Source organism: Dendrobates tinctorius, unplaced genomic scaffold (genome assembly GCF_039654945.1).
Source record: "Dendrobates tinctorius isolate UK_male_01 unplaced genomic scaffold, ASM3965494v1 ptg000035l, whole genome shotgun sequence".
Classification (NCBI taxonomy): Eukaryota; Metazoa; Chordata; class Amphibia; order Anura; family Dendrobatidae; genus Dendrobates; species Dendrobates tinctorius.
The window spans coordinates 20,994,596-21,066,684 of record NW_027361703.1 but is presented as its reverse complement, the minus strand read 5'-3'; positions in this window follow the sequence as shown (position 1 = coordinate 21,066,684).

Below are 72,089 nucleotides of genomic sequence, written 5' to 3'. Positions count from 1 at the left end.
AGCACTCCAAAGACAGGTTCCAAACATCAAAAGAGTTGCTGGACAGCTTGTCCAGAGGGTCAAAAGATCACAGCGTGCTAGGCCGCAAAATGTCTACCAAAGTAGGAAGAGTGCAGTGTGGCAGTTTTTTGAACAAAATCCTCATGATCAGGCCAAGGTTATCTGTAAGAAGTGCGCAAAGACCTTTAGCCGAGGGAAAAATCTGAAAAATTTGAATACCAGTTGCATGCTTAGACATTTAACCAGCATGCACTTGCAAGCGTGGACACAACACCAAACCTCAAGTGCCACATGTGCAACTGATCACAACGAAGGTAGTCAGCAACGCTACATTGTTTCCCCCACTGTAAGCACACCGGTTAGCACAGCAGCAAATGTTGAGGTGTCGTTGCAAGGCCACAGCAGTCAGGGAATCCCACTGTTATATCAACGAGAGACTGATTCTAGGCCATCAGAAAGAACACCAACTCCATCACCATCATCAACCCTCTCTCAGTCCGCCCTGTCCACCGCTACTTCCACCATATGCAGCTCTCAAGTCCAGCTCACCCTCCCAGACACTATGAGTAGGTCAAGAAAGTACTCAGTCTCTCATCCGCGTACACTGGGTTTGAACGCCCACATTGCCAAACTAATCTCGTTTGAGATGATGCCCTTTCGGTTGGTGGAAAGCACAGCTTTCCGCGAACTCATGGCCTATGCAGTACCACGCTATGACCTACCCAGTCGCCACTTCTTCTCTCGCAAAGCCATCCCAGCCCTCCACCATCATGTGAAAGACCGCATTGTCCATGCACTCAAGCAGTCAGTGAGCGGAAAGGTGCACCTCACAACTGATGCATGGTCCAGTCGGCATGGCCAGGGCCGTTACGTGTCCATCACTGCGCACTGGGTTAATGTGGTGGATGCAGGGTCCACAGGGGACAGCGGTGGTGGGACAGTGCTGCCTAGCCCACGGTCTAGGAAACAGTTGGCTGTAGGCGTTCGACCCTCCTCCTCCTCCTCCTCCTCCAGAAGCGACAGCTCGTCCACAGAGCGCAGTCGTACGAGCACTTCATCTGCAGCTGCCACTGTTGCACATGATGTGTCCCCCTATCGAGCAGCTAGTGGAAAGCGTCAGCAGGCTGTGTTGCAGATGATGTGTTTGGGCGACAGACACACCGCCGAGGTGCTGGCCGAGTACTTGAAGCGACAAACTGAGTCATGGCTGGGCAGTGTACATCTTGAGGCAGGCAAGGTAGTTAGTGATAACGGCCGTAATTTTGTGGCAGCCATAGCCCTTTCAAAACTCAGCCACATACCTTGCTTGGCTCACACCTTGAACCTGGTGGTGCAGTGCTTCCTCAAAAATTATCCGGAGTTAACAGCCCTGCTCCAGAAGGTGCGAAGACTGTGCGCGCACATCCGCCGGTCGCCTGTACACTCCGTTCGTATGCAGAAGCTGCAGCGATTGCTCCACCTTCCCAACCACCGCCTCATTATCGACATTGCAACAAGGTGGAACTCCACCCTGCACATGGTGGAGCGGCTGTGCGAGCAGAGGCAGGCCATAATGCATTTGTGGGACGATACACGGCCAGGCACTTTGAGAGCAGACATGGAGTTGACAGGCGTGCAGTGGTCGAAGCTGAAAGACCTTTGTAAAGTCCTTCAGTGTTTTGAGGAATGCACACGGCTGGTAAGCGCAGACGACGCCATCCTAAGCATGAGCATCCCACTTATGCGTCTGCTCATGCAAACTTTGACGCACCTTAAGGAGCAGGCGTCTGCAGCCAATGTTGATGAGGAGGAAGAGGAGGAGGGAATCCTTGATGACATTCAGCCATTGTCTGCTCAGGGACCTCTCCTGGACGAGGTGGAGGAAGAAGAGGAGGAGGAGGAGGATGATGGGGATGATTACTTAGGGGAGGAGGATGCATCTCGTGGGGCAAGTGAAAATGTTGGCGTGGCAAGGTCTGGTACAGGGTTTGTGCGTGACTGGAGGGATGTGGATTTGCCAGAAAGTGCTCCTCCACCCAGCACTCGCAGTGCATCATTGACACCGGGAACATTGGCCCACATGTCAGATTATGCCTTGCGGATCCTAAAAAGGGACCCCCGCATTGCCAAAATGATGAACGATGACGACTACTGGTTGGCCAGCATCCTGGATCCACGCTATAAAGGCAAATTACAAAACATCATGCCACAGGAGAACCTTGACCTAATATTGGCTAATAAACAAGGAACTCTGGTAAATCGGTTGCTTGAGGCATTCCCAGCACACAGCAGCGGTGATGGTTCTCACACGAGCCGTACGGGCCGGGGGCAGCTTGGCAGAGGTGTTCGTGGTGCACACAGCAGAAGTGGCGTTGGAGACAGGGGTTTCATGACAATGTTGTGGACTGATTTTTCAAATACCGCTCACACAACTGGTAATACTGCATCGATGGAAAGTGACAGGAGACAGCAGTTGTCAACTATGGTTACAAACTACATTTCCTCCCATATCGATGTTCTCCCACACAGGTCATTCCCCTTTGACTATTGGGCCGCTAAACTGGACACCTGGCCTGAATTGGCCCAATATGCCTTACAGGAGCTCGCTTGCCCAGCTGCAAGTGTGCTATCGGAAAGAGTCTTCAGTGCAGCTGGATCAATCCTGACAGAAAAAAGGACCCGTCTGTCAACCCAAAATGTGGATGATCTAACCTTCATTAAAATGAACCACACATGGGTTTCCAAGGATTTTGTCCCACCTTCCCCTGATGACACATAGGGTGAGAGAAAAATGGCTTGCTTTGGTCCACCTCTTCCTGGTACTTCACCTATTTCGCCTTTTGCATCAGTTGAATGTCCAACATCAACATATGCCACTTTCTAAAACTCCCTAACTGTGCTGCCTCCCCCCCCATGGCCGGGGTCACCACCTAGCGCACGACACCGTGCGAGTGCCGTTGCCCTGGACAGGTGGGTAGGCCGACTCTTGGGTGCGGGCACTGGCACTGGCACAGGGTCCCTCATAGTGCAATCAAGTGTCTCTGACGGCGGTGGTGCACACCCGCCGTCAGACACACCGCTGTACTATGAGGGGCCCAGTGCCAGTACCGACGCCCACGAGTGGGCCCCCCTTGCTTGGCCAGGGCCCCAGCATTTGCAATCTTTACCTCTCCCTGCTCCTCCGCTGTGTAATCTGGGCCGTCAAATCCATACTGTGCCTGACACCGTCTGAGCCTGCCTCCTGATGTATAGACATATATTTTGAATGTGTACGCTATCCATACATGTTATCCGGGGATACGGTACCCCTTCTAACCTTTGTGCAATGACGTGCAATCCATACTGGGCCTAACACCGTCTGAGCCTGCCTCATGCTGTATAGACATATATTTTGAATGTGTACGCTATCCATACATGTTATCCGGGGATACGGTACCCTTTCTAACCTTTGTGCAATGACGTGCAATCCATACTGGGCCTAACACCGTCTGAGCCTGCCTCATGCTGTATAGACATATATTTTGAATGTGTACGCTATCCATACATGTTATCCGGGGATACGTTACCCCTTCTAAACTTTGTGCAATGACGTGCAATCCATACTGGGCCTAACACCGTCTGAGCCTGCCTCATGCTGTATAGACATATATTTTGAATGTGTACGCTATCCATACATGTTATCCAGGGATACGGTACCCTTTCTAACCTTTGTGCAATGACGTGCAATCCATACTGGGCCTAACACCGTCTGAGCCTGCCTCATGCTGTATAGACATATATTTTGAATGTGTACGCTATCCATACATGTTATCCGGGGATACGGTACCCCTTCTAACCTTTGTGCAATGACGTGCAATCCATACTGGGCCTAACACCGTCTGAGCCTGCCTCATGCTGTATAGACATATATTTTGAATGTGTACGCTATCCATACATGTTATCCGGGGATACGGTACCCCTTCTAACCTTTGTGCAATGACGTGCAATCCATACTGGGCCTAACACCGTCTGAGCCTGCCTCATGCTGTATAGACATATATTTTGAATGTGTACGCTATCCATACATGTTATCCAGGGATACGGTACCCTTTCTAACCTTTGTGCAATCACGTGCAATCCATACTGGGCGTGAGAACGGCTGGCGAGCTGTTAAGCAAGGATTCCCTAGCGAGGAGACTTATTTGATTGTTTTCTATGTTGTGACAGCAATTTTTGGGGAGCACTATACTCTGGAGAATGATAGATGGGGCCCACCATACACTGGAACATTCCAAAGGTGGACATCAGACACTGGAGCAGCATTTACAGGGCCCATTATACACTAGAGCATTAGAAATGGGGCCCATTATGTTTGGAGCATTATTTGGGCCCATAAGACAGTGGAGCTTCATCCATGGGGACCAACATATACTGTAGCATTATGTGGAGCTCATCATATACTGTTTCAAACATTATATGGGACCAATGATTTTGTATGGAGAAATAGATGGGCCTCGTCATGAGATGTAAAAAGTGAGGTATTTTTCATTGTACTATACCGCTATTTCTCTGCCGTATCGGAGCATGATGAGTTGTGGTATGTGTTAAAGGGGCGCTCTTTCGCCCAGGGCACATGAAAACCTGCAGCCAGCCCTCCCCCCCCCACAAATTTAGCCAAATAACCCCCATTTTTCAGTGCGTAACTTGTATTATGAAGTTAATTAAGGTTGACAAGCTTAAGTAAGAAGAATTGATGCTTTTGGCATTCAAATGGGCACTGTAGGTGTGTTTCCTGTCCTCCTCTCAATGCCGACTTTTATTCCCCATTGACTTACATTGGGTTTCGTGTTTCGGGACGACCCCGACTTTTCCCTATAATCGGACGATCTTGCTCGACCCGACTTTTGGAAAAGTCGGGTTTCACGAAACGAAACGCGACCCTAAAAAAGCAAAAGTCGCTCAACTCTAGTGTTTTTCTGTTCCTAGCCCTTTTATTTCTGTACGGTATGGCTAGCTCACTTAGTTCTAATTAGTTCTCCATATGGAATGTTATTTATTATGTGATCTGGATGACAAGATGTGGCTGCAAGTATAGAATTGCTTGCTGTCAGTTTTATAAATGGAGAGATAATTACTGTATGATTGTTTGCATCACCTGTTAGTTGTAAATCAAGAAAGCTAATGCTGTTAATATGATAGGAAGAGGTGAAGTTTAAATTAAATTCATTATTGTTGATATGGTCAGTAAATGCGACGGTGTCCTCCTGTGTGCCCCCCCATACTAGGAGGAGGTCGTTGATGAAGCAACCATTCCATACAATATGATGGCTATATATGTTATTATCATTATACAAATATAGTTCTTCCCATCTAGATATCACAATGTTTGCTAGAGAAGGTGAGAATTTTGCTCCCATACTTACGCCGTTTCTTGGAGAAAGTATCTATTATCAAAACTAAAATAGTTATGATGTAAGGGAAAATTGACCTCAGAAATTATAGTCTTTAATTCTTACATCATAGCTACTGAATGTATCACGGTAGTAGGATAAAATGGATAGAGCCACTGAATGTGGTATGGAGTGGTATAATCCCACTATATCACATGAAAGCCATGAAAAATATTTTTTCCAAACAAATTTGTTGAAAATTGTACAGAAAAGATGTATATCTTTGTACCTTGCTAGCCAGTAGATAGAAAAATATTCAAAATTGAGAGTCCTCAGTGGTTGATACCTTTTAATGGCTAACTGAAAAGATGGTAACAAATTGCAAGCTTTCTAGACTACTCAGGTCTCTTCATCAGGCATTGACTAATACAACATCTGAAGAATCACATATTTATGCACAACACAGCACAGAAAAAATGCAATAGATAAGACAAGTGATGTGAAGCAGAACTATCATGGGGGAGTGATAGACAGTTATGGCCATAAATATTGGACCAATTCATAGATAAGGAGTGAAAGTTTTATTGTCCTCTGATTGGGTTCTGGTAATGTGTTGAGATGCCCCGCAAGGTCTTAGGAGAAAATTCCTTAATTAATGTAAAAAGACATAAATCCATGTGACACATTTATTCCTGCACTGAGAGTGTCAAAGGTCATCATAAGTTTGTACTCCCAGACTTTTCTGTCTCTCTGGGATGTGAAGTTACCTTTCAATACCAGTAATTTCATGCCCATGGTGCTGTGATCAGGCATTCAAAAAATGTTTTGCCACAGGTAGATCCATTCTTTTTTCTCTTATTGTGTGGCAATGAGAATTCATCCTTGTTCTCAGGGCCATGCATCTGACCATATGTGTCTGACCATGCATATTTCAAAATCCATATTTCAAATTACAGATTTCTAATTACATTATGTGAATTAGACTAGAATTCCATGATGCACTTACCCATTGATCACTGCTGTATTATCTTCATCGTCACCACCACCTGCGTCATCTAATTGAGTTGTTTTGTCTACCCACAGGTATGCTGCTCACTCATCCATTCAACTTTCCTGCATTGTGTGTGTATAAGAATTGCATATAATCCTGCTCTGGTATGCGGCTCACTCATCCATTCAACTTTCCTGCATTGTGTGTATATGAATTGCATATAATCCTGCTCTGGTATGCTGCTCACTCATCCATTCAACTTTCCTGCATTGTGTGTGTATATGAATTGCATATAATCCTGCTCTGATATGTTGCTCACTCATCCATTCAACTTTCCTGCATTGTGTGTATATAAATTGCATATAATCCTGCTCTGGTATGCTGCTCACTAGAGTTGAGCAAAACAGGTCGGTCAGATTCAAAAGTCGCCGACTTTCGCCAAAGTCAGGTTTCATGAAACGAAACCCGACCACAGTGTGAAGTTGGCCATGCGGTCGGCGACCCAAGCGCCAAAGTCGGGTTTCGCCGAATGCTTGCACGTGACTTTTTTCAGCCAAGGAGAGAAGCGTAACGTAGCGTAACTGGAGTGGGAGAGGGAGAGAAAGAGAGAGATTTTGCCGCCTCTAGGGTTAAAATTCATGCCAGGTGTGTTTACAGTCCTCCACTCACTGCCGACTTTTCTCCCCATTGACTTGCATTGGGTTTCATGTTTCACGACTTTTCCCGACTTTTCCCTATAGTCGGCTGATTTCGTTCGACTCGACTTTTGAGAAAGTCGGGTTTCATGAAACCCGACTCGACCCTAAAAAAGGCAAAGTCGCTCATCTCTACTGCTCACTCATCCATTCAACTTTCCTGCATTGTGTGTAAATGATTTGCATATGATCCTGCTCTGGTATGCTGCTCACTCATCCATTCAACTTTCCTGCATTGTGTGTCTATATGAATTGCATATAATCCTGCTCTGGTATGCTGCTCACTCATCCATTCAACATTCCTGCATTGTGTGTGTATATGAATTGCATATAATCCTGCTCTGGTATGCTGCTCACTCATCCATTCAACATTCCTGCATTGTGTGTGTATATGAATTGCATATAATCCTACCTGGTACTGCACTGCTTTTGTATCCATAATGTATCCTTTCTTCTTGTGTCTTCCATGCATACCCTCCCCCCTTTTTTATCACCTCTCTTTGAGTCAGAACATGTGGTCTGGGCAATCACGCCCACAACCCCCTCACAGCTGACTCCTCTCAATTGCACAAATATTCAGGGCCATGCGCCTGACCAGACGTGTCTGACCATGCATATTTCAAAATCCATATTTCAAATTACAGATTTCTAATTACACTACTGTGAATTAGACTAGAATTGGACTGGAATTTGACTGTAAGGTAACGACATATATAACCTCTACAATGTTTCGGTTTCTTCTCACTTTCGCCCCCATACTTCTCTGTTTTGTCCAATCTCCTGTAATCCCCCCACTTAGTAAGGAACTTGTCATTTCCCCCTCCATCCACCCCAGCCACCTAACCTTCTCCTCAGAACTGTTCCTCCACATACAATCCTTTTTCTCCAGACACGCACGGCCACATCATGTCCTATCATGCTCCCACCATCTAACGCTCTGTCTGCTACTTATCATTGCCTGCGGCGTATCCCCAAATCCTGGCCCTCCTCAACACATCCCACACTCATTTCCAACATCCTGCCATGATCCTCTACACGTATTTGCAACCATGATAACCTCATACCTATTCATCCAGCCCCCACTCCCCCGGTCCTCTTACCTGGCGCCTTATGGAACGCATGCTCTGTCTGCCACAAGCTGTCATTTATCCATGACCTTTTTATCACCAACAAACTCTCCTTCCTTGCCATCACTGAAGCCTGGCTCATTCCCTCTGACACAGCCTCTCCAACTGCGCTTTCCTATGGCAGATTCCATCTCTCTCACACCCCTCGCCCCAGCAACAAATGTGGTGGAGGAGTTGGCTTGCTCCTGTCTGATACCTGCTCCTTTACCCCAATTCAACTTCCACCCTCCGTTACGCTTCCCTCGTTCAAGGTGCACTCCATCCGCATCTGTTCCCCCTCCAACCTCCAACTGGCTGTCATCTACTGCCCCCAGAACTAGCCATCTCCACCTTTCTCGACCACTTCACCACCTGGCTACTCCATTTTCTCTCTGCTGACATCCCCACCATCATCATGGGTGATTTCAACATCCCCATTGACACTTCCACCTCAACTGCCTCTATACTTTTATCACTGACTGACTCCTTTGGTCTCACTCAATGGTCCTCTGTGGCCACTCACAAAGATGGTCACATGCTGGACCTTATCTTCACCCATCTCTGTTCTCTCACTAATCTCACTAACTCACCCCTCCCCCTGTCCGACCACAACCTACTGACATTCTCTTCCCTCTCCTCTCCGACGGCGCAACTCCCACTCCACAAACTTGCTCACCCTCGCAGAAATCTCAAACACCTCAATTTACAATCAATCTCTGAGTCCCTTCTACCTCTCAGAGACATAGCTTCCCTTCATGACACAGATGCTGCTGCCACCTTTTATAACACCACAATAGCAGCAACACTTGATTCAGCCACCCCCCTCACACAGAGCAAAACTCGTACAATCAACAGGCAGCCCTGGCTGACCAGCCTGACCAAAGAACTGAGATGGGTTTCCAGGGCCGCTGAGCGGAGATGGAAGAGAACCCGTTCTACCGAGCACTTCAACGCATGCAAGCAGTCCCTTGCCAGCTTCAAGTTCATGCTCTCTGCCGCAAAACAAATTTACTTTGCATCCCTCATATCCTCACTGTCTCACAACCCTAAACAGCTTTTCAACACTTTCAATTCTCTACTCCGTCCCACAGCACCTCCTCCATCTCCTCTCATTTCTGCTGAAGACTTTGCCTCCTTTTTTAAGCAGAAGACTGATACGATCAGAGAAAGCTTTGGCCCGCAGCCCCCAATGCCCCTTTTAGCCGCTCAGCCCTGTTCTTCCAAAGCCAGCTTCTCCACCATGTCAGAAGATCAGCTCTCCACCCTCCTGTCAAGATCACACCACCACTTGTGCGCTTGACCCGCTCCCGTCCCACCTCATCCCTAACTTTGCCACAGTCTTCATCCCAACTGTAACACACCTCTTCAACCTTTCTCTTACAAATGGTGTCTTTTCCTCATCCTTCAAACATGCCTCAATCACACCCATCCTCAAAAAGCCCTCCCTCGACCCATCCTCTATGTCTAACTATCGCCCGATATCTCTTCTCCCTTACACCTCAAAACTACTGGAACAGCATGTATATCATGAACTGTCCTCCCATCTATCCTCCTGTTCCCTCTTTGACCAGTTACAATCTGGCTTCTGACCACATCACTCAACTGAAACTGCCCTAACTGAAGTCACTAACGACCTACTAACCGCCAAGAGCAAGCGACACTACTCTGTCCTTCTTTTCCTGGACTTGTCTTCTGCCTTCGACACCGTGGACCATTCCCTCCTGCTACAGATTCTCTCATCTCTTGGCAACACAGAATTGGCCCTATCCTCGATCTCATCATTCCTAACAGACCAAACATTTAGTGTCTCCCTCTCACACACCACCTCCTCATCTTGCCCCCGTCTGTCGGTGTTCCTCAAGGCTCAGTCCACGGACCCCTACTCTTCTCCATCTACACCTTCGGCCTGGGACATCTCATAGAATCCCACGGCTTGCAGTACCACGCCTATGCCGATGACACGCAGATCTACCTATCTGGACCTGACCTCACCTCCTTACTGACCAGAATCCCACAATGTCTGTCTGCTTATTCAGCCTTCTTTTCTGCTCGCTTTCTCAAACTGAACATGGACAAAACAGAATTCATCATCTTTTCCCCATCTCACTCTACCCCTCCACCAGAACTATCCATCAATGTCAATGGCTGCTCACTTTCCCCAGTCCCGCACGCTCGGTGCCTTGGGGTGATCCTAGACTCTGCCCTCTCTTTCAAACCACATATCCAAGGCCTTGCCTCCTCCTGCGGCCTCAAACTTAAAAATATTTCCCGGATCCATGCATTCCTCAACCATGAAACCACAAAAACACTAGTGCACGCCCTTATCATTTCCCGCCTTGACTACTGCAACCTCCTACTCTCTGGTCTCCCCTCCAGCACTCTGGCACCACTCCAGTCTATCCTACAATCTGCTGCCTGACTAATCCACCTGTCTCCTCGCTATTCCCCAGCCTCCCCCCTATACGAGGCCCTTCACTGGCTTCCTATTGTCCAGAGGCTCCAGTTCAAAACCTTAACCATGACATACAAAGCCATCCACATCCTGTCTCCTCCATACATCTGTGACATGGTCTCCCAGTACCTACCCACACGCAACCTTCGATCCTCTCAAGATCTCCTTCTCTACTCCCCCCTCATCTCTTCTTCCCACAACCACATACAAGACTTCTCCCGTGCTTCCCCCATACTCTGGAACTCTCTGCAGAAACACATCAGACTCTCACCAACAACGGAAACCTTCAAGAAGAACCTGAAGACCCACCTGTTCCGAAAAGCCTACAGCCTGCAATGATCCTCGCTCTACTGAACCACCGCACAACCAGCTCTACCCTCTCCTAGTGTATCCTCATCCATCCCTGAAGACTGTGAGCCCTCGTGGGCAGGGTCCTCTCTCCTTCTGTACTTGTGTGTCCCTTGTCTTGCACATGTTTATTGTACTTGTTTATATTTCCCCTTTTCCCATGTAAAGCGCCATGGAATAAATGTGGTCATTATAAATGGCAGGTTTTACATTTTTTTTCTGGTTGCAAGGAATGGTTCCTGAAGCTGTTGGAGAGGACAGGGAGCTTCTGACAATGATGCTTCTTAGATTTGGGGGCTGCCTAAAACACAGTAGTGGGGGGTCTGGAAAAATGGATTATAATCGGGCATCTTTTTGTAGCAAAGGTTGTTTATGTGCAGCTCCCCTTAGCACTTCCAGATTTGGATTGTAGGTGACTACTAGAGGCACCTGGTTATTTTCTTCTTTAGCTTTGTAATGTAGCAGGTGATTCCTTGACATTCTGGTGGCTCTTGTAATTTGGTTTTGAATTGTTCTTGGATGGTAGCCCTGATTCAAAAGTCTTTTTGAGGCGACCAAGGTTTTCATCTCTGTCCATGGGGTTGGAATACATATGATTGTATCTGACGGTTTAGCTGTAGATACTAGAGTTCTTTATGTGTTTTGGATGGAAACTGTCTCTTTTAAGGCATGTTGGACGGTCGATTGGCTTCTGATACAGGGATGTCTCTATTTCATTGTTCTTTAGCTTAATGATGGTGTCCAAAAGTTAATCTCAGTGCTAGAGTAGTTGAGTGTTAAGTTGATGGTGGGATATTTATGGCCATAACTGTCTATCACTCCCCCATAATGATAGTTCTGCTTCACGCCACTTGTCTTATCTATTGCATTTTTTCTGTGCTGTGTTGTTCATAAATATGTGATTCTTCAGATTTTGTATTAGTCAATGCCTGATGAAGAGACCTGATTAATCTCGAAAGCTTGCAATTTGTTATCTTTTCAGCTAGCCATTAAATGGTATCAACCACTGAGAACTCTCAATTCTAAATATTTTTGAAAGTTGTAGTTATGCATTTAGAATCTCTAACATAACTAGGAGTCTCTTGTACCAATGGTTGAAGGTACAAGATACCTCTTATCCGCAGATGTATCCTGTAACTACTTCTCACTGACCCCGGTCAGTATCACACGGTTTTCACGACCGTCCACTCCTTTTGGCTCAGACTCGCTGGCATGGCTTCCCCAGGCTATGCGACGTCTTAGCCTGGAACATGGGAGCTCTGTCTGGGACAGACTCCTAACACACTCTCTCACATGTTCAATACACCTTCCTTAGATTGCCTGTAACCACTCCCAGTTACCTATCACATGGCTAGTCACATGTTCATGATCTCATCACAGGTCCTCAAAATTCACAACCATACACATATCTTCGGACAAAATGGGGTCCAGTAAGCCCCCCTCACCATGGAGCGAGGCACATGGGTAGCCAGACCCTCCCAACTCTCATAGCTACCCGTAGCCCGGACCCAAATGTGAACAACTACTTAAAAATCTTAAGAAAACACAAACACTCTGGGCTACATCACAGGGAGCTGCCATCCCTGTGATACATACCTCCTATTAACCACATGATCACCAGTCACACCACAAGGGTAAAAGTACAGATTGCCCATAGTAAAATCTTCATTTAGAGAAACTGTAGCCTGAATTACTTCACTTTCCATGAGTTTCATATTCAGCAGTTACTTTTGTTCCTCAAAAGATTAAAATATATTTTGGACGTTGCCTTTGGTATTATCTAAAGTTGTTGAATCCTCAGAATCTGAGGTGGAAAAATGGCAATTGGTGGTATGATTACATGCTAATTTGTTAACATCCATTAAAATTTGGAAAATGTCAAATTGATTAGTTGGTGAAAAACCCAGCCCTTTACTGAGGACCGAAATTTGTGCTTCTGAAAATGCATAGCTAGATAAATTCCAAATTGGAGTATTCTTGTGGCGAGTCAGATATCTTCCCCCTATGTTTTTGGACCGCCCTTCTCCTTTTTTTTATGTAATTTCAGATTGATTAAAAATTGTGTTAGATTTTTTATTTTTATAGTGCTGGAAGCTTGCACAGTTGGATGAACTAGCAGGTGAACACACGTGGCTAGACACAAAGGTGTTTTTTAAATGCGGAGCTAACCGTTATAAAGCATGTGAGCATGCATACAAAACTAAATAATTCAATTCTACTCATAATACATTAACTTACCCAATACAAGATTTTATTAATTGCAACACCTCTTATGTTGTATATTTAATTGAATGTAAAAAATGTAAAGTACAATATACGGGATGTACAACCTGTCCTTTAAAGACTCGTATAAGATGGCATCTTTCTGATGCAACAAATACTTCAGCTGTAGGAATACCTTCAGCATCCAAGCATTTTGCCAGGGAACACAAGGGTAATACGAATTATTTCAGATTCTATGTCGTAGAAAAAGTATACAAACTGTATAGAGGTGGAAATTATAAAAGAAAATTACAAAATAGAGACTCCTATTGAATGTTTATTCTAGACACTTGTATTCCGCTTGGTCTAAATGCTTGCCACAATTTAATTACACAATATAGAACATTACTGATTTTGATATTTGCACAAGTCTATCTATATTTCTTTATTCTATAGGTATGAAAGAAATCTTTGTTTTTAAATTGTCTATATATCTGTTTTTTTTATTCAGTGACCACATATATATAAGTTTGTATTATCCTAATTAGCACAATTAAATATATGTTGTGGGTCAACCAATGAGATATCATGGAGACACTATAAAATTGTGGGCAGTGTGTCTTATAGTTAGATCATGAATAAGAAGAAAAGTCAAAACGCGTTGATCGTTCACGTTCCTTAGCCAGCATGTTTTCATGTGCTGGACACTATATGTTGGATCATTTTTATCTATGTGCATTAAAAGTTAAATTTTAACACCTTCACTTCTCGCTGGACACATGTTACTTCAATTGGATTCTGCTGTGGTTGCTTCACCCTGGTCCATGCGAGGTGTCGGTATGCAAGCAGGAGATCAAGGCAAGACCAAGATGATATGATGAGCTGTCTCTTGTGCTATAAACCATTGACGGCTCTAAAAGGATAAACACAGCCCTTTTGGCATAACGGGAAGTAAAAGATACAGTAATTACATGAGTTACATTTGCTGTAAATGGTATAAATTACTGGCTGGTTTTTCCAAATAAATTAGGAAAGTGATCTGTTCACAACCTGTGTGCGTGCTTTTCTCTGAGCTCGTTATCTGGGGAGTAACCTCTTAATTTGGCCTCACTGGTGATCTTGCATATCTGACTTTGGGTCAGAAGGCAAACAGCTACAACAAAGTATAGCACAGTCCATATGCCTGCAGGGATTTGGACTTCTCTGAAGCTGCCAGCTCCAGGCACACCAAATACCAAATGATTCAAAAGTCTAACTATGTACCTTTCAAACCCCACCCTGTGAAAGAGATATGGTGATCAGCCACGCACCCGCTCTTCAGTTGTTCACTTAAAAGCATAGACCTTAAAAGGGCTGACTAGCCCCTCTCAGCACTTAGTGTGCTGAAGCAAACTTCCAGGTTTCAAATCTCTGAAGCTAATAGCCTCAGTGAAGCATATCTCTCCTTCAGTATATTGCAAATGAATTTGTCACAATATCTCTATTTATATTTATTGAAAATTATAAATTGGATTGGGATGCTCCCTGTTGCACCTAAACCTTCTCCTATCAACCAATGTACTGTGGTTTTTGCTTCTATACATACAGCAGCTGGCAGCCTCAATTAAAATCAATGATGTATGTTGTAATGTGTGGCTATTAGAGCTGCAGAAGTGTACACTTTCTCACTGACAGAGCTAATCATTGCAGCCCTAATGCTGTATATTTTTAGAATGCAAAAATGTTATGGTTACAATAAAAAGTGTTCTGCCTTTCTGGATTACAGTTTATATGCCATGAAACGTTAAGTGGGATCGAATATAAAAAAACCCTGCAGTTTACACTGGATACTTGATTATAATTGCAAGTCAAACTAAATTACTATTACTATTTTCAATTTTTGGGGGGCATAGAGCAACCATATGCTTTAAAGCTGCAGAAATATAAAATATTTTATCTCTTATAATATTATTTAAAGAGAAAACGGCACAGCAACAATCAGGACTAGATTGTATAAAGTATAGATGAAAAAAACAGCAAAAAAGGGAATCGAGAACCCACAAATCTCACGAACGAGGTAATATATCAGCAATTGAGAAAATCATAAAACATAACTTTTAATAAGTAATATAAGAGCTACCACTAGATAAAGTGAGGATAAAAGCACACTAAATCAAATTGTCACAGACTATAGCACAGAGTGTCTGTATACGTCTCAAAAACAGACCACCCAGCGTATATACATGTAACTATTTGACAGTCTCCTCCCACCAGCCCAGGAACAAGTTAGCATGTGCCGGGGCACAAGGGCTCCCTATGGTGGTGCCCCTGAGCTGGTGGTATATCTTGTGGTCAAACAGAAAAATTTTTTTGGTGAGACAGAACCGAAGTAATCTGATAACGAATTCACTATGGGTCCGGTATTGACGTCCTCTGGTGCTGAGAAAATACAGTACTGCTTCCAACCCCTTGTGCCCCGGCATATGCTAGCTTGTTCCTGGGCTGGTGGGTGGAGACTCAGGTCTTCAGGAGTGGTCTGGATACAGTTGGACAGATTGAGCTATGGGTCCGGTATATAGACGACATTTTAGTGCTGTGGAAGGGCTCCGTCAACAGTTTTTCTGATTTTGTTCTAAACTTAGAATTAGAACAAGGGAGAAATGAGACTAGTCACTACTTTTGATAATGGAGCGAACGATGTACGCAGTATTCTTGCTAAACACTGGCCTATCCTGCTAATGGATAAGGACATTGGAAGGGAACTTCCTACACGACCCCTGATTACGTATAAAAAAGGCCATTCATTGAAAGATCGTCTGGTTAACAGTCATTTTACGAGACCCTCGAATACCACATGGTTACCCACTGAAATCAAAGGTTGATTTAGATGTGGCTATTGCGTTGTTTGTTCCAACATTGTTCCAGGGAGTAGCTTTGTTAGTAATGTTACAGGACAACAATTCCAGATCAGTGAATTCATCAATTGTAGCAGTAAAGGAGTTATCTACAAAGCTACTTGCCTGTGTGGTAAAGAATATGTGGGTAAAACCATCAGGGAATTTAAATGCAGGATGGGGGAGCATATTGGGAACATTACGCATAAGAGAGATACCCCTATTTCACGCCGCATCAACCTTTGCCAAGGAGGGAACATTAATTCTATTAAGTTTGTGGGGATTGAGAGAGTTAAAAGACCACCAAGAGGTGGCAATTGGGACCGGATCATCTTGCAAAAAGAGACTAAATGGATATTTTGTTTGAGTATTATGACCCCAGGAGGGCTTAATGACCAAATAAATTATAGCTGCTATATTTAGGGTTTTCATATGTGTGTTAACCTTGATTTATAGTGAATTTATCTTCCTTGCTTATACTGTCAAATACCTTTATTTTTTGTCTTCTTTTCGGCTACCATATTATATTCCTAGTTTAGGGTTTGATTTTTATCCTCCACCTTTTGTTTGAATTTTTCTTTTTAGTTAGATTTTCTTTAATTATATCAATATACATGGGGAACTATTTGGCTATGCTGATGTTACAGAGGGAAGCATTTTAGTGTCGCTCCCCTTTGGCTTGTGGCGCTATTTTCCTTGTGTTGTTTTGCCTCCCGGAACTATTTTGCCGCATCTGGCGTTGTGTGGGGAGGTGTGCTTTGGCTGCTTGGCTTTGTGGTCGGTCATAAATTATGGCGCACTATTCACTAATGTGTGCATGACTGGAAGTGTGGTGACCATATTATTGTTTTGTCTCCCGGAACTATTCTGCCGTATTTGGCATTGTTGGGGGAGGTGTATTTTGGCCGCACCACTTCGTGGCCAGTCAGGAATTACGGTGCACCATTTATCAATGTGCGCATGACCGGAAGTGTGGCGGCCATATTGCTTCCGCGTCTCTTTAGTTCACCGGAAGTATCGCGGCTTTTGTCGCGTCGTGCGCGCTGACCTTTATGTCAGCCGTGGATTTGAATGAAGGGGCCATCATGATCTGCCACTTCCTGTGTTATGTATTAGGTGTTGCGTTCCACGGAAGCTGATGGTGGAGGGCATGCTTTTCAACAAGCTACAGGTGGGTGATTTTATTGTGATTGGCAGTTTATTTAAATACCCTCTTTGCTAGTTTGCCTCACTCCAGTGTCATCTTAGGAGGCAGCCCATATACTTGGTTAATATGCACATTAAGTGCTAGTAGGTCCCCTGAAGAGTCACTAACTGATGAAATGCGTCGGCATGCACAGGGACATAATAGGGCTTCTATTTTGAGGGTCAGATGTGGACTGCCCTTGTTAGGGCAGGAGTCATGGGGGTCAGGTTTGTTAGCTCTGATAGGACTTGATTAGGGTCATTGCCTTTTTTCCTGACCGAACATGAGTCTGATAGGACATCTGCTTGGGGATATCTTCCACGCGCATGGGAGAGATCTTTCCATTTTTCATGATTATGCTTGTGGATTCTATATGTGATGTCTCCTTATAAGTATAAACAGGCAACTTCCTTGATAACCCAAACAGGGTAGAGGGTTTCTTTTTTCTCCACAGGAAATTGTTTTATTATATTACCTCTAATAAGGAAACTGTTTATTGTTTGATCTTGGTGTTGAGCTTTTTTGTCTCAGACCAAGTATAATCTGTCCCGTCCTTCAGATTTTTGGACTTGGAATAGTTACATGTATATACGCTGGGTGGTCTGTTTTTGAGATGTATACAAACACTCTGTGTTATAGTCTGTGACAATTTGATTTAGTGTGTTTTTATCCTCACTTTATCTAGTGGTAGCTCTTATATTACTTATTAAAGTTATGTTTTATGATTTTGTCAATTGCTGATATATTATAAAGTATAGATGACAAAACTACCCATATACACTGAATATGCTATTTATTATTTATATATTATGCATTTTTGCTACTGTTCAATACATATTTGTCAAATTCTTATGTCCAAATTTGTTTGGAAACACTGCAAGATTTGAAAGATTGGTATTCAATATTATACCTATTGTAAGGTTAGTGATTGCCTTTTGATTGATGTACAAATAGTGGGCTGGGTAGTTATACATATACCATCCAATTTACAGCAGAATCATGGCTTAAATAGTTTTGAAGTATTTAGAATATTGATATTGAAAAATGCTGCACACTCCATTCGTGAGGTCTCATAGTTGTGGTTGTTCTGTTTGTGCAGAAATTCTGAATAGTTATGTACAGTGCATAAGCCAGGTATAGCAGGAAAGAAGCATTTGGTAATTGAGGAAAGATGCATGTTTTATTAATATATATTACTAAAGTCTATTCTAATTCATGAAAAAAATATAGATATGCTTACATCTGCTACTGCTACTTATATACCTTTGTAAAGATTTTATTCTCATGGGAAGCTAAAAATTTCAATTGAAAGTATGAAAATCCCATTTATATACTATTTTGCTGTAAGGTATGATAGAAATATATTTTATATTGGATGTATATTTAGATGTTCTTGACCTTCTTTCAAATTGTCCATATTTCTGAACAATTTAACCTTATATGTCATATTTTAAGAATATAACTGATGCCATTTTAATACATTCAAAAGGTTGCAATTATCAAAATCCTATCACCACAGTCAAGAAAAATAATAGATTTAAAGACTACGTCCCACAAAGTCTATACAGAAAATATGTGTACGGTAGTAAATATTTTTTTCTAGGTTATGATAGTACTAAAGGTAATGACTTGTAAATATAAATATGGAGATGTATTTCTTCTTAAGATGTAACAAAACACCATTAGACATAAGTGTATTAATGATTGTAATATTGTTTAAAATCATTTAAGGTCCTAAAATTGTAAGAAAGTGTTCAGACCTGGCTGATGTTCCAATTTTTTTTTTATTAGACACAATGAATGTGCTATATCTTGGGGTAACTGGACCCATGTTAGTTTAGGTTTAGTCAAACTTGAGTATAAATTTTGGTTTGGGTTCCAGAACTTAAATCCGGACCCAAACCCAATATAAGTCAATGGAAACCTGAACTTCTTTGATTTAAAATGACTGTAAAATGGTAATAATAAAGGCTAAGGGGCTGCAAAAGACAGCAAAATGAGGGTAAGAGCAGGACAATTGGATAGGGAAATGACTTAAAATTACAGAATAATAAAAAAATAATAATGTAGAACCTGGAGGTGGAGGTCCAAGTGGCAAGTGGAGGAGGAGGTGATGGTATATATGGAAGATACAGGGAAGGAGGTAGCCAACACTGTTTTTGTATTTTGGTTTTTTGTTCCTCTTTTGTTTTTGCTTTTTATTAATATTATTTGGGGAGGCCACAAAACTTTGGGAATGACAAATAGAATGAACTCACTGCAGTGGAGGAAAACAATGGATGTGTGTGGTTGGTCTACTTATTTAGTCAGCCAAGTGTATGGACAAGTCATGTGGGATGCATGCCTGGTTCATTTTAATGAATGTGAACTTGCTCATGTTGACTGTGGACAGGCGGATGCACCTGTCTGTGATGACACCCCTGCTATGCTAAACACAAGTTACGACAGTACACTTGCTGCAGCACAAGCCAGCACCTTCAAAACATAAGGGGCAAGCTCAGATCATGTGTGCAATTTGGAGACCCATAAGAATTTTAGCGTGCACTCAGTCCTAAATATTAAGAGGTGCTGGTGTAACAGAACAGAAAGTCAAGATACAGATTTATTAAAATTCACTGCACACTCCTGTTGATTCTCTTTCAAAATAGTTTAAATTTTATTGTGTGAAACTTCTTGTATGTATCGCTCCAACTGCATAATTCTGTTACGCTCCCTATGATTGTTCACACAATAAAATTTAAACTACTTTGAAAGAGAATCCACAGTGTGCGGTGAATTTTAATTAATCAATTTGGAGACCCAGACATCAAATGTGTCTGGCCCATCATTACGTACACACAGAACTCAACACTGTCCCTCACTCCAGATGTGTTCTGTACCTATGCTAATAATAGCAGAATGGCATCTGCACCCATGATCCGGCTTTAATACAGGTGGAGTCACAAGGTGCGCCAGTTAATCACAGCCATGCCAATACTCGACATGGCTGTGATGGCTCCGGAAGTGCCCACAGCCTAAAAGCTTGTTAATTGGCTGTGCTGCAGCCTTTCAACAAACTTTATTCGGCACTGAACCCAAACATTATACCTGACTTCTGGTAAAAAGAACATGTTCAGTAGCGGACACTAGATGTCCGGTACAGACCTTGAACTTTACAGTTCAGGTTTGCTGATCCCTAGTTATAACCTTTTAAGTGCCACAGTCATGAGAAATTGACACTATAGATATCATCCAGATGATGCCATTTGGCATAGTGAAGTAGATTGGATTTGAACAAGTTTGAAAGATGAAGCCCTCTCCCTTGACTATCACTTACACATGAATAGTACAATAAAACGACGAATGGTCATTAAATAAGTTAATTTTGTCTGCTTTTCTGAATTTCTGTCTACAGTCCACCATACAAAGCATGAATCTGTCAAATGAGAGCATGGAAAAAAATATCATGTTCTGGACTGTGTAAGAGATGTATAAGACCAGAATGATCAATCATTTGCAGCAGATGATACTAATATGAGACAAAAAGAAACAGAACAAGATGGCAAAAAGCAAGAACTTGACTTGGCCTCTGAAAAATTTTTGGTATGAATTTAAAAAGATTGTGAAGTGGATTGGATTTGAAAAAGTTTGGAAGATGGGGCTTTCTCCCACAACCACTGAGAACCTGTCTCCAGTTTTGTCATATATCAACTAAAACTATCACCTTATCCAGCATCTGTGCCACATTCCAAGAATGGTTATAATATATAATCCTTGACTCCCCCTGTATACCCATCAAAAACCTTTTGAAGTTCTCCAGCGCTGTATGTTATTTTTGTTGGTCCGGTCCTATAGGCATCCTTTCTATGCTCTCTATCCCTCTTCCCAGCTGCTGCTCGCCGTCCTCTTGCTTTGATTGACAGGGATGAATCCTCTTGTATAATCCACATTGCCATGCAAAATCTTTCACCTGCACTGAAATATCATGGCTCATGCCTTTGCACTATGCTTTACTCTACTGCAGGTAGAGCCAAAACCACAAGTGCATGCAGTATGGCAAAGCTTAGTGTGCAGGCGCGGGCTGTGATTTCTCTTTGCTGTCTCAAGATTTCGACTAGCAATGTGGATTGCGCATGAGTGATTATCGTTGTCAATCAAAGCAAAAGGATGGTGAGCCGCAGCTGGGAGCAGGGATAGAGAGCACAGAAAGGACTGTATTGTACCGGACCAACCGGATTAAACTACAATGCTGGAGAATTACAACCTGTTTTGGGGGCTATACAGGGGGAGTCGGGGGGTTAAATAACAATTTATGGAATGCAGCACAGACACTGAATAAGGTGATAGTTTTAGTTGATATATGACAAAACTGTTGACAGCATTCCTTTGATTTTACCTGTTTTTCTGGATTTCTGTCGACCGATCAACATATGAAGCATGACTCAAGAAATGCATAAGAAAAAGCTATCAAATTCTGGACTGTGGAAGAGATGTATGTGAACAGAATGAACATCTATTTCTAGCAGGTGATACTGATATGAGACAGGAAACAGAAGATGACTAAAACCAAGAACTTGACTTGTCCTCAAAAAATTTGGGGACAAATTTAAAAAGATTGTGAAGTGGATTTAATTTGAAAAAGTTTGGAAGATGAGGCCCTCTCCCACAACTACCGAATACAAACGGATGGTGCGGAAGAAAAAAATCCAGCATCCACAATAATAGTAAAAATTTTAAAACGACTTTTAATAGAAACAATTTAAAAAATATTAGAACAAAGAAACATGTGCTATATGGGTAAAAAAGGTGGTAAAACAAAAGGGGGTGAAGAGAGGCACACAGGTCTACACGTTTCAAGCTCAGATGCTCTTAGTCCTGACCATTTTTTAAAAATTGTCGCTATTAAAAGACATGTTTTAATATTTTTTCTATTATTGTGAATGTTGGATTTTTTTCTGCTGTGTGGTTCTCTACTTAGAAATCAGTCTAATGACCGTGTATCACATCTCTGATTGAGGTAACATTTTTTCCACACTTGGTGAGTCAATTTCCCCTCTGTTTTTAATACACATGGATGGTCATTAAATAAGTTACTTTTACATTCTTTTATTAATATCTGTCTACAGATTACCATAAACCATGGCATTCAAACCCATCCACAACCTGTCTCCTCCACACATCTGTGACCTAGTCTCCTGGTACCTATTTGCACAAAACTTCCAATCCTCACAAGATCTCCTTCTCTACTCCCCTCTTATCTCCTCTTCTCACATTCACATAAAGAATTTTCCCGTGCATCTTCCCTACTCTGGAACTCTCTACCCTAACATATCAGACTGTCGCCTACTTTGGAACCCTTGAAAATGAACCTGAAGATCTACCTCTTCCTACAAGCATACAACCTGACGTTAACCCCTTAATGACCACCAATACGCCTTTTGACGGCGGTAGTTAAAAGGTACTTAAACCACAGCACCGTTAATTAACGGTGCTTTGGAAAAAGTGTATAGTGCCCCCAGAGTCGGATTTTCTCAGAGGGTCTTGGCTGCCAGGGGTAGCTGAGACCCCAGAGAACATGATTCAGGTCGATTTTTACCGACTCCGGTTTTGCGATCGCTGTTATTAATTGTATAATGGCGACCGCAAAAAAAATCCCATGTGCCATTTAATTTCTGTCTCCTCTGATGTGATCGAACGTCTGTGAAAAGAGAAATTGGGTCCCGATCCCCCTGGTACCTCCCAGTGCTCCTCGGCCCTCCTGATTCCCCCTTGGGTATCGCCAATTTTCTTCCTGGAAGAAAATGGCGGGTGCATGCGCAATGCACCCGTCAAGATCTGCTGGCTGGCACCAGTCAACAATAGGCAGATTTTTCCTATTGGTTCATTTTGGTCACTGTGATAGACCCTATCACAGTTATCAAAATAAAAAGAATAGTAAATAACCCCCTCTTTATCACCCCCTTAGTTAGGAAAAAATAATGAAATAAAGAAAATATATTTATTTTCATTTTCCCATTAGGGTTAGAGTTAGGCTAAAGTGAGTTGGGCTAAAGTTAAGGTTAGGGTTGGAATTAGGGTTAGGGTTGCAATTAGGGTTAGGTTTGGGATTAGGGATAGAGGTGTGTTGGATTAGCTTTGTGGTTAGAGTTATGGTTAGGGTTGGGATTAGGGGTGTGTTGGGGTTAGGGCTGTTGTTATAATCGAGGTGTTTCCACTGTCTCCAAACACGACATGGCCCACTATTGATTCCAGCAAATTTTGCGTTCAAAAAGTCAAACGGTGCTCCCTCCGTTCCGAACCCCGACATGTGCCCAAACAGTGGTTTACCCCAACATATGGGGCATCAGCGTACTCAGGACAAATTGCACAACAACTTTGGGGGTCTAATTTCTCCTGTTACCCTTGAGAAAGTAAAAAATTGGGGGCTAAAATATAAGTTTTGTGGAAAATCTTTTTTTTATTTTCACGGCTCTGCATTATAAACTTCTGTGAAACACTTTGAGGTTCAAAATTCAAACAAAACATCTAGTAAGTTCCTTGGGGGTCTAGTTTCCAAAATGGGGTCACTTGTTTGGGGTTTCTACTGTTTAGGCACATCAGGGGCTCTGCAAACGCAGACCATTCCATCAAAGTCTGCATTTCAAAACAGTGCTTCTTCCCTTCCGAGCTCTACCATGCACCCAAATAGTGATTCTCCCAACATATAGGGTACCAGCATATTCAGGACAAGCTGGACAACTTTTGGGGTCCAATTTCTCCTGTTACGCTTGTGAAAATAAAAAAGGACAAAAAATGATTTTTTTTATTTTCATGGCTTTGCGTTATAAACTGCTATGATGCACTTGGGGGTTCAAAGTGCTCACCAGACATCTAGATAAGTTTCCTTAAGGGGTCTAGTTTCCAAAATGGTGTCACTTGTTGGAGGTTTCCACTGTTTAGGCACATTAAGGGCTCTTCAAACCCGACATGGCGTCCGATCTCAATTCCAGCCAATTCTGCATTGAAAATGTCAAATGGCGCTCATTCCCTTCCAAGTCCTGCCATGCTCCCAAACAGTGGTCTACCCCCACATATGGGGTATCGGCATATTCAGAAGAAATTTCACAACAAATTTTGTCATTTATTTTCTCTTTTTACACTTGTGAAAATAAAAAAATTGCTTATGAAGTAAAATGTTTGTAAAAAAAAAAAGTTAAGTTAATTTTTTCTTTCCACATTGCTTTAGTTCCTGTGAAGCACATAAAGGGTTAATTAACGTATTGAATGTGGTTTTGAGCACCTTGAGGCATGCAGTTTTTAGAATGGTGTCACTTTTGGGTATTTTCTGCCATATTGACCCCTCAAAGTGGCTTCTAATGTGAGGTGGACCCTAAAAAAATGGTTTTGTAAATTTTTTAGTAGAAATGAGAAATCGCTGGTCAACTTTCAACCCTTATAACTTCCTGACAAAAAAAAAATTTCATTTCCAAAGTTTTGCTGATGTAAAGTAGACATGTGTGAAATGTTATTTATTAAGTATTTTGTGTGACACATGTCTCTGATTTATGGGCATAAAAACTAAAATTTGAAAATTTCAAAATTTAAAAAAATGTTTTGCCATAATTCCATTTTTTCATAAATAAACTTCAGTCATATCGAAGAAATTTACCACTAACATGAAGTACAATATGTCACAAAAAACATTCTCAGAATCAGCGGGATACATTAAAGCATTCTAGAGTTATAACCTCATAAAGTGACAGTGGTCAGAATTGTAAAAATTTGCCTGTTCACTAAGGGGTTAAATCTCATTGCACCATACCGCTGCACGATCAGTTCTGCCCTCATCTACTGTATCCTCATCATCCATTGTAGATTGTAAACCCTGGTGGGCAGGGTCCTCTCTCCTCTTGTACCAGTCAGTGACTTGTTTTGTTCAAAGATTATTGTTCTTGTTTTCTACTATATATACCCTTTTCATAATTAAAGCTCCAGTACTCCCACAGACACAGTAGCCAAATATAAAAATGAGTTTTTACGCACAATACTCATGCAGACACGGGTGCAGAGAAGAAAAATTGTTTTTGCACATAGTACTCACACAGACATAGGTGCAAAGTAGAACATTTTGTTTTTACACACAGTAATCACACAGACAGGGTTGCAGAGTAGTGGTTTTAGGAACACTATTCCCACAGATATGGGTACAGAGTATAAAAATTTATTCATGGCCAGTTCATATATTACTAGCCATACACAGACTGTATTTAGTGGACCATATACAGTATTAAGCAGTTTTAATTAGAACTGTGAAAGAAAATGTTTTAGAAATATTACATTTCTGCACCACTCGTAGATGCCTATTAATGAATTTGATGCCTTTTACTCCATCACACCCTTGGGTGATGTTGATCTCTAATTTCATTTCTCAATGATTTTTTTGTGAATGCATAGACCCTGATTTATCAATACCATTGTTTTGAACACCAGTCTTGATGAATCAGGGCCCATGCTTCCACCAAAAAAGCATGGAGATGTGTGAGCATAATTAGAGATCAAAATTATCCATATAAGTTTATGGACCAGTGAACACCACATGCATGCCATTCATGTGCAGTTTTTTTTTGTTTTTAAAGGGAAGCTGTTAGCTGATACATGCTGCCAAAATTGTGGGCAGCATGTATCAGCCACTGGCTATATGTGTTATGATAGTGTAGCAACTCACTCGGGAAAATAGGTAACTCACTAAAAACTGCATCTGACCCTGCCGGTTCCGGTACAGACTAGAATACTGACCCTGCCGTCCCTAGTGGTTACTGCATGAGCTGAGATAGCCCTAATTACAGACTAGACAATTGAAACATGGACCTATGCTGTCTGAAATGCTATCAGGTGCTTCACGTTCCTCCTAAAGACCCAGAGGGCAGAGCAGAGTGCAAATTACCTACAGAAGGGAAAGTGTGATAGAAAGAGATCCTAGAGTGAGTAAAACAAACAATAGAATACAAAATAAAGAATTAAATATGTACTGATAGAGAATATGCCGCTTATGTCCTAAAAATAAGCAGACAATAGTTGCAGGGTAAAGAAAATAAACAGCAGAGAAATAAACCCTAGCTAGTCTTTCACTGACTGGCTTAAGCTATAAAAGTGTGGCTGAACATAAAAATGAGACTATCTCCAAAAGGAAATAACAGCATTGGGAAATTATATAAAGCTGCACCCAAAAGATCATAGGGCAGACAAATTATTATATTAGAACACCACTTACCCTGAAAAGACTGAAGCAAGGATAACAGAAGCTAAACATGCAGAAAAAGAGGGTGTCTGCTGTGGCTCAGTAGACAGAGAAGAGGACCACAAAGAACAGGCTCAAGTGTTCGAACCTAGATGCATGAAAGAATGTTTGTCTCTGTATCAGCCATATATGTTTGTCTCTGCAATGCTGTGGCGTTTCAGAAAGAAGCATACTTTTAATAGCTGCCATGGATCAAGTCGCATTATTGACTTGTCGGACAGGCTGGTCCCTAGCGCCTTCTCACCCCGCTGACATTGACTGGCAAGCCTCTGCCAGCTACGATGCTTCAGAGACAATGAAGCATGGCTGGAAAACTACAGCCAGTGGCTAATACATGCTGCCCACGATTTGGGAAGCATGTATCAGCTGACAGGTTCCCTTTAACCTCTTCTTGACCGATGATTTGGGCTCAAATGCTGAGCCCACATCTTTCCCCGCACTTGATGGCTGATTTAAGCAGCCTTCAAGTGCATCTAACAGCTGCGAGTGGATGCACCTGCAGCTGTTAACCAGTTAAATGCCAAGTTTCAATCATTGACCGCGGCATTTAACATGCTCAGACAAGAAGAGAGGCATTGATCCTGCCCATCGACACCTCTGTCATGTGAGCACAGGGGGCTGATGGGTAGTCATGACAGCCTAGGGTCTGCTAAAGAACCCGTGCCTACCATCACGATCCTCTTGTGAATGTTGGCTCAAGGCTGACATTCATAGGAGATTGTGATTTTTGCTACATATAGCAGTGCTTTAAATTAAGTAAAACAGTATTAAAAAAGTGTTAAAAACATTAAAAAGCACAAAAGTTCAAATCACGCCACTTTTGCCCTGTTAAAAATAAAACAATGAACAAAAAATACAGATTTGGTATCACCGCATTTGGAAATGTCTGATCTATCATGATATAAAATAATCTGATCCATAAAAGGAGTAATGAGAAAAAAATCAAAGAAGCAGAATTAAGTATTTTGGTTGCCGCCACATTGCAATAAAATGCAAGAAAAAGCAATCAAAACAGTCTATCTACCCCAAAATGGTATCAGTAAAAATGTCAACTCAGGGCACAAAAAATAATCCTTAACATAACCCCATATCTCGAAAAATGAGAATGTTGCAGGTCTTGGAAAATGGCAACAAAAGCAAAAAACAATTCTTTACAAATTTATGAATTTTTTTTCACCACCGAAATAAAAAAAAATACATGTTTTGTATCCACATACTTATACTGACCTTGGGAATCATCATATTGCCAGCTAAGTTTTACCATATATTGAACATGAAAAAAAAGAAAAAAAAAGTTTGCAACTCTTTTTTAGTGTTAGGTGCCGGGATTCTCCCACTGCGCGAGATAGATTCCAAGCATTGTCTGGTACTGTCTTCTCCCATTCCAATCCAGCTGCTGCGATTGCTGCACAGTGCAGAAGTCGGTCCCAGCGTCTTGGTCAGGCTCATGGTATACATTTGGTTACTACTGGCTCTCCAGCCAAGTCTATGGTTACCAGTGATATACAGGTGCAGCCTTGCGCTCTGGAGTCTAAGTCCATAGATCTCCTTACTGAGCATGTCTGTGATGTGACATCATCTTATTGGCGGTCGGACGTTAGCTGCTCTGGTGATATGGCAGCTCTGGATTGGCCCGTGGGCAATGTCACGGCCAGCCAAGTGTGAGTGTTTGGGTTTAAAAGGCTCTCAGCAGTACACACAAGCGCACTAGTATCATTTAGGTTCAGTGGTTTTGAGTGGATACTCTAGCACAGTGGTTCCCAAACTCCAGTCCTCGCGGACCCCAACAGGTCATGTTTTCAGGATTTCCATAGTGTTACACATGTGAGAAAATTCATGATGCCTTGATGATACTTTTATCACCTGTGAAATACTAAGAAAATCTTGAAAACATGACCTGTTGGGGTCCGCGAGGACTGGAGTTTGGGAACCACTGCTCTAGCACTATGTCTGCATGTGTGTGTATTTGTCTACCTTCTGAGTCTGAGCTTTTTATGGTTTACACCGCTTGGCTTAGCATCTGTCTCGTTCATGTGTGCAGTTAGAACAGTTCAGTTACAGAGCAAGCTCTACCTATGTGTTGAACTTCTCTTTGAAGCCAACAGTGTTTTGTACCTAGTGTCATTTGAGTTATTTCTCTTGACTTAGCATCTGTTTCATTCTAGTGTGCTGTTAGCAAAGTTTAGTTACAGAGCAAGCTCAACCATTTTGCACTACCTCTCTGTGATGATAACAGAGCTGGGTATTCTGCATTCTGTTCCTAATATTGTGTGGAATTAATGCAGTCTGATTAAGGTGAATGCTCGCTGCTTTGTTCCGCCATTGTTTACACTAGCAGCAGTTAAACATCTCTGCACGGTGGACCTCGGGTCGCAATTGCACTTAACTTTTTATTTTAATTTAGTGTTATCCCCCAACCCTAACACCTAGTTTCTATAAGAGTGATAATACACTTCCCTTAATGTAAAAAAAATAATTTTTATTGAGTATATTAAATTACATTAAAATCCAACCATCCCAGCTGTAAACCATGGAGGAATGAATGAAAAGCTGCCTGTGCAGCCTCCCCACCTGAGCAGACATGAACTGATTAGCGTGGGAAAGTTTCTGTACTTTTTCCCATGCTGTTGAGTTCACCTCAAGTCAGGCAGGTAGTCTGCGCAGCCTAAGTGACGTCAGCGGTAGTACATGAGGCTGCGCAGACTCCCCGCCTGACCCGCGGTGAACTGACAGCGTGAGAAAATGTTCCGAAACTTTCCCATGCTAATCAGTTCATGTCCGGTCAGGCGGGGAGCTTTTCATTCATCCCTTTGTGGTTTACAGCCGGACTGGTCGCATTAGCACCACTCCAGGTTGTAAACTATTTAACCCCTTCAGAAGGATTGCGCTGTGGGACATGACTGTACGGTATGGGAAATTGTTGCTTTTTCATTTTGGATTTTTTACAGGAGAACAAGGGCTTCAATTGGATTGGGAGTTAAATAAAGATGGTAAAAATGTGTGCCTTTTCTGGGGTGGCTGAGGGCAGATTTTATTAGCCGGGGGCAATAACAATGGTCTCTATCTAGGCTATTAATTTTTGCCCTCAGTTACTGGCTTTCCCTCTCCGGCACAGAAAATTGTGCGGGAGCCCACACAATTTTTTTCCATGAATTAATTCTTTAATTTAGCACCTACAGCTCCAATATTTTACACACATACACTACTAACATTATTAGTGAGGGATATACATTAATCTATAAATCTAACAGATATGCAATGGTTTACTGTATCTAAACCATGTTTCATATCCTGTCGGGTTCTGTAATGATTTTACAGAAGCTGACAATTGAATTTTGAGGATTATTTGTTTTTTAAACGATGTGTACAGTTTTTTACAATGCTATTTTAACTTGAGTTTTAGCATAGAGAGAACTGCTGTATGGAAAAGCTTATTGTGGAGGAACGCACACAGACCCGTTCCTCCCACGTCACCACCATGATGTAACTACACAGGCACAGCTCTCCGGTGCCCCCTTTGTCTCTCAGGTCAGTAAGGGAACTGCACCTAGAGCAAATGGTCGCTGGGGAGGAGGTCCTGTTACCCGCTGGCGGTTCTAAGATTCATGATCAGAGTAAAAACATCAGCCCAAGATTAAGTTTATGGTTTAATTGCCTTAAGGGCGCACTAGATAATTACAGAAATATACAGTAAATTTGCAGTCAGAGAAAAGATATAACAATAAGGGTACAAGACTTAAGATATTAAGCTGAAGGGCAATTTACCAGATTGTAGGGTCATGTGGGTGCTGGGGAGCTCTGCAGTCCACAGGTACAAGAATCTTAGTTGCCGGACAGACCCCCAAAGCATGGGCCGCTGCTCCCCTCGGCAGGTCTGTCCCCAGGTCCTTCTTAGATCGTCATCGTCTGGATCTTCTGTGTGAAAGAATAGAATGTCTGCCAGGGGCTGCTAGTCCTTAAACACGCTAGGTTCCTCCCCCTGTGGCAGAGGGTGGGATAATAATCTCCACCCTTTAGCTCTCTGCAGAACTTATTTCCAATATCTAAGAAAGGGGATAACTTTCTACAGCATGATCGGATCAGGACACAAGAGGTACCAGTGAATGCGGTTTGTTTTGCCTGTTGTGTGGAGTGCAAACATGGCCCCATTGGGTCACTGTAGAGGGCCACTCTCTATATCTCAGGAATCAGTGCTCTAATCGACTCAGGAGTCACACTGCCAGATGCACGATTTCCTCAGGGTCACCCGGATATTTTCATGTATCCATAACTCGAAAGATGAGTTCATAATCCATGCTCCTAGGATAGAGCCAAAGTGTCTGGGACACACAAAGGACGTATATTCCTGCATCTGCTAGCAGGTACATTCTAATTGAAGCCCTAGGCTTTTTTCCGGCCCCCTGCTGGCACGGCTCTGTACCTGAGCTTTGAAGCTCTGTTTTGGGCCTATCCTCATTATCACACCAATGGCCCTGGCTATTCAGCATTGGAACACTAAATCCTGCTTGTATTTACTAAGTACACAGCACCTGGGGGTATAGAAGCCGTTAGCTTCCTGTAATTCCTGAACTTAGACCAAAATGGATGCCAAGCTCAGACATGTGGCCCCATATCTAAGATGGCGGTTGCTCCTTCATCACGCCTCCCTGCTTTAGAGGGTGCTAGGGGGTATCACTTTCCTGTGATCCCCCATGCGCCCTTCCGCACCCTCTCCTTGCCGGTACAGCCCATCAGCGTTACCATGGTCCCTGCCTCTTTTGTGGCGAATGGTGAAGTGATACTGTTGGAGAGAGAGGCTCCAGCGTAGCAACCTCCCATTCGTCCCACAGACCGCGTGTAACCAGCTGAGGGGATTGTGGTCTGTTTCCACGGTGAATTGGCGTCCGTACAAGTATGGCTGCAGACTCTGCAGGGCCCACACAATTGCCAGACATTCCTTCTCCATCGTGGAATAGGCCACTTCCCTCGGCATGAGCTTCCGGCTCAGGTACAGAACGGGGTGTTCGTGGCCTGTTGTGTCGACCTGGCTGAGCACAGCACCGAGGCCGAAGTTGCTGGTGTTGGTCTGCACTACGAACGGCCGCGTGAAGTTGGCTGCCTGTAGTACAGGAGAACTAGAATGGGCGGTCTTGAGCGCCTGGAAAGCTGTCTCGCAGGCGACTGTCCAGTTGACTGCCACGGGCAGCCTCTTCTTGGTAAGGTCCGTCAGGGGCTTGGCCAGGGCACTATAGTGTGGAACAAACCTCCTATAATACCCGGCTGTCCCCAAGAAGGACATCACCTGCTTCTTGGTCCTGGGGGTGGGCCATGATGCGATGGCATCCACCTTCACGGGCTCTGGCTTCAGAGCTCCCCCACCTACCCGGTGCCCCAGGTAGTGGACCTCACTCATACCCAGCTGGCACTTTTCGGGCTTAATGGCCAAGCCTGCTCGCTGGACCCGCCCGAGCACCTGCGCCAGGTGCTCTAGGTGATCTTCCCAAGTGGGACTGAAGATGGCGATGTCGTCTAGGTACGCGGTCGCATACCCTTCCAGTCCCTCGAGCAGCGTGTTGACCATCCTCTGAACAGTGGCAGGGGCATTCTTCATGCCGAATGGCATCACCGTGGACTCGTACAGTCCTAATGGGGTGATAAAGTCAGAGCGTTCCCGTGCCCCAGGGGTCAGGGGAATCAGCCAATACCCCCTGCACGGATCCATGATGGTCAGGTACTTGGCCCCGGCCAGCCGATCGAGCAGGTCATCGATGCGCGGCATTGGGTACGCATCGGTGACCGTCACAGCGTTGAGCCCCCGGTAGTCCACACAGAACCACGTAGTTTGGTCCTTTTTAGGGACGAGGACTACAGGCGAAGCCCACGCACTATTGGACACTTGGATCACCCCCAGCTTCAGCATCTCATCTATCTCTTGGAGCATGTGCTGCTGCACCTCAAGAGAGACCCGATATGCTGGACGCCGGATCGGGGGGTGATTAACGGTGTCCACGTCATGGACGGCTGTCTCAGTCCTTCCAGGCAGGCTGCTGAACAGCTCCCTAAAGGGGTGTAGGGTGACCCTCAGCTGGGAACGTTGTTCCTCCGAGAGCTGGTGGCCAACCCCCACATCCTCGATGGATCCACCCGCCTTGGCTTGGGTGAGCAGATCCTGGAGGGTTTCTACCTCTCCTTCCTCGGGAAGGTTGCACACTGGGTGCATCATGTTCACGTGGAAGGCCTTCCTCCTTCCACGGGAGTGGTCCAGGGTGACCAGATAGGTGACAGCGTTGAGCCGCTGGTGCACGAGGTATGGACCCTCCCAGGCCGCCTGAAGCTTGTTTTGAGGTACGGGGACCAGTTCCCACACCTTTTGACCCACCTCGTAGGTCCGCTCACAAGCATTCTGGTCGTACCACCACTTCTGGTCAGTCTGGGCTTGGGCCATATTGTCATGCACCAGCCGTGTCAAGGCCGTCATTCTGTCCCGGAAGCGCACGACATACTCAATGACCGACACTCCAGGGGTAGCCAAATCCCCTTCCCATGCTTCCTTCACCAGAGCAAGGGGCCCCCGTACACGTTGCCCGTACAGGAGCTCAAAGGGGGAGAACCCTGTTGAAGCCTGTGGGACCTCTCGGTATGCAAACAGCAGGTGTGGGAGATACCGCTCCCAGTCTCTCCCATGGGAGTCGACCAACATCTTCAGCATCTGCTTTAAGGTGCCATTGAACCTCTCACACAGGCCATTGGTCTGTGGGTGGAACGGGCTGGCTACCAGATGTTGCACCTGTACCTGCTTACAGAGAGACTCCATCAGCTGCGACATGAACTGGGTCCCTCGGTCGGTGAGCATTTCCTGGGGAAACCCCACTCTGGAGAAAATCTCCAGTAAGGCAGTGGCCACTTTGTCGGCCCGAATGGACAACAAAGCTACCGCCTCTGGGTACCGGGTGGCATAGTCCACTACCGCTAGTATGAAGCATTTCCCGGAGCGGCTGGGAGTGGACAGAGGTCCAATGAGATCCACAGCCACCCTCGAGAAAGGCTCTTCGATGATGGGCAGAGTTACCAGTGGGGCTTTGGGGTGCCGCCCCGCCCTCTCCACCCTCTGACAGGTGTCACACGAACGGCAGTAGGCAATCACCTCGGTCCTCATTCCTGGCCAGTAGAAATGCTGAGCTAGCCTGGCCCTGGTTTTAGCGATCCCTTGGTGTCCGGCCATGGGAATCTCGTGTGCGATCCGCAACAATTCTGCCCTGAACGGATAGGGTACCACTAACTGTCGGTCCCTGGGCCACGCCTCCGGTGAACCCTGCTGGACTGTTACCCAGTACAGCAGTCCCTGGTCCCAGACCACTCACTCGCGGTCGGACTGCAGGGGAGGCTGTGCCGCCTGCTCCTTGAGAGCTTTCAGGCTAGCGTCAGCTTCCAACGCTGCCTGAAATCCCTGACTCGATGTGGCAAGAATTGATGAAACTGCCACCTCCTCTGTCAGCTCCCCGGGATCTGTCTCCTGGCCGCTGTCTGACTCGGCAGCCACTTGGTCGGAGAGAGGGGAACCGTCGGACCTCCGCGAGGCTCCTTGGGCTCCGGCGCTCCTACTCCTGGTAACAGCGGCCATGACCGCTGAGACCACAGGTAGCGCCTGCTTCCCCTCGGCCCCCGACCAAGTCGCTGGGTCAGGCAGACTTCCCTGGCCTCCTGACATCCCGGATGTGGGGAACTCCTGCCCTGGGGTCTTACCTGGTGGCTCCTCTCCCGGGATGCCCCCTCCCCCCATGGTCTGTTCCTCTTTCTGCAGAGGCCCTCGACTCAGCAGGCTGGATTCACTTAGAGGCCCTACACTGCTCATAGCAGCCCCTCCCTCCACCTCTGAGCTCTCCCCTGCAGGCTTCTCACCTGTCCTCACTGTGAGCCCTGTGTGTGTAGTGTCAGTGCATGGCTTACCATCAGGTTTCACTCCCTCCTCCACTGTTGGAGGCACATTCAACACATTAACAATAGAATTCACAGTAGAGTCATGACATTCTTGGGGAGCCACACTTGGGGGTTCAGTGGTCACCCACTGAGTCACTAGCCTCCCTGTTGTGAGTTCATTTTCCCCTTCACTACTGAGGCCCGAGGAACTCCCTCTTCTGGTGGAGAAAGGTAGTGAGCCTGATTGTCAAACACCTGGGGCTGATGATGATGACTGGCTGAGTGGAGTTAGTGACTGGATATAAGGCTGCCGATGCCCTTCTGGCCTGCGGGTGATTTCTCTGTGGACTTCTAGGAAACCAGTCTGATTCCTGCTCATCTAAAGCTAAGATTTCTGCTTTGCCTTTTTGCATTAGTGTTTTGTTTTCCTTGCTTTTCTGGATTCTGCCATTCCCTGCTGGGGTGAGCTGAATCTCCTTTTGCCTGTTGCTCTGTCTTCAGAATATTCCTGAGTACTGACATAGCCTTTTTTGAAGCCTAGCGTCTTCAGGGCCTTTTTTACTGTCAGTTTGTTGGCTCTTATTTTCATAGGGTTTTTTCACGGATTGCAGACAGCAGCCTTCCTGTCCTTTCCTATCTAAGCTAGCTTGGGCCCCATCTTTGCTCAGTCTATCTTTCTGTCTGTGTTTTGTTCTTTCTTCTTGCTTCACCATCATTATATGTCTGGGCTGCCTTTTGCTTTGGGGTCTGCTCTGGGGCAGTTTAGATTTCCCTTTCTGTCTTTAGGCTATGTAGTCCTCCGGCTGTGATCGAGGGGCCTAGGGCATCGTAGGAGCCCCCTACGGCTACTGCTAGTTGTGTTGATAGGTTCAGGGGTCTGCAATCCGATAGCTGCCAACTTCTCTGGTTTTCTGGACTTAGCTAGCATTTCTATTTTTGCCTCCTACGGTGACTCAATCATAACACCTCCCCAAATCGGTCCCAAGCAACACATTGGCAGGAAAATTTGGTATTACTCCCACCTCCATTGTTGGAGGCACATTTAATACATTAGCATTGGCAGTCACAGTAGGGTCATGACATTCTTGGGGCGCTGGACTTGGGGGTTCAGTGGTCACCCACTGAGTCACTAGCCACCCCAAATCGGTCCCAAGCAACACATTGGCAGGAAAATTTGGCATTACTCCCACCTCCATTGTTGGAGGCACATTTAATACATTAGCATTGGCAGTCACAGTAGGGTCATGACATTCTTGGGGAGCTGGACTTGGGGGTTCAGTGGCCACATACTGAGACACCAGCCACCCCAAATCGGTCCCAAGCAACACATTAGCAGGAATATTTGGCGTTACTCCCAGCTCCCGCATTCCCCTCCCGTCGCCCCAGTCCAAAAACACCTTGGCGACGGGCAGCGCCGGTTCAACACCTCCAATTCTGGAGATGGAAAGGGTTTTCCCAGGCACCAAGTCTTGAGGGGACACCACCTCAGGACGTACCAGGGTTCATTCAGCGCCTGTGTCCCGCAGTCCCATGACCGCTGAGCGGCCGATGGTGACGGGTTGGTAATTGTCCAGGGACCTCCCACCACCCCCTCCCACACACAAAACAGTGGATGGTTTCTGGGACAGGGATGGGGCCTTATGGCGCTGGGGACACGCAGCCTTAAAATGTCCCGGCTGGTTGCAATGATGACAACGTCTGGGTTCTGCTCCTGGCCTGGAGAGGGCAGCAGGGGGGTACACCCCTTGCACTCTGGGGGCTGGGGGGACAGGGGCAGGATTGGGCTTACCCCCTCTCCAGGTGCTGCTGGCAGGCTTCTTCGGCTCAGAGGCCCTGTTGTTGGCATACTCGTCTGGTAGGGCGGCTGTAGCAGAAGCCCCCTTTGGTTTCCGGTCACGGAGGGACTGCTGGAGGTCCTCTGGGCAGTTCCACAAGAACTGCTCCGTGACAAACAGTTCCTGGACCTCCTGGTGGGTGGTGAGCTCTAGACCCAAGGTCCAGTGCTCCGCAGCTCTCAGCAGTGCCCGCATGTGGTCAGTCCAGGTGTCCTTTGAGCCCCGCTGCAGGCTCCCGAACTTCCTGTGGTATGACTCCGGGGTTAGGTTGTAGTGCTGGATCAGGGCCCGCTTGATGTTGTTGTAGTCCTTCTCCTCCCCAGCAGGTAAGTCCCTCAAAACTTCCAGGGACTTACCCCTCAAACGGGGGGTCAGGTACTTTGCCCACTGATCCAGGGCCAGATGGTGTTGGAGGCAGGTTCTTTCAAATGCCAGCAGAAAGGAATCCAGGTCTCCATCCTTTTCAAGCAGGGGGAAGTCCTCCGCCTGGACCTTGGAAGCCTTGGTCCCTGGTGGGGCTGGAGCGCCCAGCGGGAGCCCGTGCTGAGCCATCTCCAGTCGGTGACGGCGCTCCGCAGCTTCATGGCGTTCAGTATGCTCACGCTCCGCTGCTCTCTCGGCCGCCGCTTGCTCATGCTCCGCTGCTTTCTCTGCTGTCGCTAGGAGTCTGTCATGGGTGGCGTCGTTACCAGACTCGAGCTGTGCCATAGCCGCTTGGAAAAGGGCCTCCGACTGGACAGGCTGGGGTGGGCAGGTGGTGGGCAGTCCACTGCGGGACTGAGCACGGGGGTCTGGCTCCTTGGGGAGCCCTGGCTGAGCTCCCCCTCGCCTTCATTGGTATTGTCCTCCACCACCTCCTCATAGACCATAGCATTGGCCTCCCCTTTGTCCTACTCCTGGTGCCTTCCGCCATCTTGGGAACCTCTGGTTACTGACACAGCTGCAACCCTGGCCTTGCACACAACTTATTATATTTGCACTCTGACTGTCTAGTGCTGGGCTGACCTTAAGACCCCAGCAGTGAAAGTTACCGCTGGTAGTCTCTAGTGTCTGGGAGTAGGGGTCCCACGCACACTATTACTCTGATCCCACCGCTTGCCGCCAAGTGTGGAGGAACGCACACAGACCCGTTCCTCCCACGTCACCACCGTGACGTAACTACACAGGCACAGCTCTCCGGCGCCCCCTTTGTCTCTCAGGTCAGTAAGGGAACTGCACCTAAAGCAAATGGTCGCTGGGGAGGAGGTCCTGTTACCCGCTTGGGGTTCTAAGATTCATGATCAGAGTAAAAGCATCAGCCCAAGATTAAGTTTATAGTTTAATTGCCTTAAGGACGCACTAGATAATTACAGAAATATACAGTACATTTGCAGTCAGAGAAAAGATATAACAATAAGGGTACAAGACTTAAGATATTAAGCTGGAGGTCAATTTACCAGATTGTAGGGTTATGTGGGTACTGGGGAGCTCTGCAGTCCACAGGTACAAGAATCTTAGTTGCCGGACAAACCCCCAAAGCATGGGCCGCTGCTCCTCTCGGCAGGTCTGTCCCCAGGTCCTTCTTAGATCGTCATCGTCTGGATCTTCTGTGTGAAAGAATAGAATGTCTGCCAGGGGCTGCTAGTCCTTAAACACGCTAGGTTCCTCCCCCTGTGGCAGAGGGTGGGCTAATAATCTCCACCCTTTAGCTCTCTGCAGAACTTATTTCCAATATCTAAGAAAGGGGATAACTTTCTACAGCATGATCGGATCAGGACACAAGAGGTACCAGTGAATGCGGTTTGTTTTGCCTGTTGTGTGGAGTGCAAACATGGCCCCATTGGGTCACTGTAGAGGGCCACTCTCTATATCTCAGGAATCAGTGCTCTAATCGACTCGGGAGTCACACTGCCAGATGCACGATTTCCTCAGGGTCACCCGGATATTTTCATGTATCCATAACTCGAAAGATGAGTTCATAATCCATGCTCCTAGGATAGAGCCAAAGCGTCTGGGACACACAAAGGATGTATATTCCTGCATCTGCTAGCAGGTACATTCTAATTGAAGCCCTAGGCTTTTTTCCGGCCCCCTGCTGGCACGCCTCCGTACCTGAGCTTTGAAGCTCTGTTTTGGGCCTATCCTCATTATCACACCAATGGCCCTGGCTATTCAGCATTGGAACACTAAATCCTGCTTGTGTTTACTAAGTACACAGCACCTGGGGGTATAGAAGCCGTTAGCTGCCTGTAATTCCTGAACTTAGACCAAAATGGATGCCAAGCTCAGACATGTGGCCCCATATCTAAGATGGCGGCTGCTCCTTCATCACACTTATGTTAAAATCGCATTGCATATGAATTGCATACGCATGTCATACACATGTCATATGGATGTTCTGTGGAAAAAAATCGCACGGAAATCGCATGACACACGCATAGCATTCGTCCGTTTTTTTGGTCCAGAAATCGGACCGTTTTTTTCTCACAAATGGGTATGAGCCCTTATCCTGTGCTCTGCACAGAGTGGTTACATTGGGGTTTCCATGCGAATCTCTGAAATACATGATTCAGATGGAACCGCTGTCTGAAGATTCCCTATAATGAGGCAAATGGAGAAACTGTGGACGCCATAGCACCTGCGATCCAGCGTTGTCCGTCTTTTAGGATTGCATAAAAGTGCCATCGGCCACGGTTTTGTGCACTTCTGAAAAGGACACCACTGAACAGAGGCCTGACAGAGTCCAGAGTAACTCTGCTGCCTCATTATAGTGATTGAAACCCTTGAGGGTTTCATCTGAATCACGTCACTTAGAAATTTTGATGGGAACCCCAATATAAGTGTTTATCGCAGAGTTCCGGATAAGCGTGATCCTTATTGTTGTGTAAAATGTTCCCAATAAAAGCTTCAACTCAATCCACCAAAAAAGCAAGTCCCCATTCAGGTCTGTCATCTGTTAATGGTTATACAGGGGCTTCCACATTACTGGTAACACAAATGCTCTGGACAAGCAAAATGACTTCTCGCCCATCAAAAAAAAAAAAGCAAATTCTGTGCTCCCAAATCCAAACATCCCCCTCCCTTCTGAACCCCACAGTGTACCTAAGCCGCATAGTATAAGCTGGGAATGACGACTGGTCTCTACAACCACAGTTTGCAATTTTCACTCCAACATTCATTGCTGCTTGTTTCTGGAAAACACCCATGGAGTCAAAATCATCACTACACCTGTTAATAAATTCCAAAAAGGGTAAAATTTCCCAAATGGGGTCAATTGAGGGAGGGATTCTGTTCTTCTAGCACTTAGGGGCTCTGTATATGGAGTCCGCTATCTATTCTAGGAAAAATCTACGCTCCAGGAGGCAAGTAGCACTCTGTCCTTCCAGAGTCTCTCCATATGAATAAGCAGTACTGTAAAGCCACATAAGGGGTATTGCCACATTCAGTAACAATTGTGGGACAAATTATGGTTCCATTTTTACCCACTCCTTGTGTGAAAATGTAAAATCTGAGGTAAAACAAAATTTGGGTGGTAAAATTGTAATTTTTTTCCTCACTGCCCAATGGTATAAAATTCTGTGATACACCCGTAGTGTCAATATGATCACTGCACCCCTAGATGAATTTGTTGACAGGTGTAGTTTGTAAAATGGGGTTACTAATGGGGTTTTCTGCTGTTCTGGCAACTCAGTGGCTCTCTAAGTGGATCATGGCACCCGCAAACATAACAGTAAAATCTCTACTGAGCTTTGCACTGTGCCTGAAAAATATTTTGCGATTACATGTAGGGTATTAGCACACTAAGGAAATAATGAACGTCAGTTTGTTGTACAAAATATTTCATATTAGCCCTTAGAAAAAATAAGAACTTTGGGACTAAAACAACATTTTATTGGTAAAAATGTAATTTATTCTTTCTTCACCTTTCAATGGACTGCACCTTAGAAAAATTCATTACGGAGTGAATTTTGTAAAATGAGTTCACATATGGGGGGAGGGGGGTTCTGTTGTTCTAGCACCTCAGGGGCTCTGCCAATGTGACATGACACCCTCAAACCATTCAAGCAAACTCCAATATGGTGCTTCTTCCCTTCTGAGCTTTGCACTGTGCCTCAGAAGTAGTATTTCCCTGCATATGGGGTATCGGCATATTAAGGAGAAATTGCACAACAATTTGTATTTCTTCTGTTACCCGTGTGAAAATGCAAAATTTGGGGCAAAAAAATATTTTTGTGGGGAAAATGTGAGTGCTCACCACACATCTAAATACATACATGGAAAGGTCTAGTTTCAAAAACGGGATCACTTGTGGAAGGGGTTTCCACATTTAGGCACATCAGGTGTTTGCCAAACGGGACAAGGCATCCGCTAGTGATTTCAGCAAATTTTGCATTCAAAAACTCAAATGACACTCCTTCCTTCCGAGCTCTGCCATGCACCCAAACAGTGGTTTTCCGCCACATATAGGGTATCAAAATGATCAGAAAAAAAATGGACAACAAATTTTGTAGTCTATTTTTTCCTGTTACCCTTGTGAAAATAAAAAAATTTGGGTCGAAAATAAATTTTTTGTGAAAAAAAGTTAACTTAATTTTTTTCCCACATTCCAAAAATTCCTGTGAAGCACCTGAAGGGTTAATAAACTTCTTCAATGTGGTTTTGAGCACCTTGAGGGGTGCAGTTTTTAGAATGGTGTCACGTTTGAATATTCTCTAACATAAAGACCCTTCAAAGTCACTTCAAATGACTAAAATAAAAGGGTTTTGTAAATTCTGTTGGAAAAATGAGAAATCGCTAATCAGGTTTTAACTCTTATAACTTCTTAACAAAAATAAATCTGTTTAAGAAATTGTGCTAATGTAAAGTAGGCATGTGAGAAATGTTATTTATTAACTATTTTGTTTGACATATTCCTCTTATTTAAGAACGTATGAATTCAAAGTTTGAAATTGCTAATTTTTCCAAATTTTCACCAATAAATGCAAATTATATCACAGAAATTTTACAACTATCTTGAAGTACAATACGTCATGAAAAGAAGCAGTCTCTGATTCAGTGGGATCCATTGAGGCTTTCCACAGTTATTACCTCATAAATTGACAATGGTCAGAATTGTAAAAATTGGCCTGGTCATCGGCATGCAAACCACCTTTGGGGTAGAGAAGTTAAAGGGTTTTTTCTTTATTCTGATTCTAACTGGTTTAGGACCCCACATGATATATTGATTGCATTGTTTTTTCTTTTCAAGGGGTGGTAACCTGCTGCTCAGTAATGGTGGATGCTATATGGCAGTATACTATAAAGACACACGTGGGTTATCGTCACCCGGTGTGTATGGGGGCGGACTCTGTTGCAACACAGAGCCGCACTACCGCTGAACATAAACGCCGGAGCATGTTTGTGCTCACAGAGCTCGGCTGAAAGAGTGCACAGTGTACAGCCACAGAACGCTACCCCAAGGACACGGGGTTAGAGTCCCTCTAGGCCCACTGAGCGTGCGGCGTCACTGCCACGAGCGCCGCTAAAGACTCCGGCAGTAGAGTGTGGAGCACGTGCACTGAGGCATGCTGGATCACTGGTGAGGACCAATGTCTGACTCAAACCCTGACCTACCTACACCTAAGCCTGGACGCTAGCAGGCTAGGCTGCACAACACATGCGTACCAAGGGTAGGGGTTTCATAAAGAGTCAGTCACCAGATACATTCATATGTGCATATATCTCTCACACCTTATAGTCTGTAAATACAGTCTATCCCAGCACATGGGTGAGCAGCCATGCGAATCTTTTATAGCCACGGGCGTCCGGGACCTTCCTGGCTTCTCGGATGGGCCAATCCGAACACGAGCAGGACCTGAGCACGTGACCCTCGATCTCCAATGGGAGATCACTCCACAGGCAAGCTCAGTGGCCCGACATGAGGACTTAGTCCCTGGAGAATCTCACTGCTGAGCAACATGCATTGTCATAGCTGTGCCAGAGGTGGCAGCAGCAAGCAAACCCACGGAGATGGCATGGGGAGAGAGCCGGGACCGACAAATCTGCTGAGCAGGCTCCACTGTGGCGAAAGAAGAATGGGAGACTGCTGGGTGCAAGGCTCTGGATTCCTGCTGTGCAGTGGCAGGAAGCCGACGCCTAACATTACCCCTACACCTAGGGCCCCCTCTTCTCTGAGCCTCTCTACGCTCAAATGCCGCAATGAGGAGTGGAGCGTGGATGTTCTCCACTGGCTCCCAGGTCCGAGCCTCTGGACCATGACCCTTCCAATCCACCAAATAAAACTTTTTGCCCCGCATCACCTTGCATCCCACAATGGCATTGACCTCAAACTCATCCGAGGACAAGTCTGATGTCCCGGCAGATGACTCAGAGAACCCGGGACAAGTGAACAGGCTTAAGGAGGGACACGTGGAATGTATCAGAGATAGCCAAGTGTGGTGGAAGGGCCAAATGGTAGACCACAGAACTGATCTGCTCAAGGACCTTGAAGGGGCCAATGTAGCACGGTGCGAACTTAGCGGACTCTACCTGCAGCCTGATGTTTCGGGCGGAGAGCCACACCAAGTTGCAGGAGCAAAAGTCGGAGCAGGGTGCCGGTGTGCGTCAGCGGAGGTCCTCATTCTCTCCTTGGAAGCCCAGATAGCATCCTGGGTGCGATCCCAAATGTCGCGTGCCTCCACCGCCCAGTCTGCCACCCTGGAGCCGGTGGATGACACAGGCATGGGCACAGGGATGCGCGGATGCTGGCCGTAATTTAGGAGGAATGGGATCTGACCGGTGGAGTCAGCCACAGCATTGTTCAAAGCGAACTCTGCCCACGGCAGCAAGGATGCCCAGTCGTCCTGCTAGGTCGAGACAAAATGTTGAAGATATGTGATCAGGGTCTGGTTGGCTCTCTCTACCAACCCGTTCGTCTCTGGATGATAGGCCGAGGAGAGATTCAGCTCAATGCTGAGCAGGGAACAAAACTCTCTCCAAAACCGGGACGCAAACTGAGGACCCCGGTCACTGACAATCTTGTCCGGCATGCCATGCAGGCGGAAAACTTGCTTAATGAACAACACTGCCAGGCCCCGTGCAGAAGGTAACCGGGAGAGAGGTACCTGGTGCACCATCTTAGAGAAATGGTTGGTGACAACCCGAATGACCGTGCTGCCACTGGATTTGGGTAGCCCCACCACAAAGTCCATACTGACCATCTCCCAGGGCCTGTTCGCTACCAGCAGAGGATAAAGAAGCCCAGAGGGCCGCCGCCAAGAGGACCTATTCTGGGCGCAAGAGACGCACGCCTGAATATAGTCCCTGACGTCACGGGCCATATGTGGCCACCAGTACGTCCTCGCCAGAAGCTCAGAGGTCCATTTTGTCCCGAAATGTCCACCCACCCTGGATGAATGAGCCCGAGCGAGGACCTCCGGTTGCAGACGGGCAGGGACAAATGTCTTGCCCGGAGGCACTGACTCAAGGGCAACCGGAGCCACAGTCCTCAGGCTCTCGGATGGGACGATCAGCCGAGGCTCCTCCTCCTCTTCCTCCGATGACACCACGGAGTGGGAGAGAGCATTGGCCCGAATGTTCTTCTCCCCGGAGAGAAAATGGAGGGTGAAGTGGAACCGGGAAAAGAACAAAGACCATCTGGCCTAGCGAGAATTTAGCCGCTGGGCTGTTTGCAGATACACCAAGTTTTTGTGGTCGGTGAACACCTGGAAAGGGTGGCAAGCCCCCTTCAGGAGGTGTCTCCACTCTGAGAAGGCCAACTTCATCGCTAGCAACTCCCTGTCCCCGATGGCATAATTCCTCTCCGCCGGTGTGAAAGTCTTGGAGAAAAAGAAGCATGGGTGCTTCCGACCTTGCGTGTCCTTCTGAAACAGGACTGCTCCAGCACCGATGTAAGAGGCATCCACTTCCAGAATGAAGGGCTTATCTACATCGGGGTGATGTAGAATGGGAGCGCTAGCGAAATGAGACTTAATGGAGGAAAAGGCCTTGGAGACCGGATCCAACCACAACTTGGGATTTGCACCCTTCTTGGTGAGGGCTACCAAGGGTGGTACCAAAGTCGAGAAGTGGGGAATGAATTGGCGATAGTAATTTATGAACCCCATAAAGCGCTGCACCGCTTTGAGAGAATGAGGTTCCTGCCAATCCATCACCGCCTGTAGCTTGGCAGGATCCATGGCCAATTCCCGGGAGGAGATGATATAGCCCAGGAAAGGCAAGGACTCCTGCTCAAACACACACTTCTCCAACTTGGCATAGAGGGAGTTTACCCACAGGCGATCCAAAACTTTGCAAACATCTCTCCGGTGGGAGTCAATATCTGGAGAGTAGATGAGAATATCATCCAGATAGACTTCAACCGAGGTGGTAAGCATATCCCGGAAGATATTGTTCACAAAGTCTTGGAAGACGGCCGGGGCATTACAGAGGCCGAAGGCCATCACCAGGTATTCATAGTGCCTATCCCTGGTGTTAAATGCCATCTTCCATTCGTCCCCATCACAGATGTGAATCAGGTTGTAAGCCCCCCGCAGATCAAGTTTGGAAAACACCCTCGCTCCCCGTAGCCTATCAAACAGCTCTGATATCAGGGGCGGAGGATTCTTATTCTTAATGGTGATGGCATTAAGACCCCTGTAATCAATGCAAGGACGTAGTTCCCCACTCTTATAATAATAATAATAATCTTTATTTATATAGCGCCAACATATTCCGCAGCGCTTTACAGTTGAACAGTTTCAAACACAACAGTCATAAGTAACAACTGGAAGAAGAATCCCGCCCCCGCTGGTGACACTGACTTCCTAATGAATCCTCTTGCCAGATTCTTCCTGATGTATTGAGACATGACCTCTGTCTCCGGGAGAGATAGGGGATAGACTCGACCCCGGGGAGGCTCAGCACCAGGCAAGAGGTCAATAGGACAGTTATAGGGGCGATGCGGTGGAAGGGTCTCCGCCGCCTTTGTGGAGAACATGTCCGCATACTGTCGATAGTGCTTGGGGAGCGAGGAGAGATCTGCGGGAACCTCGGTGGAGGCAACCTGAATGCACTCCCTCAGACATCTACCCTCACATGATTTACTCCACCAAATAATCCTCCCTGAGGACCACTCTCTATGGGGGGAGTGGTACCACAAGCAGGGGAGCCCTAGAAGTACCTGGTCAATACCCTCGGGCATGACGAGGAGGGATATCATCTCCTGATGAGATGGAGCCAGTGAGAGTAACAAGGGGGCGGTCTGGTGGGTTATCTGTGAGGGTAGAGTGGCGCTGTTCACCACTCTGACGGTGACTGGTATAGACATCGTATCTATGGGTATAGCGTGCCGTTGAGCGAAGGCTGACAACATAAAATTGCCCTCTACCCCGGAATCCACGCAAACCTCCACTGCCAGAGTGGATGAATCAAACTCAAGTGTCCCCTTAAAGGACAGCTTGGAGGAAAACACTGCTGATTCTAGTTATCCCAGCTGCTGTGGGCACCGGTTGGTAAGGTGACCAGACTGCCGGCAAACATGACAGCTCACTGGAGCTCGAGCGGACCGGGGCCTGGATCCCTCACGGGAAGCCCCCTGATGCTCGGATGCTGGATCGGAAGATTCCAGATGTTTAGCAAAACTAGGTACCAACCTAAACCTCTGCCTACACTGGACCCACTCCAACCTTCGCTCAGCGAAGCGAAGATCAATACGGGTGTAGACAGTGATAAGCTCCTCCAGTGTAGCGGGAATCTCCCTGGTGGCCAGAGCGTCCTTCACATGGCCAGCCAAACCTCTCCAGAATGCCGGAATGAGGACCTTATCTGGCCATTCTAACTCTGAGGCCAGCGTCCGGAACTGGATGGCAAAGAGGCTGACCATGGAGGAGCCCTGTGATAATGCCAGCAGCCGGAGAGCGGTGTCATGGATGACTCGTGGTCCCAGGAAGCCCTGCTTCAGAGTGTCCAGGAACCACGAGACACTCTGCACCACATGATCACCACGCTCCCACAGCAGTGTGGCCCACTCCAAAGCCCTGCCCGACAAGAGGGAAATAATAAATCCCACTTTATCCCGCTCAGAGGGGAATCGTGCGGCCAGCAGCTCCAGCTGTATAGAGCACTGGCTTACGAAACCCCTACAAGAAGCACTATCACCCGAGAACTTCTCGGGCAGCGGGAGACCAGACAAAGTCGGGGCAGGGATGGCTGTGGTCACACGGGAGACAGCCTCTGTGGCTGCCTGGACAGCGACCGCAGTAACATCCGCAGTTGAGGCTGAACACTCGAGAGCCGCCAACCTGCCCTGCAGCTGCCGGATGTACTGCAGCAGTCGCTATTCATCAGCCTTTAAGAGCCAGACCCTGGCGCTAGGATAATGTTAGGGCTGGCGGAACGCACCAAATAATAAAGATGGTAATAAGGTGCGTTCGCAGCCTGAGGTCCACCATGCAGGCGTGGTAACCTGCTGCTCAGTAATGGCGGATGCTATATGGCAGTATACTATAAAGACACACGCGGGTTATCGTCACCCGGTGTGTACGGGGGTGGACTCTGTTGCTTCACAGAGCCGCACTACCGCTGACCATAAACGCCGGAGCCTGTTTGTGCTCACAGAGCTTGGCTAAAAGTGCGCACAGCGCGCGGCGTAGCTGCCATGAGTGCCGTTAAAGACGCTGGCAGTAGAGTGTGGAGCACGTGCACTGAGGCGTGCTGGATCACTGGTGAGGACCAATGTCTGACTCAAACCCTGGCCTACCTACACCTAAGCCTGGGCGCTAGCAGGCTAGGCTGCACAACACATGCGTACCAAGGGTAGAGGTTTCATAATGAGTCAGTCACCAGATACATTCATTCGTGCATACATCTCTCACACCTTATAGTCTGTAAATACAGTCTATCCCAGCGCATGGGAGAGCGGCCATGCGAATCTTTTATAGCCACGGGCGTCGGGGACCTTCCTGGCTTCTCGGATGGGTCAATCCGAACACGAGCAGGACCTGAGCACGTGACCCTCAATCTCCAATGGGAGATCACTCCACGGGCATGCTCAGTGGCTCGACATGAGGACTTAGTCCCTGGAGAATCTCGCTGCTGAGCAGCATGCATTGTCATAGCTGTGCCAGAGGTGGCAGCAGCAAGCAAACCCATGGAGTTGGCCTGGGCAGAGTGCCGGGACCAACGAATCTGCTGAGCAGGCTCCACTGCGGCTGAAGAACAATGGGAGACCGCTGGGTGCAAGGCTCTGGATTCCTGCTGTGTGGTGGCAGGAACCTGACACCTAACAACCTGTCAGCAGGATTGTGCACAGTAACCTACAGACACTGTCAGGTTGGTTCCGTTATATTAATGAAAATGATACCTTGGTTGATGAAATCCATATTGTGGTTGTTGTTTAATCTTTATTTTCATTTGTCAGTTAATGAGATTCTCGTGCTCCGGGGCGGCCTATGGGGGGTCTTTATGTGGTGCTCTGCAACGGCACCTGCACTGCAGCATGATCGCATGTATAATATGCATTTAATTATTTTATTTGAATTTTTTTAGGGACGACATTGCCTTTGAAGTGACTTTGAGGGACCTATATGACAGAAAACACCCAGAAAGGGACACTATTCTAAAAACTGCACCCTGCAGGGTGCTCAAAACCACATTCGACAAGTGTATTGACCACAGGTGTGGCACAGAATTTTATACCATTAGGCAGTAAAAAAAAAATATTTATATTTTACCACCAAGAATGTGTGTTAGACCCAAATTGTACATTTTCATACCGGGAAATGGGTAAAAATGGCACCAAAATGTGTCGCATGATTTCTTCTGAATGTACAAATACCCTATATATGGCTGTAAAGTACTGTTTAGTCACACGGCGAGAATAGTTTGCAGACTCCACATACAGAGCCCCTAAGTGCTAGAAGAGCAAAATCCCTCCCTCAAGTGACACCATTTTGGAAATTAGAGCCCTTTGGCTATATAGTGAGATTTTTACTTCATGGGTGTTTTCCAGAAACAAGCTGAGTGAAAATTGCAAACTGCCATTGTAGTGACCGGTATGTTGAAATAACCAGTACGTTGTAGTGACCAGTACAGTATGCCCAGCTTCTGAAGACACGCACCTGTAAATTAGGCAGGCTCTAATCACTACAGAAATAACAAACATGTGGGAGCTCAATGTGGTTTAGGCACACTGGGGCTCAGAAGAGAGGGGGGTATTTGATTTTGGGAGCGCAGAATTTGCTGAATTTCTTTTGAGAGGCAAGAAGCTATTTCACTTTTCCAGAACCTTTATGCTACCACTACCAATAATGTGAAAGCCCCCTATTTTTCCATTGACAGATGACAGAACTGAGAGGGGACTTGCTTTTTTGTGGATTGAGTTGAAGCTTTTATTGGGAAAATTTTACATAACATTTAGGATCACATTTATCTGGCGCTCTATGCTGAGCACTTACTTTCGAGTTTTCATTTAGATCTCTGAGTGATGTCACAGATGAAACTTCTGAGGGATCTATTCATTATAATGCAGCAGCAGAGTTACTCTGGACTGTGTCTGGCCTCTGTTTAGCGTTGTTCTTTTCAGAAGTGCACAAAACTGTAGTTGACCACGCTTTTATGCTCACCTAAAAAGATGGACACCACAGGATTACAGGTCCTATGGGGTCCACAGTGCCTCCATCTGCCTCATTACATGAAATCTTCCATCGGGGGTTCCATCTGAATCACGTATTTGAGAGATTTACATGGAAACTACGATGTAAGCATTCAGTGCAGAGCGCAGGATAAAAGTGAGCTGAGCCTTATTGTGATCTTTGGGAGGCAGAATGAACAAATCAACAGCAGGTGTTGCACTTTTTGCTCGGCAGTGTGATGATGAAGCATAGTTTTATGCCTCTTTTTTACTGTGTTCACTGAAGGGGTTAACTAGTGGGGCAGTTTTATAGGTTGTATCGTTCTGGGAATGGCATTGCCAATTATGTGTACTTTTTTGTTACCTAAATAAATGTATTTATTGAAAAAATATATTTTTTTATTGTTTTTTATTTGGAGATTTTTGTTTATATTTTTACACCTTTTATTTTTTAAACTTTTTGCCATTGTCCCAGGATGAGACATGACTTTATACTAACAGATTGCTGATCTGATACTCTGCAATGCTCTTAGCATCTGCTTACAAGCCACCTTCCCTGCTTGAGCCTGAAGGACTCCGCAGCCATCTTGTGGCTGAGGATCAACATGCAGACCATCGACACAATGTGATCACAAAAACAAGGCAACTTTATTTAGATCATGAGTCATGACACATCAAAAAGAGACAATAAATGCAGTATCAAAATGCATAAAAATTGCACCTAAAAACGCTAACAAAAAAGTACATAAAAACGCAATGAAAAACTGCAAGTAACCTAACTAAGGCTAGTTTCACATTTGCGGATGGAGGGCTGTGGTCTTCCTCTGTGAAGCTCCGCCCCCCTGCCGTGCCTCTTCCTGTCAGCTCGGCCTATTTCTGCATACGGCTTCATGCGGCTTGTGTACCCTATCTTTAACATTGGGTACACAGACCGTGCCTCAGTTTGCGGATGTCGCTGCATGTGTTGCTTTGACGATGCGGCACCCGCATAAAATTCCAACATGATGTGTTCTATGCAGGTCGCCATACCATCAAAGTGACGCATGCGGCAGCATCCGCCTACTGCAGCACGGCCTGTGTACCCAATGTTAAAGCTAGGGTACGCAGGCCACATGAAGCAGCATGCAGAAATAGGCGGAGCTGACTAGAGGAGGTGCGGCAGGGGGCAGGGCTTCATGGAGGAAGTCCGCAGCCCTCCATCCACAAATGTGAAACCAGCCTTAAATGATAGGTGCAGAAGCAGTGCAGAAATTCTGCAGCATCAAAAACTTACCAAAAGCACATTGAGGGAGCATAGCCTAAATGTGCAAAAACAATAATAAAAAAAAGTGATTGGGCATACATAGTGCAGGTCTTCCTGTTTATTTTGCATAAGTTAAATCATTATTTCTAGCATTATTTAAAAATATTGCTATTCCAACTTTTCCAGTACGATAAATATATCACTAATCAAAATAATACAGTATTTTAAAATGGCAATGTATCTGTCTGCAATCATTGTAGTGACCACAATCATTCACTAGGGGTTTTAAAAACTTCTTCATAAGTTTAGATTAGGTAATTATAGGAAGTTCTGTAATATCACTTACATTATCATTTTACTCCTAATTCATTAGGAGGATATAATTTATTATTCAACAATGTATAAATATATTCTCCGAACAGAAATTCTGTGTGTAGTCTGTAGACCCGGCCACTAAGTTCTAACAGTAATTGCAAGCTTTAGCAAGATGGAAACAATATGAAAACATTATCCTCCACCTTAGTATTTAAGTATTGGATGAAGATGTCACTGGACTATGTCACTTGGTCTGTGCTATGTCAATTAGTTTCTATGGATAAACAGCAAAGCACTTGCATAAAGGAACAAAGAACTCCTGGAGCTCGGCTTTACAAATGAAAAGTAGATTTAGGATGAAACCACTACATATTTTAGTTTTATTGCAGTCCCACAGCTTGTATCACTGATTTGTAATAATTTAACGATCAAAATGTAAATGTTGTTCTGCTACTGATGAAAAGATTTAATGACATTTGAATACAAGCAACAAGCTCAAGTATCCGAATTATCATATACCAGTCTACAGCCAGTGGGAGGTATTTTGATGCAGTAATGTATGCAAAAAGAAAACTTGTGCAAATGTATTGTTTAGGAATACACATTATATATATAGTGCATAGCTGGTGAAATATCTATTGAATGCGTCGGTAACATAACATCCCGTTCAATCCACACAGGCAAATAAATCAAACCATAGATGCCCATAAATTAAGTTATGTGTCAAGAATGTCTTTGTACATTTGTCCATTAATCTTTCTTTCAATCATATAATGAAAAGCAGCCCTAAGCCATGATGATGTTCCCACATCTAAACTTCACTGTTGGTATGGTGTTTTTGGGGTGATATGCAGTGCCTTTTGGTCTCCAAACATGGTGTGTATCATGGCATCCAAAGAGTTAAATTTTGGTCTTATGTGACCAGACTATATTCTCCCAGTATTTCACAAGCTTATCTAAATGTTGTTGAGCAAACTTTAAACACCATTGAACATGCTTTTTGTTCAGCAGTGGAGTTTTGCATAGTGAGCATGCACACAGGTTATGGAGGTTGAGTGCATTACTTATAGTTTTCTTTGAAATCATTGTACCTGCTGATTCCATCTCTTTCTGTAGCTCTCGACAGGTGAGCCTTGGCTCTTGGACAACTCTTCTGATAATTAATTTCACTCCTCTTCCTGAACTCTTGCGGGGAGCACCTAGTCATGGCTGGTTTATGTTGAAATTATGTTCTTTCCACTTCCTGATTATGGCCCAACAGTGCTCGCAGGAACCTTCAGTAGTTTAGAATTTCTTCTGGAACCAATGCCATCAGTATGTTTTGCAACAAAAAGTTGCAAAGGTTTTGAGACACTTCACTGGTTTTACCCATCATGAGATGCTTCTTGTGTGACACCTTGGTAATGAGAAAGCATTTTACAGACAATCAGTTGAACCAGCTGATATTATTTTTCACTAAGTGGCAGGATTGCTTTCTAATTACTGATAGACATCATCTGGTGTCATGACTTTCCAAAGCTTTTTGTACTTCTTTTTCTTCATGTGTTAAATACATTTTTCCTGTGCCATTTCTCAATATTACATATAGCTTAATTTATGGACATCTAAGGTTTGATTGATTTCTTTCTCTGTGTGGATTAATTTCATGTCAATAGCACCTTTAGAAATATATTTACTTAGAAAATTGGTGAAATGATCAATACTTATTTTATTTGCCACTGTTTTTGGCTTTAGTTTCAATAAGTTGTTTCATATGAGGAAATCACCACTGCATGCTTCTACTTAAATGCCATAATTTCATGAAAAAATGTCACTATAGCGTAAACCATAGCCGTACATTCTCCATTAGTTTCACCCAAAAGTCAAATATCCCTAAGTTTTTGTGAGTAGTGTATATACACAGTAAATATATACACTGCTCAAAAAAATAAAGGGAACACTTAAACAACAGAATATAACTCCAAGTAAATTAAACTTCACATGCTTTTGTGCAATTGGAATAGAAAACAGATGGAAATTATTGACAACTAGCTGAAGAGCCCGGTGTAGCACACAGCCAATCCCTGATTGTAGGCTGGCTGTTTCATTTGGTATTTATGCACCTGTGCAGTTGCCATTTTACTTGGGTCTGCTGCACCCTGTATTAGTGCAGATGCATTTAGGCATATCTGCTTTGTATCTGAGGGGGAGGGATGAGTTATTGAGATTAGTGAGGGAGCAGAGACGGATGAAGATAAGGTCCAGCGTTTGACCATCTTTGTGAGTGGCCGCAGAGAACCATTGAACGAGGCCGAGGGAAGCCGTGAGCGATAGACGTTTAGAGGCAGCCGGGATGGAAGTGACAATGGGGATGTTGAAATCGCCCATAATGTTGGTGGGGATGTCAGCAGAAAGGAATTGGAGTAGCCAGGTGGTGAAGTGGTCGAGAATGGTGGACATGGCTAGTTCTGGGGGGCGGTAGATGATAGCCAGTTGGATGTTGGAGGGGGAATAGATGCGGACGGAGTGCGTCTCGAACGAGGTAAGAGTAGCGGAGGGGGCAGAGGAATAGAGGTAAAAGAGCAGGTATCAGACAGGAGCAAGCCAACTCCTCCACCACGTTTGTTGAGGGGCGAGGGGTGTGAGAGAGATGGAATCCGCCATAGGAAAGCACAGCTGGAGAGGTTGTGTCAGAGGGAGTGAGCCAGGTTTCAGTGATGACAAGGAGCTCCAGGTAAGGGGGTTGGGGGAGTGGGGGCTGGATGAATGGGTATGAGGTTATCATGGTTGCTAAGACGTGTAGAGGATCATGGCAGGCTGTTGGAAGTGAGTGTAAGGATGTGTTGAGGAGGGCCAGGATTTGGGGATACGTTGCCAGCAACGAGGAGTAGTAGACAGAGAATTAGAAGGTGGGAGCAGGATAGGACATGATGTGACCGTGTGTGTCTGGAGAAAATGGATTGTACGTAGAGGAACAGTTCTGAAGAAGAGGAGAGATGGCTGGGAAGGATGGAGGGGGAAATGACTAGTTCCTTACTAGGAGGGGGGTTACAGGAGTTAGGGAAAAATAGAGTAGTATGGGGGTGATAGGAAAAAGAAGCCGAAACATTGTTGTGATGTTATAGTCCGTTACCTTACAGTCAAATTCCAGTCCAATTCTAGTCTAATTCAGAGTAGTGTACTTAGAAATCTGTACTTTGAAATATGGATTTTGAAATAGATGGAGCCGACTACGTCTGGAGCAGACCCATGGTACTGAATATATGTACAGCTAAAGACAATCAGGTGTGAGTGAAAGTGGGGTGTGATGACCCTAACCTCCATACCGGAGATCCCTTTAAGAGAGGCCTGGGGCCAGAATCAGAGCACAGAGTGGATTTGCCCTCACTTCCATACTGGGGATCCCTTTTAAGAGGGGCCTGGGGTCAGTACCAAAGCGCAGAGTGGATTTGCCCTCACTTCCATACCAGGGATCCCTTTAAGAGGGGCCTGGGGTCAGAATCAGAGCTCTGAGTGGAATTACCCTAACTTCCATACCAATGATCCGTTTAAGAGGCCATGGGGTCAGAACCACAGCGCTGAGTGGAACAGTCCTAAGTTCCATACCGGGGATCCCTTTAAGAGAGGCCTGGGGTCAAAACCAAAGCGCTGGATGGATTTTCCCTGGCTTCCATACCAATGATACCTTTAATGATACCTTTAATAGAGGCCTGGAGTCAGTACTAGAGCATTTGAAGGCAATTGCCCTGACTTCCTAACCGTGGATCCCTTTAAGAGGAGCCTGGGGTCAGAACCAGAACACTGAGTGGAATTGCCCTAACTTCCATACCGGGGATCCCTTTAAGAAAGGCCTGGCGTTGTTATGGAAATATATATGTATATGTATTTCATCTAGATCTCGCTTGCCTGCTATAGGCTATATGCTATATACTTATGTACTCATATATACTCTATATACTCATATGCACACAGATACATATTCACAGCTGTCCTGAACTTTGTAGCTAGTTACTGGATATGACCTAACCCCATGAACCAGTCTGGGGAGCTTATGTTATCTCATGATAGCATTGTCTTGTGACATTTGTCCCAGACATACAGAAGGGGAAGTTAGGCCAGATGGTCCAAGCCGATACTGGAGTCTTGCTGACATTGTAAGACAAGGGGCAGTAAATCATCTGATTCTTAAGTCACCTCAGGTTGGACACCCATATATGTTCATGTATTTAAACTGACAAATTAGATAAGAAGTTCAGCCTTTATGTTAATGAGTAACCACTCCTTTGTACGAACTAATAAAACCAAGGATATTCAATAAACTTCCAGAGTTCTGCTGGAATGGATTGCTGCTAACCAGGTGTGGCATCTTTCCTTCCTTGAGCGCTCAATAAGACTCTGTCTAATTAGGACAGGCCACAGCACGCACAAGGGTATATCTACCTAATCAATCAGAAATTCTATGACAATTGGCGCACCAGATGCGGGGCTGTGGACGAAAATGCACGGGGATCCTGCCGGAGAGGACAGAGGTGCCGGCCAAGGCCTTGGCTCATGGGAATGGAGATTTGCGCAACTCCATAAGTAAGGTAAGAAAATCTAGTTATCTTACCTGAATGTTCCCTGTGCCCAGTCCGGGTCAGCAACTCTAGCCGGTCAGTGTGGTCACCAAACCCAGGTAGTGTAAAAAAGTCCACACTCTTACCCAAACCCTGGGATGATCAAAGTGTCTGCTGTGGTCCTGTGTGTCTAGATCCGGGAGAGAACTGGTGGAAACATGGTGACTGATTTGTGCTTGTGGTTGCTGGGGAACCGATAACAGGGGAGTTTGACTCGCTCAGATAGGTCCTCCCAAATACACCTGGACACAGGGGAAGGACAGGAGAAGCCTTGCCCAGGGACAGGTGGTGGGGTCTTACAGAGTTATCACAAGGCGAATCTCCCATCAAGCTATCACAACAACACACCTGTGCATAGGAAGGGACAGGAGCGCCCACGCCAGGCACGTGGTGGTGTTAGCTTGGGGAAGATATTGCAAGCCAAACCACTTGACAGTTTGCCACCAACACACCTGGTCACAGGGAAGGACAGGAGAAGCCGGCCCAGGTATCAGGTGGTGGCAATTTAGTGGGATTTATCACATTCCTGTTACGGACGAGCCAGGCAGCACGTCCGATACAGCGTAGTAAACATTCCTGGGTCACCGAGCGCAGTGCACCCAGTGTGGTTGGCAGTTATCGGTTTCCAGCAGCTGTTTGACATACGTGTCACAAAATAAGGGCTTCGATCTCTCCCCGGACGTCTATATGTGCATCAATCTGTTTTTTCACTGCTGATTTCCACAAAGATCTGAAGCAGAAAAAGTTTTTTTCCTTCCTTCTTGTACACATCCTCTTTCTATGCCTGCAGGGTGTGCCCCTGATATATACACTCACTGGCCACTTTATTAGGTACACCATGCTAGTAAGGGGTTGGACCCCCTTTTGCCTTCAGAACTGCCTCAATTCTTCGTGGCAGAGATTCAACAAGGTGCTGGAAGCATTCCTCAGAGATTTTGGACCATATTGACATGATGGCATCACACAGTTGGCGCAGATTTGTCAGCTGCACATCCCTGATGCGAATCTCCCGTTCCACCACATCCCAAAGATGCTCTATTGGATTGAGATCTGGTGACTGAGGAGGCCATTTGAGTACAGTAAACTCATTGTCATGTTCAAGAAACCAATCTGAGATGATTCGAGCTTTATGACATGGCGCATTATCCTGCTGAAAGTAGCCATCAGATGTTGGGTACATTGTGGTCATAAAGGGATGGACATGGTCAGCAACAATACTCAGGTAGGCTGTGGCGTTGCAACGATGCTCAATTGGTACCAAGGGGCCCAAAGAGTGCCCAGAAAAAATTCCCCACACCATGACACCACCACCACCAGCCTGAACCGTTGATTCAAGGCAGGATGGATCCATGCTTTCATGTTGTTTATGCCAAATTCTGACCCTACCATCCGAATGTCGCAGCAGAAATCGAGACTCATCAGACCAGGCAACGTTTTTCCAATCTTCTACTGTCCAATTTCGATGAGCTTGTGCAAATTGTAGCCTCAGTTTCCTGTTCTTAGCTGAGAGGAGTGGTACCCAGTGTGGTCTTCTGCTGCTGTAGCCCATCTGCCTCAAAGTTCGACGCACTGTGCGTTCAGAGATGCTCTTCTGCCTACCTTGGTTGTAACGGGTGGCAATTTGAGTCACTGTTGCCTTTCTATCAGCTCGAACCAGTCTGCCCATTCTCCTCTGACCTCTGGCATCAACATGGCATTTCCGGCCACAGAACTGCCGCTCACTGGATTTTTTTTCTTTTTCGGACCATTCTCTGTAAACCCTAGAGATGGTTGTGCGTGAAAATCCCAGTAGATCAGCAGTTTCTGAAATTCTCAGACCAGCCCTTCTGGCATCAACAATCATGCCACGTTCAAAGGCACTCAAATCACCTTTCTTCCCCATACTGATGCTCGGTTTGAACTGCAGGAGATTGTCTTGACCATGTCTACATGCCTAAATGCACTGAGTTGCCGCCATGTGATTGGCTGATTAGAAATTAAGTCTTAACACACAGTTGGACAGGTGTACCTAATAAAGTGGCCAGTGAGTGTATATATATATATATATATATATATATTTATATACATATTTATATATATATATATTTTTCATATTGTTATATTTTGTACTCTGCTTTTCCCTATTTTATGCTTTATCTTGCATTTTTGGTGGAAATTTTTATTCTTGTTACTGTAGTGTGAGAATTTTCGGGAAAGCTGGGTCTTTTGAGCTCCAGTTGTTTTTTCTCTTCCATTGTTTTCAGAAGATTTACTGAGAGACACAGGCAGAAAAAAGGGAAGTGTGTGTGTTCTGCAGTCAGCGCACTTTTTAGATTGTTGGAAGTGTACTTGTATTGATCTTTGATTTTTCGGAGTGGTTTTTAAGTTTTATCAACGTTTTGATTTTGGGGTTTTTTTTTCCATTTTTAAGTTTTGTTGTGAGTCTTTTTGGTTTTCACTACTCATAGAGATTTTTCCTTTTCTTTTATTTTGTTAGAAAGAGAAAGAAAATCATTTTTCCCTTTTTATCTCTTTTTAGTTTTCTTCCACTTTTTGTGACATTTTATCAGTTTTTTAGGTTTTAGTTTTCACTTCTTTCTTTCAGTTTTTTTGTTAAAAAGAGAATTTTTACCTGCTTTTGGTTATTCCTGTGTTCTCTTGTCAATTTTGATTTTCCATTTTTGTTTCCACTACTTTTGAAGTTTTTTGGTTTTGTTTTTCCTTCCTTTTTAGCAAGTTAAAAGGGGTGGCAAAGTTTTTAACATTTTGATCACTTTTTTCAGTTTTTAAAACAGACATAGTATGTGGTTTTTGCAAGAACAGTTTTCTTTAAACTGTAGCATGGCATAATGTATTGAAAAGGAAAAAGGGAAGTAGCTAGTGAATCTGAATTGCCATCTGCATTTCTTAAAGTGACAGTGGATTTTACAGCACAGAAGGTGCTAACAGATAGTGTGAACAGGAAAGGATTGTTTTTTTACGTGTAGAAAAAGTGTTTTCAGCAGCATTCTAATCTGTGCCGTCTGAGAGGGACCACGGATCTAAGCATGCCTTCTGTGACGGCAGAAGGGGGAAGCAGGTCGCTCCCCCCACAATCTCCTCTCTCCCCACTCTTCCCTCCTTCCATCTTCTCACCTCTCTCCTCCCTCTATCTATCCTCCCTCACCATCTCTCTCTCTCCCTCCTCTATCTTCTTCATCTTTGCCTATCTCTCCCCCTTCTCTCTCTCATCTCTGCTCCCTCTCCACCTTCCTCACCAACACCCATCTCTCATTCTCTCTCCTCCCCCTCATCTTCACTCTCTCCTGCTCTTTTGTCTCCTCCCCACTCTCCTCCACTATCTCTCACTTCTTCTCCTGTTCCCAATCTCTCCTCCACCCTTCCATGCTTCTCTTGCTCTTCTTCTCCTCCACCTCTCCGTTCATCATCACCAGCTGGCCCGGTGCCAGATCCAGACAATGAGGTGTCCCTGTTTCCACAGGGCACCCTCTCTAAAGAGACAGCTATGACATCGGGAGAAGAAAGTGAATCACTCCCCACACATAACAACACAGGTGCCCTCCCGATACAACAGCTAGTAGAAAGGAGGTGTGGTCCATCAGAGACTGCAACTGCTAAGTCTGAGACTGAAGATCCTATGTGCCAGACAGAGCTGCAGCCTCAGAGGGGGGGAGTGCTGCCCACACACAAGACAAACACACAATGGCATGTTTCTCCCTCTGATGAATATGAAGAGGGGGTTAGGCTGCATAGTACTAGGGGAAACTCACAGATACCAAGAAGGCAGGGGCAGATAGAGCCAGAACTCTTACACTATGTGCCCTTCACCCCTAGTCAGGTGTTCAGTATTCTAAGAAATCTGCCAAACCTAGATATGGACCCCATGCCATTTTACCGAAGAATGCAGCAGAGCTAGCAGACATATGCTGCAACATGGAGTGATCTCTGGTCCATAATGGAGATAAAAGCAGGTGAAACACTCTGGCCAATCATGAAGGAACACTTCAAGCTTCCATCAGAATTAGATGTGCATTCCTGGGAATCAGGATCAAAGCTAATTGAACAGCTCAGAGAGTGGGCAAAAGCCAGACAAGCACTCAGCCTGCATAACATGAGCCAAGCCGAGACAGAGTCTGTAGATGAGTTTCATGGCAGAGTGAGGTAAGTATTCCAAATTTTAGGCCTCACTATTCATGATCAGGTATACGGACAAATATTGGCACAGGCCTTTGTGCATGGACTAAGAGAACCAATCAAGAAACTACTGATAGTGGCCAGGCCTGAGTATGGGACAATAGCAGTACATGTCCTGCTCGCAGTAGCCAGAAGAATTGAATCCCTCCCTGGAGTGCAGAGGACAGTCCCTCCTATGGTGGCCACTGACATGGAGGAGCAACCACCCTGCAGGGACAGGAGACCTGTCAGGTGTTTCAACTGCGGCAACCTTGGCCATTTCAGGAACCAGTGCACAGCACCCCGGCAACCCAGGTCATCCCGCAGAGGAATAGGCCAAGAAAGAAACACAGAAGACAATGAAGAACCCTGTTCTTAGGACAGAGGCAAACCAGGTCCACCAGACGTCACGCCCCTGACATGTGAACCCCATCTGCGGATCCAATACCTCAAATCACTGGGGGCTGTCATATCTTTCCTTGTGGACACTGGTGCAGTCAGAAGTGAAAATCCCCGACCCCACCAGTCTATCAGAACACTCTGTGTCTTGTATGGGGATTAAAGGTCAAGACAGATGTTCCCCAGCTTGCAAGCCCCTGAGCATGAGGACACTGCCAGGGCACTCCATCCTGTTCCAGTTTATGGTGGAGACCCGCCCACCCCACCTGATGAGTGCAGACCTACTGCAGGAACTGAAGGTGACCAAAGTGTCCCATGAAAATGTGACCTTGACCTCTTCTCCACCCCAGACCCAAGAAGAATCAATCATGCCCATGCTGGTGGCCCTACAAGAGCCTCACTAGAACAACCGGCGCAAGCCTACCCAAGGAGGTGCTGGACATAGCACCTGGAAGCCTATGGTCCAAGGGAGACTTCAAGTTGCATCAGTGCAAGTGTCACTCAAGTCTGGAAGGCCCAGCATCCACTGCTCATTACCCAGAGCCGAACTGCCTCTGACCAACTGGAGGTCTAAGTGGAACTGCTGTTCAAGAAACAGCCTAAGAACTTTGGCATGGGCCAGGAAAACTCTCAACCCAGAGGGACCATACCCGCTTCGTGAAATGGCTGCACTGCTTCCAGCTCCAGCACCAGAGGATCATCTTGGACAAGATTCTGAAGGTGCTCCCTGAAGTTAATCCAGGCTCTGGACCAGAAGACAGCCACTCAGCCCCTCAAACTGGATAACAAATGCAGACCTGAGATCAAGCTGGGTGAAAGGAACTGCTGCTGGCTGGTAAAGAAGACGCCCCAGCAAAAAGACCCCCTGCGAGAGCAAGAATGCTCAGTTGGACATCGTCTCTGATGAAGAGGACCCCAGTATAATGACTTGTTTTCCTGCCAGCCCTGTGCCAGAGGATGGGAGTCACTCACGGCACTGTGAAGAACAAGGCCAGATTGAGCTGCCTCACCCACGGGAATCATCATGCAGTCCCAGCTTTTCTCAATCAAGAGGAAGACTGTGAAAGGAAAACCAGACTGGGTTGAATGGTGCATAACCTGAGGGCTGTGAGCAAAGCAACCGTGTTTGAAACCCCAGTTATGCCAGATCTGCATACTCTGCTGACAAACGTGCCAGCCACAGCAACGGTGCTCACAGCAATGGATCTGCCCGAAGCTCCCCTCAATGTTCCCCCTCACCTGGATGACCAGTTCCTGAAAATGCACAAGGGGGTGCGGAGCAAATGGACAGTGATGCCCAAGAGGGCCTGGAACAGCCTTTCACAGCTCGCCAGAGCATTGTCCTCCATCCCCGTCAACTGGATTGCGGAGCATGCAGAAGTCATCGACATCGCTACCTGCACAGCGCTTTCCATGTCTCCTCTACTCTGCCTGGCGGAGCAGCAACGTAGGTTCTGCAAAACAGAGTCCAGTGGTGTCAAAAGAAGACACCGTATCGCCCACTAGACGAAACACTTAGCAGATAACCGGAAGACCGCGGAGGAGAAGATGGCTCCCTCAACAACTCCGAAGATGCAGGCATTCTTTGGTCTAGTCTCGTACTGCAGAACTTGGATCCCTGGTGCTCCAGCCTTAATGCCGCCTCTGTAGAATTGCATCAACGCATTGCAGCCTTCATCTCATAAGGAAACTGAAAGACTACATGGTCTCTGTGCCAGCTCTAGGCCTCCCTGACTACGGGAAGCCATCCCGTCTTGGCAGAACGGAAAAGGAAGGACAAGGATGGAGAAGGTCATGCTACTGGTGTCTTGAAACAGACCCACGGAGGAAAACCAGAGGCCTCTAGGCTACCTCTCAGCCAGCCTGGATCAAGTTGCAAGGGGGGCCCTCCTCCCTCAGATAACAATATCTGCAGCACACACCCTCCTGACAAGGCTGCTCTCCACCACTCTTCAGTGCTCTCAGCCGTTACCTGTCTCTACTCCCACTCCCAAGGTGGAATGCGGATATGGACCCTCAGATGAAAAAATCTGAACGATACCGTATATGGCTCCAGTTTTGCAAATGATGAACGAAGGTTCCACACAGGCTGTGCAGTGACCAGCAATCAAGACATCCTATGGTCCAGAAGTTTGTCAGCCAAGAGCCCAAAAAGTGGAACTGATAGAGCTGACGAAAGGCCTGCCAGATTGCGAAGAACAAAACTTCCAGGTACTCGCATGGCATAGCACACGACTTCGGACCCATCTGGGCTGCAAGAGACTTCATCACAGCAAGCGGATCGACCGTGAAGCACCATGGAGCCATCAGAGACCTGCTGGACGCTCTTCAACTACTAAAAGTGGTGGCAGTGTTGAAGGTCAAGGCACACGGAAAACTGAACACAGTAGAGACACAGGGCATCAACATGGCAGACATGGCAGCCAAAGAAGCAGCCAGAGGAAGACAATATGGAAAATGGGAGAGGTGGTAGAGCCGGACGGCTGCTACATGATGACTGAAGACGAGAAAACCTGGCAAACAGAAGTCAATGGGAAAACCAGTGAAGACGCCATCTCTGAATTGGACAGAAGTGCTGCCTCCTCCTCCACCAGCCAATGAGCTGAATCACTTCCAGGATGAAGACTCTGACGTGTATATGAATTCTGAGGCAGAAGAATGGTGCCCATCTTTACCAGAAAGGATGTATTTGACAGAGAACATTCCAGAAGATTGTCCTCCACCACCCTCTCGTGTGGATGCTTCTTCTCCAGCACAGTCCTGCGGTCAGCAGTCCACGGCAACACTTACCCCGTCTCACCGAGATGAGCTGCATGAGTCCGAAGGTGTCCCAAGGCTGCAACAGTTTTACCTTCCCCCTCATCCCTGGAGAATGCCGGCTGGATCTGTACCAATGCAAAGAGTCCCAAGTTCTCCTCTGACACAGTCTAACCCGAGTCTTCATACAGAGGGAGGGGAGATGCCGCGTCACGGACATAGATGAAACCTCAGCTAAAATCCCACAATCAGCTCAGAGAATGTCAATTACCACAACCCAGTCACTAAACCTGACAAAATGACTTCCTGAAACCTGTACAAGAAGTAGCAGGATCAAACTCGGAAGGAGGAGAAGGAAAGCTGGATGCTAAAAGGCAAAAGCACTGGGCTTCAAGAAACCTGTCTACCTCAAAACGTCTACCTCAAGACAGACCCAGTCTATCTCAAAGTGTGTACCCTACGGTGGTTCAATGGGCACATGGCCCCGCACAGAATTGAAGACACAGATGAATGACCTGATTGGACTCAACTCACACCTTAACAGCCAAATTCCCAGCAGCTGTTTGGCCTCTGACAAATTCAACACTGGACAAGTGGGAAAAGTTCCCCCATGCCATCTGGCCTGAAGACTTCCCGGTAAGGAACCAGTTGGCGAAGACTACTGCAAAGAAGCTACTCTCAAAAATAGTGTGCAGATATGGTGATTCCAGAAGCGATAACAAGTGATCAGGGACCCACACTCACAGCAAACCTGACACAAGAGATCTGATTAGCAGTAGGGTCAGACTTAGGCCTACACACTTCTCATCGTACAACACCATAGACTAGGTGTGACACTTAAGAGCAGCATGCTAAAAAAAATATTGCCAAGAGACAGACAAACCCTGACATTAGACGCTCCCATAGGCTCAGAAAAAGCTGTCACCAATATGAAACTTTATTTGGGTAAAAAACCCAGTTTAGGGGTATTCTTTACTTAGCAGTTGACTATGCAAAATGATACTTTGTCTGCATGTGTAATTGAATTTATCAAGAATCTTGCTAATGTCCATTCTCGAGTTTTTGTCCTTCATTGCCAGGTACAGATTCGGTGCCTGGTATGCACGCCCTGAAGTCAGGAGACTGAGTGTGGGTGGGAAAAGTCCGTAAGGAGAAGCACTCGATCCCAGATCCAATGGCCCTTCTCCAAGTGCTGACGCCACCAACCTGGAAGGAAAACCTCCACCTAGATCCACGTAATGCATTGCGGGGAAAAGCCCTCATACCAGAAGATACACCTGAGCTGGAATCATGCTGTGGATGACCTACCTGACTGAATAAATTACCTACCTGATAGAGAATACACATGCACTGACTGCATAGACTGCTAACTAAGAGACTTTGATTACATTGCACCAAACCCCCATTAGGGACAGACCTCTTGACCGCCCATTTGCGAAAAGTCTGTACAGAGGAGGATGTATGTGCTGGGCGTATGTCAGACCACTGGCAGCATAAAAGAGTTGCCGCACTTTGGGCCATGAGCAGGATTTTAGGGCAACTGATATCTAAGGGGGATTGTTATGGAAATATATATGTATATGTATTTCAGCTAGATCTCACTTGCCTGCTATAGGCTATATGCTATATACTTATGTACTCATATATACTCTATATACTCATATGCACACAGTTACATATTCACAGCTGTCCTGAACTTTGTAGCTAGTTACTGGAGATGACCTAACCCCATGAACCAGTCTGGGGAGCTGATGTTATCTCATGATAGCATTGTCTTGTGACATTTGTCCCAGACATACAGAAGGGGAAGTTATGCCAGATGGTCCAAGCCAATATTGGAGTCTTGCTGACATTGTAAGACAAGGGGCAGTAAATCATCTGATTCTTAAGTCACCTCAGGTCGGACACCCATATATGTTCATGCATATAAACTGAAGAATTAGATAATAAGTTCAGTCATTATGTTAATGAGTAACCACTCCTTTGTACGAACTAATAAAACCAAGGATATTCAATAAACTTCCAGAGGTCTGCTGGAATAGATTGCTGCTAACCAGGTGTGGTGTCTTTCCTTCCTTGAGCGCTCAATAAGACTCTGTCTAATTAGGACAGGCCACAGCACACACAAAGGTATATCTACCTAATCAATCAGAAAATCTATGACAGCGTCAGTAACAAAATGCAGAGTGGATTTACCCTAACTTCCATACCAATGATTGCTTTAAGAGACCCTGGGGTCAGAACCACAGAACTGAGTGCAATGGTCCTAACTTCCATATCAATTATCCCTTTAATAGAGGCCTGGGGTCAGAATCAGAGTGCTGAAGGATTTGCCCTAACTTCCATACAGGAGATCCCATTAAGAGGGAAGATGTGCGCAGATTGTTTGTTTGGCCGGAGTGGGCTTTGCTTGCCTGAGTGGGCGGAGCTAGAGCGAAGCAACAGCACATGTGATTGGGCAGCCTGCGGGGGCGTGGCCTAGCATGGTGGCCGGAGTGGGAGGAGCTTGTCGGAGTGGGCAGAGCTAGAGCGGAGCTGCAGCGTGTGTGAATGGTCGGCCTGTGGGGGGCATGGCCTAGCGCTGTAGTAGGCTGCAGTAGAAGTTAGGGACTAAATTTAGGCCAGGAAGCTGCAGGGGAGAGGGGGGATAGCGCAGTTGGTGACGGGGAGCGCCGACTGAGCCGGGACAGGGCTGGGAGGGTGCTGGCACTATTCGGCCCCTGTCCTGAAGACTGTCTTCCTCACAGCCCCGCTCTCCAAGCACTGTCCTGCTCTATCTGCCCTCAGCCCCACTCTCCAACCGCGTCCCATTCTGCTGCTTCGTGATTGGTTGGTGTCCCACTCTGTTGCTTCATGATTGGTTGGTGATACACCCACACATTCAGATTTATATATAGAGATTATCAAGATACCCTCAATAAAGGAGTGGTTCTACAGGTGGGGACCACAGACCACATCTCAGTACCAATGCTTTCTGGCTGATGTTTTTGTCACTTTTGAATGTTGGTTGTGCTTTCACGCTCGTGGTAGCATGAGATGGACTCTACAACCCACACAAGTGGCTCAGGTAGTGCAGCTCATCCAGGATGGCACATCAATACAAGCTGTGGCAAGAAGGTTTGCTGTGTCTGTCAGCATAGTCTCCAGAGGCTGGAGGTGCTACCAGGAGACAGGCCAGTACACCAGAAAACATGGAGGGGGCCATAGGAGGGCAACAACCCAGCAGCAGGACCTCAGCCTTTGTGCAAGGAGGACCAGGAGGAGATGCTATTTATTGTCAAACTACTGTTTTCTCTTTTTAAATCAAAATGACAACCCAAAACATCCAAATTGCAAAAATTGGAATCCCACTCTTGTTTTGTTTGGCTTTTTTGCTCAGTTCACTAAATGCTAAAACTGACCTGCCGATAAGATTCTCCAGGTCATTACAAGTTCATTGACACCAAACATGTCTAGGTTTTTTTTTAAGTGGTGAAAAAAAAAATTCCAAAGTTTGCTAAAAAAATTGTGCCATATTCCGATACCCATAGCATCTCAATTTTTCGTGATCTTGGGTCGGTTGGGGGCTTATGTTTTGCGTGCCAAGCTGACATTTTTAGTGATAATTTTTTTGTGCAGATACAATCTTTTGATTGCCCGTTATTGCATTTTAATGCAATGTCGCGGCAATCAAAAAAACTTAATTCTAGCGTTTTGATTTTTTTCTCACTTTGCCGTTTAATGATCAGGCTATTCCTTTTTTTATTCATAGATCAGGCGATTCTGAACAAGGCGATACCAAATATGTCTATGTTTGATTTTTGTTATTGTTTTATTTTGAATGGGGTGATTGGGGGGTGATTTGAATTTTTATGTTTTTTTATTTTCTTCAGATTTTTAAAAACATTTCTTTTTACTTTTGGCATGCTTCAATAGCCTTCATGGGAGGTTAGAAGTTGCCACAACTCAATCGCCTCTGCAACATAGAGGCGATGCTCAAATCGCCTCTATGTAGCAGATTTACTGCATTGCTATGAGTGTCGACCACACGGTAGCGCTCACAGCAATCCGGCATCAACAAATATAGAGGTCTCAAGGAGACCTCTGGTTGTCATGCTGAAAAACCGATGACCCTCGATCACGTGACGGGGGTCACTGGTGGGTGTTTTTCTGTCCAGAGTTTCACAGCAGCATTTCACTAGTTAATAGCCGCTGGTGGATTGGGATTCTGCCCGCGGCTCTTGCAGGCACATGTCAGCTGGTCATCGGACGTACTATTCCATCTGATGGCAGTAAGGGGTTAAAATTATAGACTGTTTATGTCTTTGTCAGTGAGCAAACATTCAAAATCAGCAAGGGATAAAATATTTATTTCCCCCACTGTATATATATATATATATATATATATATATATATATACACACACATACTCTTAAGGCTGTGTAACATTTTTGTGAAATAATTCTAAAAAGAACAGTTGAGATGTTACTGTTCTGTGAGATGTTAGAAGTTTTATATTACACAAGGCCATCTAGTGGCTTCACTTTGCATGAAACTTTTGAGAAACATTGAATGATTAAACCTTTGTGAAAAAGATGCCAATATATGCAGTCACACTAAGATACTTACCGAGTTTGCAAAAGAGGTTTTTATAAACATCCATGCATTAGCTTTTCTTTTGTGTCACTAAGTTGTGTAAAAAAATGGTTTAGTTAAAAAAATTAACATTTTAACCCCTTAAGCCCCAAGGGTGGTTTGCACGTTCATGACCGGGCCGATTTTTACAATTCTGACCACTGTCCCTTTATGAGGTAATAACTCTGAAACGCTTCCATGGATCCCGGTTATTCTGACACTGTTTTCTCGTGACATATTGTACTTCATGTTAGTGGTAAAATTTCATTTAAATAACTTACGTTTATTTGTGAAAAAAAACGGAAATGTGGCGAAAATTTTGAAAATTTTGCAATTTTCCAACTTTGAATTTTTATGCCCTTAAATCACAGAGATACAGCAAACAAAAAACTTGATAAGTAACATTTTCTACATGTTTACTTTACATCACCAAAATTTTGGAACCAAAATTTTTTTTGTTAGGAAGTTATAAGGGTTAAAAATTGACCAGAGATTTCTCATTTTTGCAACACCATTTTATCTTTACAGACCACATCACATTTGAAGCCACTTTGAGGGGTCTATATGATAGAAAATACCAAAAAGTGACACCATTCTAAAAACTGCACCCCTTAAGGTGCTCAAAACCACATTCAAGAAGTTTATTAACCCTTTAGGTGCGTCACAGGAATTTTTTGAATATTTAAAAAAAATGAACATTTATCTATTTTCACAAAAGAAATACTTCAGGTTCAACTTCTTTTATTTTACCAAGGGTAACAGGAGAAATTGTACTGCAAAATTTATTGTGCAATTTGTTCTGAGTACGCTGATACCTGACATGTGGGGGGAACCACTGTTTCGGCGCCTGGCTGAGCTCAGAAGGGAAGGAGCGCCATTTGACTTTTTCAATGCAAAATTGGCTGGAATTCAGATAGGACGTCATGTCACGTTTGGAGAGCCCCTGATGTACCTAAACAGTGGAAACCCCCCACAAGTGACCCCATTTTGGAAACTAGACCCCTCCAAGGAACTTATCTAGATATGTGGTGAGAACTTTGAACCCACAAGGGCTTCACAGAAGTTTATAACGTACAGCGGTACAATTAAAAAAATCATATTTTTTCCACAAAAATGATCTTTTCACCCCCAATTTTTATTTTCCCAAGGGTAACAGGACCCTAAAAGTTATTGTTCAATTTGTCCTGAGTACGCTGATACCCCATATGTGGGGGTAAACCACTATTTGGGCTCATGGCAGAGCTCGGAAGGGAAGCAGCGCCATTTGACGTTTTTGGCTGGAATTGAGATAGGACACCATGTCGCGATTGGAAAACCCCTGATATACCAAAACAGTGGAAACCCCCCACAAATGACACCATTTTGGAAACTAGACCCCCCCAAGGAACTTATCTAGATGTGTGGTGAGAACTTTGAACCCCAAGGGATTCACAGAAGTTTATAGCATACTGCCGTACAATTAAAAAATCATATTTTTTCCACAAAAATGATCTTTTCACCCTCAATTCTTATTTTTCCAAGGGTAACAGGACCCTAAAAGTTATTGTGCAATTTTCCCTGAGTACGCTGATACCCCATATGTGGGGGTAGACCACTATTTGGGCGCATGGCAGAGCTCGGAAGGGAAGCAGCGCCATTTGACGTTTTGGGCTGGAATTGAGATCGGACACCATGTCGCGTTTAGAGAGCACCTGATATACCAAAACAGTGGAAACCCCCCACAAATGACACCATTTTGGAAACTAGACCCCCCACGGAACTTATCTAGATGTGTGGTGAGCACTTTGACCCCTCCAGTGCTTCACAGAAGTTTATAACGCCCGGGCGTGAAAATAAAAAAATCGCATTTTTTACACAAACATGATCCTTTAGTCACCAATTTTTTTATTTTCCCAAGAGTAACAGGAGAAATTGGACCCCAAAAGTTGTTGTCCAATTTGTCCTGAGTTTGCTGATACCCCATATGTGGGAGAAAACTACTGTATGGGCACACGTCGGGTCTCGGAAGGGAAGTAGTGACGTTTTGGAATGCAGACTTTGATGGAATGGTCTGCGGGTGTCATGTTGCTTTTGGAGAGCCCCTGATGTACCTAAACAGTGGAAAACCCCCACAAGTGACCCCATTTTGGAAACTAGACCCCCTAAGGAATTTATCTAGTTGTGTGGTGAGCACTTTGAACCCCCCAGTGCTTCACAGAAGTTTATAACGACCGGGTGTGAAAATAAGAAAATTGTGTTTTTTCCACAAACATGATCTTTTAGTCCCCATTTTTTTTATTTTCCCAAGGGTAACAGGAGATTTCGGACCCCAAAAGTTGTTTTGCAATGTCCTGAGTAGGCTGATACCCCATATGTGGGGGTAAAACACTGTTTGGGTGCATGGCAGAGCTTGGAAGGGAAGGACCACCATTTGACTTTTTCAACTCAGAATTAGCTGGAATTGAGATCAGATGCCATGTTGCATTTGGAGAGCACCTGATGTGCCCAAACAGTGGAAACCCCCAATTCTAGCTCCAACCCTAACCCCAACACACCCCTAACCCTAATCTTAGCCCTAAACCTAGCCCTAACCCTAACCCTAGCCCTAACCCTAACCCTAGCCCTAACCCTAGCCTTGGCCCTAACCCTAGCCCTAGACCTAACCCTAACCCTAATGGGAAAATGGAAATAAATACATTTTCTTTTAATTTTATTATTTTTCCCTAACTAAGGGGGTGATAACGGGGGGTTTGATTTACTATTTAAGCCGGGTTTTTATGTTTGGCAGCTGTCACATGCTAAAAGACGCTTTTAACTGTAAAAATAGTTTTTGCATCACCACATATTGAGAGCTATAATTTTTCTGTATTTTGACCCACCGAGTCATGTGAGGTCTTATTTTTTGCGGGACAAGTTGACGTTTTTATTTGTGCCATTTTCAGGCATGTGACAATTTTTGATCGCTTTTTATTCCGATTTTTGGACGCAGAATGAACAAAAACCAGCCTTTCATGAATTTCTTTTGGGGGGGTGCGTTTACACCGTTCCGCGTACAATAAAATAGATAAAGCCCTTTTATTCTTTGGGTCAGTACAGTTACAGCGATACCTCATTTAGGTAGTTTTTTTATGTTTTGTCGGTTTTAAGCAATGAAAACTATTTTATATAAAAAATAATTATTTTTGCATCGCTTTATTCTGTGAGCTATAACGTTTTTATTTTTTCGTTGATGATGCTGTATGGCAGCTTGTTTTTTGCAGGACAAGATGACGTTTTCAGCAGTACCATGGATATTTATATGCGTATTTCTGATCGCGCGTTATTGCACTTTTTGTTCGGCAGTATGATAAAAATCATTATTTTTTGCTTCGTTTTTTATTTTTATTTTTTAAGAGGTTCGTTAAAGGGGTTAACTAATGGGACAGTTTTATAGGGCAATGTTGTGAGTTCATTTTCCCCTTCACCGTCGATGTCGGATGAACTCCATCTTCTGGTGAAGGAAGGTAGTGAGGCTGATTACCAAACACTTGATCTGGTAGATGATGACTGGGTAACAGGAAATTCTGACTGGATATAAGGCAGCCGACACCCTTCTGAGTCGCTGGTGATTTCTCTGCTGGATTCTTGGCGACCAGTCTGATTCCTGCTTCCCAAAGATAAGTTTTGCTCTGCTATTGAACTTATTAGTTTTGTTTTGTTTACCTTGTTTTTTGGAGTTCAGCCATCCCCGGTCGGGGGTGTGCTGAGTTCCATTTTTTCTGATCAGTTTGTCTCTTTGCTCTGTCTTCAGAATTTACCTTAGTGCTGATATAGTCTTTTTGAAGTCCTAGCGACTTCAGGGCCTGTTTTTCCTATCAGACGGTTGGGACATTTTTTGGTAGGGTTTTTTTCGGATTGCAGACAGCAGCTTTTCTATCCTGTCCTTTTTAGTTAGCTTGGGCCCCATCATTTGCTCAACTTATCTTTCTATCTGTGTTAGTGTTTTCATCTTGCTTCACCGTCATTATATGTTGGGGGCTGCCTATTGCTTTGGGGTCTGCTCGGGGCAGTTTAGATTTCCCCTTTCTTTCTTTAGGCCTATTTAGCTCTCCGGCTGTGATCGAGGGGTCTAGGGCATCGTAGGAACCCCCCACGGCTACTGTTAGTTGTTGTGGATAGGATCAGGGGTCTGCAATCCGATAGCTACCAACCTCTCCGGTTTTCTGGACTTAGCTTGTATTTTTGTTTTTTCCTCCTTCGGTGACTCATTCATAACAGAATCACCAGTCATACCACAGATTCTAAGGTACTCAATAGCAGGAAAGAATTGTAAAAAGAAAAAAGGTGTCAGAATTTTTTTTTTGTGTGTGTGTATATTTTTACCTCTATTTCTCTGAGGCCGTAGGAGGAGTTTTTTCTCAATGGAGATTAAGCAATTGTCTGATCATGTGGAGCAGCTCACTGCTGAAGTGTGGGGAATTTCCGCCTATCTTGCTCATTCACATGCTGCTGAACCAAAGATCCCAACTCCTGATGTGTTTTTTGGGGATCGGTCTAAATTTTTGAATTTTAAGAATAATTGTAAATTATTTTTTGCCTTGAAGCCTAACTCATCGGGGAGCTCCGCGCAGCAGGTTAAAATTGTCATCTCTTTGCTGCGCGGCGATCCCCAGGATTGGGTGTTTTCTTTGAAACCTGATGATCCCATTCTGACTGATGTGAATGCATTTTTTCAGGCCTTTGGGTTGTTGTATGATGAACCTAATGCTATTGATCAGGCTGAAAAGGCCCTGTTGGCATTGAGCCAGGGTCGGGATTCTGCAGAGTTGTACTGTCAAAAATTCCGAAAGTGGGCGGTCCTTACTACCTGGATTGATGGTGCCTTGGCAGCTCTCTTTCGGAAGGGTTTGTCAGAAACCGTAAACGATACTATGGTGGGATTTCCTGTTCCCTCTAGTCTTGACGATTCTATGTCATTAGCCATTCAGGTTGATCGGCGTTTGCGTGAACGCAAAACCGCATGAGAGGTGTTGCCACCTGTTGAACAAATGTCTGAACCTAAGCAATGTGATAGAGTTTTGTCTAGGGCACAATGTCAGGAGTTCAGAAGGCGTAATAAGCTGTGTTTCTTCTGTGGTGATGCCTCGCATACTATTTCTGTTTGTCCTAAATGAGAGAAACGTTTTGCACACACATTTGCTGTGGGTGGTGTTCAACCTAAGTTTCTTCTGGCAATTACTCTGATCTGCTCCCTGTCCACATTTTCCGCTAAGGCTTTT